Genomic DNA, 72,089 nt, shown 5'->3' on the forward strand with positions numbered 1-72,089 from the left:
GAACAGCCCATCCTCCCCACCTTCTGGCCCTCTGGCCATGTGTCTGCCGGCACACATAATAAAACACACACACCCGCCCCCACCATGCCCCATCCCCCATCCCATCATACACGCACATACGTAATAAAACTTTGAAAGGGAAAGTTGACATATACCCCTTTAAAAAGTAATTTTTATCCTATACACAGCCCATCTACAAATGCAGAGCAGATTTGCTCACTCAGCAATTCTGGAAAAATAGAAACAGTCCAGGGTTTCCGAAGGAATTGCTTTAACTGTGGCACACCACACAGTGGAGCACCGTCAAGCCAAGGAGAGAGGTGAAGCAGATGTATACATGCTGAATGTGAGTTTCACTCTCAACTGGAAACATTTTAGCAAAAGAATGTATCATTTTCTTAGATTTGCATCATCACTAAGTTTTAGATGATAGTAAAGGGTATACAGAAACATGAAAAACAGATCAACCTGAGTAACAGTTAATATGGCTTAGAGGGGCTTTACCTATTAACTTTTGATAATGTTTGAACTGTTTACTACAAGCACCGTTTAACTTGTCTACAGATGCTGGCAGGGTCCTCTGATGGCCAATGTGTGCTCCAGGTCATCGTCTCAAAGTCAAAAGCCCTCCTTCCCGTTCCTCTCCAGCCACCCCCAAACCCAAGCATATCGGACAGGCCTGTCACTTCTGAAAATCAGGGCTTCTACACTGGGAAGTGAAGGAGAGCTGGGGCTAAAAGGTGGGGGAAACCAAGGACCAAGCTAGCTTTCCCAGCTATTCACGAGCATTAACGGATCCCCATGCCCCTACCTGTAGATCTGTCCAGCAGAGACCCTCCACAGCTGCACAGGGCCGTAACTGCAGACAGGTCTGCGGAGACAGCACATATCCACTGTATACAACGCGAGAGCATGTGAATGAGCTATGGATGCTGGAATACCAACGCAATTTCTAGAGCCTTGAATTGAAAAGGGCTCCAGGAAACGCTTGAGACTTCAGGCTAGTGCTGGGATGAGAAACCAAGGCAAAGGTGCTTATAGTCCACTGGCTTTTTAGTCTATGGCCAGTGGCCTGGAGGGCACTTGCTGGTGTCCAGTGGTAGGGTAGGGTGGGATGTGTTAAGCTCTCATACCTGGAGAACTGAATGGATCTGACGTAAGTGCGTCCAAAGGACATTGACACCATGGTGGCCCGGTAGGGGCCTGTTACATCCTTTCCTCATAATCACTTTAATACTGTGAGTGTTCACACGGATTCACATGGCCATTCAAAACAAGAGGCTGAAGGGGGCAGGGCAAGTGGCCCTTGTGAAGAGCAAGCCTGCATGCACCCCAACCCACCGCCTGCTTCAAACCTGCCCATGTCTCTGAGCTCCACAGGCAGTGGCTAGAGGCCGGCCACAGACCTCAGCCGTGTTTACTTCCTCTGCACAGCTGTTCTGGGATCAGAGGGCTGAGGACATTGAAAAGCACTATTAACTGGCTTTGTTTCCTGTTAACAATGGCTGCTTCCACTGAAGCTTCTATGTGTGTGTGCATATGCGCGTGCACTTTCCCTACCTTTCTTGGGGGTCCCAGGACAGGATGAGAAAGAAGCCTCTTTGGGCTTGATCCCTTCCCTCCCATTGGATAGCAGTCTCAACCTGCCTCCAGGACTGAAACTTTTCTTCAGAAGGGAGTGGGTCTGAGTGCCAAAATGCTGAGGCATGAGCAAAGAAACAGCCAAGGGTGGCCTCCAGCATCTTCCTGAAGTCACCCCAGGAGCATTTAAACCCCTCAAATACTGAGCCACTCCTCATTTGGAAGAGGCAAGGGTGAACAAGTGACAGGGACTGCATCAAGATAAGGCCCAGCTCTCCCCGCCTAGGCAGCGAGACACACAGCATCCTGGTCCTGCTTCCCTCTAGTGAGAGCCTGGCCCAAGTGCACCTGCCATTCAGTCCTCTCTGGCCACAGGTCTCCATCAATGGCCCCTTCCATACTGAAAACTCTCCATCCACTTCTTTTAAAACGTTTTATTCAATAATATATACTTTTAAAATAATATGTAACTGCCCATCATGCCATACACTGCCCCGATCCCGTCTGTGGAGTCTGTGGTCAACCAGTCCTTGGGATTTGCTGGAGCAACAAGGCAGCCATGGGACAGGTCATGGGCATGGGGAGCAACAGTAACCAACAACCATTTTTGCATACCCTTCACATTTCCCATGCTTTCTGGGTCGGGAGGAAGTCAACAGGAAGCCAAAGGCATGTGAACCTTTTACATTCGGAAGTGAGGTCTGATATACGGTGGTGGGCTGCCCTTCAGGTGGTCTAGTTCGTGCTCGCCAAGCCTGCCACCATTTTGTGTCTGCTCTCGGGACGTGATCTCGCTACACGCGTTAAGACGTTTGATTTGGTTCTTGTTCTGCTTATGGAAAAGTGTGAGGAACCGCAACAGACCTGGGGAGAGATGGGAGGAGGGGAAAGAGGGCATTAATCAATCTGAGCCAGAGTGAGGCAGGCCACCAGGGACAGGGTGCAAGCTTGTCTTCTCCACGTCACTCCATGGGACATGAGCACAGGCCTTCAAGTTGTCCTCTTCCTGCTCTTTGACCCCAACAGAGGCAGCCATTGGCCTGCCTTCTGGAGAGGAACTCTGGCCACATCATGCCACCATCAATTCTCTTGCCCTGACCTTCAAGTTCAGGTGCTGATGCAAATGCCTTGACCATTCTGGCAAGCCAGACAATAGGTCCAGCTCCAGGGTCTCTCAGACCTGACATTTACCGAAGGTGTCTTGAGTCTGTTTACTCAGGGAAAGGGCTGAATCCACTAATCATTGAAGGGCATCAGGTGGGCTCAAAATTGTTTTCAACCTGCCCCTGAAAAGAGCTAGCTGTCTGGCATGACCTCCTTCCATAACGATCATGGTAAAGCAGGTGATTGACAGGCCAGTGACTAGATTCTAGATGTGGAAAGCACTTGGCATCCAGTAAGCTGTCTCAGTCACTTTGTAGAAACTTCCCTTGGGGACAGGGTTCTTTCTACTGCATATGAGAAAAGATGCCCATGCATGTTAATTACATTGCATCCAAGCTCTTCAGCTATTGTCCAAAGGTCCAATGTAGAGGTGTTAGTGAGGGATAAAAGCACATGCACCCAAGACCCCTACCATCAGCCAAGTGACGGCACAGGCCCACATTCACATGCGTGTGCTGCAAGGAGTGGTGGGGAGAGATGATCACAAATGCCCACGCCTGGGTCCTAAGGTTAGTCATGTAACAAGTCAGTCCTGAGAAACAGGGGTCTTGAGTGCTGCCACTGAGAAACACTACAGTCCCACTCACTCCTAAAGAAGTCGTCACACACAAGTGATGGCCTTAGCCATCACATAGATCTTCGAGGCTCCAGGTTTATGCCTGCGCTCCCCACCTCCCCCAAGATAGGGAATGCAAGCTAAGGTCCCCAGCAACTGATTTGTCTCCTAGTTGGGAAGGTCAGGCATTGTCAACATTTTTATTTAGGAAAACAAGATTTTACATGGCACCCATGTCAATCATCTAGGGCTACACCATGGAACTGGGTCTGTAGCATTCACTTGGAAAGGGATCACAACACAGGCAGTGTTGTTTTCCTGCAGACAGGTTCTTGAAGATTATCCAAGCTTGCCTCTGGATATAAAGATTTCTGTCCAATTTACAGCAAGAAGAGCCAGCAAGTGAAAAACTTAAATTTATTGATTCAAAGTTTGTTTTTTAATCCCCCAATACATGCAGTTCAGGGTTAAGTGTCACATTTGTAGCACATTGAGTACTGACACAAAAGTATGCATCAGCTGCATAATCCAACCTTGCCAGCTTCTACAACAAAGACCCCCCCATCCCCCCACAGCACAAAAGCAAGTGCTCTTGGCCACCTCCCTTCCCCATCATCCCCACACTGGGATTCAGTTTTTAAAGCAGGACACACTTCAGTTTTATTAAACTCCCTGACAAACTCAGGTTATGTGTTCACAAGATCTGCTTGCTTTTGCTTTCAGAAGGGCTGGCATTCTGCAACCATCTCTCCCCAGCTCTTATCCACTCACTCATGTGCAAGAGGGAGATGCCCTTTCCTGTGGGTGTCTGGGAATCCGAATTGGTATTAAAGCAGTTAACTTGCTCCCACATTTCTCTCAATGCACATAGAAACTCTTCCCATTGTCCCTGTCCCCGGCCTCTGCTGACACAGCAGCATGCTCCTGGAGAAACTAGGTTGTTTCCCTGAGTAGGCACAGACCCTAAGGCCCTTGGCAACTACCTCTCAAGGACCACTGAACCCAAGCCAGGGGCAGTGTCCTCTCCAGGCACATCTGTGACAGGAGCTTAGTGTCCCCTAAGTGCTCCTTCATTCTCAGGAGTCTGAGTTCTTCAAGGCTTCCCTTTACAACATTTTTCTTACTGGATCCTTTCCTGTCACCTGTCCCTCCCCAGCCACCCTCTCTAAGTATCCCGGACTCCCAGCTCCTTTCTCTCAGCAGTCAGCCAGAGAATGCTTTCCTTTCCACAAGAGGACCCATGTGCCCTAAGCCAGGTGGGCATGGACATGTTAGGGGAAGGTGCACGAGGAGGCCTGGCTGGAACTCTGCTCCACAGCAAGCCTCAGTAACAAGTGTTCTTACTAGACAGGCAATGGCTTCTACCCAGCCACCCATAACAGCTGCAGGAGCCGGGTCAGCTGATTGGAACCTGAAAAGAACAAACTGCCACCAACACACTTCTAAGTAGCATTCTCAGCATGGCTTTCTTAGCCCAGGCAACCTTGATGTCATGCTCCTTGTGGATACCAAGGAGAGCCACTGATCTGGAGTCAGTCCTGGAGCCTCTGCTCAGCACACCAGGTGCAGGTTCTTGAACACAGGTAGTACCTGAGATGATATTGCAACACTACCCTGTTCCCCACGGCTTGTTTTTGTTTTTGCTTTTCATTAGGAAATAATCAAGTTCTTGTCATAGGCACTTTTAACTTGTTATAAGGTAATGGAGCAAACAAATGGAAATTACTGAGATGAGTTTAAGGATATATTCACTGTAAAGGATACTGAGTGAATAAATTTACCAGTTTAGTTTGAATAGAAAACTAGACTCTCTCTCTCTCTCTCTCTCTCTCTCTCTCTCTCTCTCTCTCTCTCTCTCTCTCTCACACACACACACACACACACACACACACACACACTTTAAAACTCTCCAAACCCAAGTAAAATCTCCAGGGGGCTGGACCCAGGTACACTTGGAGACAGGCAAAAGAGGTCTACTAGATTTACTGCAACTTGGGAAAGACCAGCTTAGGCAGAATCCAGATTCAAAGGGAGCAAGCATTAAGCCCAAGTATGCTCCACAGCTAAGGGGAAGAGAGGTAAAGTACAGGTACTGCTGTATACAAAGGACATCCCGCTGAGCTGTCATTCAAGGGCCTCTCTCCTAGAGCATGCCAAAGGGGAGGGTCAGGGGAACATGGCCAACTCTCCCCCCACACCTTTTTACTGTCTCTGGATGACCCAGGGCAAAGAGGTGGGGGGTCACTGTCAATCGAGACCATCCAAGGGGCTCTCAACAACTTAAAAAGAGAAAGAACAAAGAGAAGCATGGGTGATCAAGGATATGAGGTTAGAAAACAGGAAAGACATATGGTGACACATTCCCCTGACAACCAAGGGCACACGAGAAGGTCCATGGTAATCCCAGACACTCGAGTTTTGCTACTTGACATGTTAACAGGTTCAGTCGCATCCATATCATGTTTCCGAGTCTCGGGAAGAACAAATGTTTACATCGATACATAGAAGGTGCAATGCAAGGAGGCAGGATCTGTACGAAAACCTTAACTGCATGTCAATGTTCTAGCTTTATAAAGGATCTTAAAGAAGATTTTTAAAACTTTATTTATTGTTGTGTGTGTTTACATGCCACAGCACACATGTGGGAAGAGGACAACTCATGAGAGTAGGTTCTCCCCGCCACCATGCAGGTTCCGGGGACCGAACTCTGGTCATCAGTCTGCAGCAAATGCCTTTACCTGCTATATCACTGCGCCAAGACCTTACTTTTTAACCTATCAACTCAACTCCACACTATCAAGACAAGAGTTATATTTGTCTTTTAAGTTCCCACAGACCAAACAACAAAATAGAATCTGCATTTAGAGATGGACCTGCTACCAATACCAATACAAGTTTATTGGAATTTGGAATGTAAACAGATGTTTCAAACAAACAATCTAACCTTATAAAAATGTATGGCATTATTAAATAGTTAATGAAGAAACCCTAAGTGTGATGTGGTAGATACCCCAAGCATGTTAGGTCTCCAGAGCTGAGGCATGGCTCTGCAGACAAGGAGAGGGGACTAGCTGGCAAACCACATCAGTGACCAGTCTCCCAGATGAAATCAGCCCTATAAAAAACAAAAACAAAAACCCCCAACAGAATCTAGCTCTTTGCTCACACAAAGGTCAGCACAGTGGATGGATAAAGCTTTGACACTTGCTCCAGGAGTCCCACTTCCTCCCCCAAGCCCTGGCCATCCCTCTCCAGTCAGCTGCAGGAGTCACAGGGCAGCTTTGCCCACAAGTCAGCACTTCCATGCCAGAGACTTTTCTGCCATCACATTCATGTATGACCTATCAGAGCTGTAAATGCCCATCAGCCCGACTGTAGCCAGACCTGCTTGTCATGGGGTTAGAAAGAGGGACGATGGCGGGTATGCCTTCTGCACATGTGAGGGCTTTCCTGAATAAATCCTAATAGAACAATTCCCTCCCTCTTTGACCTGCCTGAAGACAACTTTCCAGCTGCAGCTATGGTTGTGAACAAAAATAGTCTTTGTTTTTAAGTGGTACATTAAAGCAGGTGCCCACACAAAGATGTGCTGAGAAATGGTGAGGTTTTTCTTTTTAGGCAGGGATTTAAAAAAAAAAAAAAAACAAAAAAAAAAAAAAAAAAAAAAAAAAACAACTAAAAAAAGCAACAAGATTCAATAGTTAGGCAAATCAATAAAGGTGAGCCCCAAGTTATGCACACAGCATGGAACTATTCATGAGCCTGGGACCTGTTCATGGCATCTCAGGATTTACAGTGCCATCTTCTGACACTACAGAGGACGTGGTGAGAGTGACTGCAGTTTGCTTCCAAATGAATATACTTAGAAGAAGAAAACTGCAGGGATGAGGTACATTTCCTGGAGAGCTCATGTCATAAAAAAATACATAACACATGAATTTGTAAAAGAGCTTAAAAAAAATACTGTCACTGTTTTAATCTTTTTTTCCTTTTTCTTTTCTTTTTCTTTTTTTTTTTTTTTTTTTGTAAATGAGGCTGGTGTGTCAGAATAGACTGCTGACTTTTGCTAAAACTTGAGCCTGAATTCTCACAGAAGAAAACCAGACCACAATGGAATAGATAGGAAGTCAGATATTCAGAGCTTGTTGACCGAACGGGTTAATTCAACAGTGGTATCCTGTTAAACGCAGGTACACGTACAACAACTCCGAGCTTCTCATCTCCCATGCATTCCAAAGGGAGAGTCCCTTCAGATCCTGAACTATACGCACTGCCACACTGCACAGCGCAGCTCCCTGCAGACTAGTACTGGGGAGTTTCTTGCTTTTGACAGGCTTTAGGTCTTTACTCTTCTTTGCCTTTAGAAGGAATGATTAGAATTTCTTTTTATCACACTGTAGTTTCCTTCAAGTTTTTGTTTGGTTGGTTGGTTTTATTGGCAAGCATCAGTGCCGCATTACCGTCGATTCCCCAGGCTTCATCGTGCTGCGGTGAGACCACTGGAAAGCACGGCGTTCTCTGCGCAAGGCTGGGACTGCTCCTTCACCACAGGGTCTGCAAGAGAGGAGCCCAGGTCGCCACATCAACACCGGCACTGAGGGGATAGTGGGAATGCCACAGCCAACCTGCCTTTCCTCTTCTCTATGCACCGAGACAGACGTTTATGTGGAACTCAGGTCCCATAAGAACAGGCACCATGACAGGATCCGGAAAAAACTCCTTTCTTTTTGCCCTCAAGGCAGGGAATAGAACCCAGTGCCATACATGCTAGAATCAATCTTCCACTAAGTCATATCCTTAGCTCCTTCTGAAAATTGTATTTTGTTGCTCAGATTAGCACTGAACTCCTGTTCTTCAGCTTTATCCTCTAGCTCAGCCAGGGTGGCCATCATGTCCTCTGGGGAATTACTGGGAGACAGTTTTTCTATTTCCTTCGAATACAGACCCAGCTGCTGAAAGGCACAGAAGCCCTAACTTACCACTGTTCAAAATTCACACTATTCTTTGTGATTTCTTCACTGAGTACTAACATCATATCTAGCCCCTAAATTCTTTAAAGCATGTACAATATTTCTGAGACAGGGTCTAACTATATACTCTAGATGGCATCAAATCTGCAATCCTTATGCATCTGCCTCATGAGTTTACACTAGTATTGCTTTTTACTTTACTGGGTTTTGTTTGTTTGCTTGCTTGCTTGCTTGTTTTTTGAGACAGGGTTTCTCTGTGCAGCCTAGGCTCTCATGGAACGCATTCAGTAGTCCAGGCTGGACTTGAACTCAGTGATCCACCTGCCTCTGCCTTCCCAGTCCTGGGATTTAAGGTATACATCACCACACCTGGCTATTTTTGTTTTTTTTAAGACAGTCTTACTATGTATCCCAGTCTGGCCTCAAACTCACAAAGATCTGACTGCCTCTCCCTCTTCGTGCTTGGTTTAAAGGTATGTGCCACTACTTGGGGTGACACCGGTATCCTTAAAGTGGCCTAACTTGAAGGGTAAAAACAGCTTTCTGGGTTGGAAATTAGAAAGCAGACAATGGAATGTCAGCTGTCTAGGGCCCAGAAGGCTGAAAGAGAAGACCCTTTAAATTTTTTGTCGCCTTAAACTTTTGCCCTAGGTTTAAGAGCATAGTAATCAGTCCTTCATATCCGTTAATATTATTAGGAATCAGTTTAACTCCAAAGGACAAAAGGAAAGGAAAAGAGCACACAGTAGTCAAACAACACACAGAAACTTTAAGGACAGAGTCCACCCTGATTTAGAGTGCAGTCAGTTAAGTCGCTACTCAGCTTCTTCCTTTCACAGCCTCTTCCATGCCTAGACTAAGGTACCTCCTCTTTCAACACGGGTAAAGTGTATGTGAAACTTTCAATAGGAAGAACTACCCAAACCACACACAAGTGCAGCAGGAACACATACATGCTCTGGGAGATATCAGAGGCGAGAATCCAGCTGTCATACCTGCCTGCTTACCTCAGATTCCTCTTACTCACATACTCACATATTGATTCCTTTGGAAAACACATTAAAATGATCTTACTACACTTTTTTTTTTTTTTTGGAGAGTTTTTTTCTGTATAGCCTTGGCTGTCCTGAAACCTGTTCTGTAGACCAGGCTAGCCTCAAACTCAGAACTGCCTACCTCTCTCTGCCTGAAGTGCTAGAATTAAAGATATGCACTACCACCGTCTGGCTGATATTACTACTTTTAACTATTTTTTTTAAAGGGGAAAAAAAATCTTTGATTAGGTTTTCACACTTTAAAAAAAAAAACAACTTAGATACCTTCAGTATACAAGCCCATGGTGATGGGAATGGGTCGACAGCCTAGCCTCAGAGGTACCACTAACAGTGAATAAGCAAGCACCTTCGGGACCTAATACCATTACCTGTAAAGTGGTCTCAGAGACCCAGAATAATGAATAAAATTTGAAGTCAAATTCCTAGGCTGATCTAATCCAAACACCTATTTTTCTGACTGACCTCAAAGACAAAGGGTGCCATTGTTTTGGCCTTTTAATAACTCACAGAAGTACGGGTGTTCCATGGCCTCTTTGGCAGTCAGTCTCTGTTGATGGTCGTACCGCAGGAGCTTGTCAAGAAGATCTAGGGCCTCGGGGCTGACAAGGTGTCTATTCTCACTATGGATAAAGTTTTCCCAGCGCTTTCGTGAATGTCTAAAGGAAAAAAAAAAAGTGAATCATTAGTATTGAGACTAAACAACAAGAAAACTCTTCTAATAGACCTAACATAAACAAACCTTTAGAATATTGCCCTTCTTGAAGCAGCTGATCTCATTCTTATTGGTACCCACTTCAAATAGGCTGTATCCCCACACCCTGTTGCCCCCAGTTATAACCATGGCGTACTGACATAAACTGCTCAATCATTAGATGAGCAGAATCTATTTAAAACATCTATACCTGAGTGAGAATTTATTCAATATTTCTGGATTATTCTTATGCCTATTTTTTCATCAATTGCAAGTGAGGCCTGGTGGTGACTAATGATGCATTGGTCAGTAGATATATTTAGAAGCTGGCTTTAGAAATAAGTGCTTTCATAAAATAATGTCTGAAGACTACCAGGCAAATATGTACTTGTAACATACAGCACTGAAGCTACAATCCTAGCACCCAGATTGAGGCCAGCCAGAGCTACACAGCAAGACTTTGTCAAACAAACAAACAAACAAAACAACCCACAAAAAAACAAAACAAGAAAAACCAACCAACCAAACAAACAAATAAAAAACCTAAACCATGAAAACCAGCAGAGTACCTGAAAATTCAGCATGCCTCAATATTTATTATATATAAAACTTACTTCAAAAATAATTCACTTCTTATTTGAAGAAGCATAGTTTTCTAGAGATTTTCCATCAAAATAAGCATATGCAAGGAGGGGAGGTGGCTCAGTGGTTAAGGGCACTGGCTGCTCTTCCAGTGAACTCAGGTTCAGTTCCCAGCATCCACATGGTGGCGCTTAACGATCTGTAACTCCAGGTCCAGAGGACCCCTTTTTTGACTCTGCAGACACCAAACATACACACACGGTGCATATACATGCACATAGGCAAATCATGCTTACATATAAAATAAAAAGAAATAATTTTTTAAAAAAGGACATGCTTTGACCAAATAAACATTTTTTCTATAACATTATGATTTTGTTTTCCATTTGCTTCCACAGGATCTCATGATTCCCAGGCTGCTTCAAACTCAATGATCCTTCTGCCGCAGCCTCCCAAGTGTTGTGATTAGAAACATGTACACCCACACATGGCTTATTTTCCATTTTTCTGTTGATAAATAGGCCAAGGCAGGTAGACCTCTGTGAATTCAAGACTCGCCCTGGTCTACATAGCAAGTGAGATCCCACCTCAATAAATAAATAAATATCAATACTCATGTTAGAAAAGGGAAAGAAATTGGATTTTGTCTAATCTTCCCACTTCTGAAATAGAGCAAAGTGCTTGCCCCTCCCTCCCTCCCTCCCTCCCTCCCTCCCTCTCCTTTCTTACTTACTGTCCCAAGATATCATTGAAGTGCGGATCTAGGTCTATGTGGTACTTCTTCAGATACCCATACAGTTCATCTGTCCCCAGAACCTTGGCAATTCGAACAAGCTGAAACACAAAACAAACTGACCAAACCACCAAGCACAGAGCTTCCCATGAGCTTGTGAGGACACTGTGCCTAGGAATCAGGAAATTCCACACTAAGCACTCAAATCTCTAGGGACCGAACAGAGACCTGAGTCTAGGATAATCAAAGAGACTCAAGGACACAATGCTCACATGAGTGCAAGTTTCTGAACTGCTTTTAAAGGGTTAACCTAATTTAGATGCTAACACCTTTGGGGACACTGACCAAATAACTGGAGTCTGATTTTGTTAGACAAAGAGGAGCTTTACCTTTTAGACCCATCTTGAAAGTTCACCATAGACAGCATTGTCTGTCTCTGCATGCTTGGTGCCCTCCTGCCCATACACACACTCAATGCCTCCTTCCTGTCCCTGAAGCTATTTCCCTAGTGATGAAGAACCAGGGCTGAGTCTGCTCACCTGGTCATAGTTGTCCTGCCCATGGAAGAACGGCTCCTTTCGGAATATCATGCTTGCTAACATACAGCCCAAGCTCCACATGTCCAAGCTGTAATCATACATCTGAAGGCAGTGAGGACGGTCAATCAGTCAAGGATGGTTAGAAACCCTGGTTCTCATATTCACCTGACTTCTGAAGATTAGCTTTTTTTTTTTTTTAAAGATTTATTCATTTATTATGTATACAGTGTTCTGTCTGCATGTATGCCTGCAGGCCAGAAGAAGGCACCAGATCTCATTACAGATGGTTGTGAGCCACCATGTGGTTGCTGGGAATTGAACTCAGGACCTCTGGAAGAACAGCCAGTGCTCTTAACCTCTGAGCCATCTCTCCAGCCCTAGCCCTGACTTTTAAGGCACTAGAGCCTTATACATATTAGGCAAGCATCTACTATCAAGCTCCATCCTCAGCCTTTCTATAGTTATTTTAGAAATAAAAGTCATTCCTTTCCTTTAAAAAGAAAAAAAAAAAAAAAAAAAAGCCATCAAAAGACTCAGCTGGTAAAGGCTGTCAAGCCTACTAACCTAAGTTTGCCTCCAAGAACCAATATGGCAGAGAGAACAAGCTCCTGAAAGTTGTCTTCTGATCCCACATGGCTGTGGCACAAGTATGTTCATACATATACACATAAAGAATTTTTTTAATGTAGTTGAGAAAAACCTTTAGAATAGAAGAATAACTGGGTTTTGAATACATCCAAATTGACTACAGAGCAACCAGGAAAACCCCTAAGAGAATATAAAAATAGCTCAGAGCAGCTTCACCGACAAGTTCACCTGATAGTCCACAAGGAGCTCTGGTCCCTTGAAGTACCTCGAGGCCACTCGAACATTGTACTCCTGAGCAGGATGATAGAACTCCGCCAGACCCCAATCAATCAGCCGGAGCTATGAGAAAGACAAGACCAAACAGAATGCAAAAGGGCACTTCAAGATGCCCACGCCTATGTGGAGGCCACACCACATTTCTACAATCGGTAGCTGGCCACAGATAGTGTACCCATGAAAAACTACACTTTAGAAACTGCAGATGAAGTCATTTCTGGAGCAGAGTACTTGGAACTGTTTTTACTCTCCAGATCAAAAGTGTTCAACTGTTTTCTGTCTCCATGCTACTTACATGTGGTACACAATCCCCCATCATTCATAGCTCTTAACATCAGCTCCAGGCACTACTGAAGGACTTATGTGCATACCCCACTCCAGAAGAGAAGCACTACTCTAGTTGGTCATTAAGCTAACACTGGCTATGACAACCAGAGCTGGAGAAACCCAAGTGTACTTTTCTTAGGGCTAGTCAAATTGCGCTAATGGTTGTGAAGAAGCAAAGCAGAAACCACTGCTGTCGTTTCTTCCTGAGACCCTTTGAACACTAAAACCAAAATAAAACCAGTGACCAGAGTCAAGGTCACTGTGCACTTCCTGGAGACTAGAGGAGTCACAGTAACGCAGTTTACTGAAGAGATCAGTGGTGGTCTGCAGACACCACAATGCTATTGGACAATGTTTAGGTTTTCCCTAAGCCTTCAGCAAAGATTTGGTGCTGCCTGGCTGGATTGGTACCTTTTTCTGTTGGTGATCTATCATGACATTGTGAGGTTTCACATCCCTGTGCATGATTCCCTTGCTGTGGCAGTAATCCAGAGCCTAGTAGGTAAGAAAGCACAGAGAAAAGTAAGCAAACCCTCTACCACCCCCAATGCAAACACATTTTTATTATCTGTGACACTTTAATTTGAATAGTCTCAAAAAGGGCAGCTTACTGCCTTTAAGGAGAGAGAAAAAAGATGCTCTCCATGGACACCAACAGCTGGCAGCCAGTAGGAAGGGGGCTGTCGATGATCATGCTGAATGAAGGTTGCTTTAAAAAGGGAATGAGAGACCAGAGTGTGGGACCTCAGAATCCATGTGGGCATGAAGAATGACATCTTAACGTATCTTTTAACAAGGCAGACTTAAGCTATGTGGGCCATGTGAATTTTCTAGATTAAGAAGCATTTACATTTTCATTAAATATAAAACCTGAGCCAGCATTCAAGAATTATCATTACTACTCTATGAGAGAAAATGACTTCCTGAAATATAATCAACATAAAAGGATTTAAGTGTTGAAAGCCAAAGATCTTTAGTAAACTGAGAGCTGTATAACCACTGCCACCATGTTTTGGAACTTTCCAGGATCTCCACAGTTCCCTGGGGCTCATTCTTAGTTAATGCCCATGCCAAGCTACTCCCAGCCACTGGTTAATCTGCTGTCTGTTCTGGAGACTTCTTTCTGCTGGACAATCCTAACGGCACAGTACTTTGTCCACTTTTCTCACTGAGCTTATTTATTTTTGAGACCAAATCAATTACGAACTTACTAGTTTACTGACTTGGGTTGTTTCTATTTTGGCTGTTGACTACAACGCTGCACAGTCATATGTAGGTTTTTGGGAGGTATGCATCTATTTATCTTGGGTACATTTTTTAGGGGCAGAAATGCCTTGTTGTAGGGTAACTTTACAATTTCTAAGGAACTGCCTGCTTTCTCAAATTCAACACACGATAGTTCCAGTCTCTTTACATTCTTGCCAACACTTGTCACTATTTTGTTTGTTTTTTTCGAGACAGAGTTTCTCTGTGTTGTCCTGGCTGTCCTATAACTCACTGTGCAGACCAGGCTGGCCTCAACTTAAGAGATTCGCCTGCTTCTGTCTCCTGAGTACTGGAATTAAAGGCGTGTACTACCACTGCCTGGCTGTCATTGTTACTTTTTTCTTTTAGTTTCTTAAGACAGGGTTTCTCTGTGTGACAGCTATGGCTGTCCTGGATCTCACTCTGTAGATCAGGCTGGCCTCGAACTCACAGAGATCCGCCTGCCTCTGCCTCCCAAATGCAGGGATCAAAGGCGTGTGCCACCACCGCCGCCCAGTCCCTGTTCCTGTTTTAATTCCAGCTCTTCAGGTAGGTTAAAGTAGTAGCTCAATGTGTTTCTGATTTGTATTTTCTTATTAGTGATGAAAAAATTATGTGTCATGTGTTTATCGATCACTCTATATTTATATTGCCTTTGAAGAAATGTTGATTTAAATCTTTATCTTTAAGTTTGGATTAATATGCCTTTTTCCTTTTTATTGTTTACACAGTTCAGTCAGGCTGCCCTTTACTCTCTCTGCACCCAGAACCCAGACTGGCCTCAAAGTCAATATCCTACCTCAGACTCCTGAGTGTTGGGATTATAGGCATGCTCACCACATCCAGCTTTTCTCTCTCTCTTTTTTTTCTACTACACCCCGACCCATACACTCACAGCTCTTAAGTCTTCTTTACCATACACACCATGCACCTTTGTGAACCCCACAGTTAAACCCTTTGGCTTAAAAAGCACTGGAAAGCTTCACTAAGTCAGAAAATCCTTCACACGGGAGCTATCCTGTACTCAAGAATGTTCAGCACAATACCTGGCGTCTACTTAGTCTAAGTGTCAGTTGTGCCACTCAGGCTGTGACTAGATACCCAGTACCTCCTGCTGGGGAACAGTGGCAGACTAAGGACACGTGCCAGGCATCTTTATGCTGGAGGTGTATTTAAAGAGGGGAGGGCGGACAGTGGTGGTGGTAGTGGTGGAGGTGGAGGTGGTGGTGGTGGTGGCGGTGGCGCATGCCTTTAAATCCCAGGACTTGGGACGCAGAGCCAGGCAGATCTCTGAGTTCAAGGCCAGCCTGGTCTACAGGGGGAGATCCAGGACAGCCAGGGCTACACAGAGAAACCCTACCTTGAAAAACCACAAGTGGGGGGAGAGAGAGGGAGAGAGGGAGAGGCAGAGGCAGAGAGGGAGGGAGAAGGAGAGGGGGAGGGAGGGAGGAAGGGAGGGAGGGAGGGAGGGAGGGAGGGAGACTATCAGCATATCAGCATGCACAAAATGCTCCCTGTCTGTAGCAACAATAACATACAAGGTGTGATGCTTTGAATTTGAATTTGGAGAGTGGGCAATACAAAACCTGGGGATAGAGGTGAGAGATAATCTCAAAAGAAGGAATACTAGAGGGAAGGAGCCCAAGAGCACTTTCTGGACATCCAGCATTTCCTCTACCAGCCTTGTCCATCATTTTCTGCAGCAAAGGTAGCAATCTGTAGCTGTGGTGTGTCGCAGAGTAGCCGCTAGCTACAAAAGGCCACTAAGCACTTGACATGTGACTAGTATCACATGGGTAAAGAACAGAATTCTTAAGTTTTGCTTAAACGTCTACCATAGACCTAAGGACACTTGGCTGAAGGCTTACACATAGAAAGTCTAGTATCATGGAAACTCAAAATTTACTTTACAACAGCTGTAGCGAGATTCCATTGTGTGGGCTGTGCCTTCTTTCAACTGGCATTTTGTTTAAGCAGTATTTCACAGTTCCCACCCAAACCCCATCTCAGCAGTTTTCTTATGAAACTAGGGTCCATGAGGGCACATCCCCCTGAATCTGAATCAGATCACATAAAGCCCTGGGGGTGGGGGAGGTCACTAAGCAGTCACACATAGCCTTCAGCCTCAATTTCTTTTACATTTGCTGTGAAGTTAAATATCTCCTACTTCCTACTTGTATCTCTTCTCTAAAAGAGAAAAATGTTGATTTCTGCCATTTTACCTAGTCTTTGTCAAAGATCTAATCCAGACAATACCTGGGAAGTGAGAAATACACGAAGGGCCAAGGCTGAGGGAAAAAAGCAGTAGTGATTCATTCTTGGCAGTGTTCACTGGCCAGACACCCTGTGGGGCTCCTAACACACTCTAAGTTCCCTGAAGAGATACTTCAGTTATAAAATCTGCTACAGCTTCTGATCATTCATTAGCAGGAAGAATACTGCTACACTAGACAGTAGCATGGCCCTCAGCACTGAGGACAGATGTGCTAGGTTCTGTCTTTATCCAGCTGGTACTTGCTAAAATCTACAAACCTCAACACTGACTTCAATGAGCACTGAGAAATGGGCAGTTGCTCTCAAGGGTACATGTATATGGCTTTCTGGGATGAGCCTCTAGGAAATACAGCTTGCTGTTCAGAGCACTGCAGACCTCTTCCTACTGGACTTATAGTCTGGAGAAGACACAGTAAAGGCGGACCACATCAAGCTCTAGTCTACCCTTACCAACCAAAAGGAAGCTCAACAGACATGGTGTGAATCCCAAGGCCACCACTCTGACTCCAGCAACAGGCAGATCATTCAAGTACAAGTCTAAGGAGAAGCATTCATTTCATGGAGCCAGCTCTTCAAACTTCACTCCCTAAGTCCAGCCTCGCGTCAACCTGGTCTTTTGTTCAAGCAGTGTTTCACAGTTCCCACACAAACCCCATCTCAGCAATTTTCTTAACTGAGATCTACAACCACTAACCCCCCCCCCCCCATTTTTACAATCCTCTGTATTTAGTTATTTTTCTTGGAGGTCTCACTTTGTAGCTCTGGCTGGCCTGGAACCAGGCTTGTCTTGAACTCAAGAGATCCTCCTGCCTCGATGTCCCCAGTGCTGGGATTTAAAGTCATATGCAGCCATGCCTAGTCAATTCTTTATTTATAAAGCACTTCTGGGGGTAGTTCATGTTTCTTACTAGGTTCTTAGTGATTCATTATGCTAAAAGGTACATGTAGCATTTTCAGAATGCTTTATTTATGTGTTTTCTTACACAAATGAAAACATTCCTCCATCAACTGATAATGCTTCAAAATTTTTTTTTATTACTTGGTATTTATAAGCCATTTAGAAGGTCCACCCATCACTTCTCTCTGGATTAAGTGCTAGTCAGTGCTTGGGAATAAGGGGTATATATTCTCATATAAGAAAGAAATAGTAAGACAGTTCAGAAAAAAAAATGGCTGCCAATTCTGTAGACATCCCTCTACAAGATTTTCCCATTGGGAAATAATAACTATTTTATACCCTTTGAGGTCAAGGGCTGGCCACAGGATTGACTTTTGTCAACAGGGTACTGGCAAACCAGCAGAGGCCAAGTTGAATTGTTTACACGTTGAGGTCTCCATTCTTACTGCTATTTGAAAGACAGGACCTCAACTAGTCTAGCAACTCCAGCCTATATCACAGATACATGAATGAGGCTAACACAGACCATTCTGTCTCAGTCAGGTAGACTTGAATCTAAAAAAAAGTTCCCAGACTAACTCATGAGATTATGAGCAATAAAAAGCCATTTTAAAGTCTTTAAATCTGAGGTGACTATCTACACAGAAAACACTAGGATTAATTAACTGGCAAAGAAAAAACTCAACTGCCAAAAAGAGCCCAGGGGGTCGTGAGCTTTGTATAACGGCCCTGTACCCCTTCTGGCCAGTCTTCTAAGTTTTACTGAAAATGTGTGAGGTCTCACAACAGAATTCTTATCAGAAGTTAAGTCTCACTAGATTCTCTGGGTATCAGGAAATATTCTGCTTGAATTCTGTCTTTTCAAAAACTTCTTAAAGTAATGAGCCTGAAAAAAAAAATGCTACTTACTTTAAGTAGTTCATACATATAAAACCGGATATCAAAGTCAGTCAGGATCTGGTAGAGTTGCTGAAACAGATTCAGAAAATAGAAAGTTAATTTAGTCTGATTGTATTTGCTATTCTAAACATCGGCATTCCTCTGTGAACTTAGCTACAATGGACACCCACGCCTTCACTGCCTGACCTGGAGTGGCAAAGACGAGGAGTCCGCCATTCTACCTTGAGTAGAGAGGGAAACACTTCAGCCAACTTGATCCTTACTACTTACTATGCAACAATTCTAACAGCCACTGCCACACTGCTGTGAAGTCTACGCTGTCTAGCTGTCCACATCTAGCTGAGCCCACCCAGTACATAGCACACCTGAAGGCCTTCCCACTGATGTGGACTAGGGTCAGGGGAATGAAGTGGCTTGTAAAGGGACAGAAGGAAAATGAGGGACATTTGGAGACACCAAGACTTTTCAAAAACCTATGTACTGTTCCCCACCAAACAATTCCAGGCTGAAAAAGATTTCGCAGGAAACAACTGACTTTTTTCTTTTTTCTTTTTTTTAAAGGAATAGTAGAGTAAGGCATTAAAAATAAAAGGCAGGAGTGTCAAACACAATCACAAGACAAGCTAACACACTCATGGAAACTTTCATTACTGATAATCCAGAGATCCACCTCACGGGAGTTTGAAATAAATTTCAATTTCTCGGAGCAGAGTAGCAGGATCATTAAAGTACCACAAGTGTAGTCAGACACTACGCATTGCCTTTGATAGTCGGTCAAGTCCAAGTAAATCTTTCCCTGTCAATCACGGCAGCATTTTCTATAATTAAAGTTAATTGAAATGACTTTAAACTTTTCCTCTATTAGAAAAAAGAATCACAAGTCACAGGGATGCTCCAAGGAGCACAGAATGGTTACACTGAGATTCTATAGAGAGTAAACTAAAACCACTTATCTGCAAATATGACAAAGAAACTAACAAAAAGCACAGGTTTAGAGGAAGAGGCCACACCTCCCCTCCCCCTTTAGAGAAGAGTGACTTGCCTTTCCAGCTTAGGAGGAGGAATACACAGCTCTATCTAGCAGCCCCAGACAGCTGCTGGCTCAGGTCCACAAGCTGCTGGGTTGCTAGGGGCTGAGCTGGACTCAAGCACCCTTACCCACTATTTCTGCCAAGTAGTTTCAGCTTCCTCAGGACCAAACCCCAGGTTTCTGTCTCTCCAGCCCTGTGCTTCAAGGCAGGTTTCTTAGCTAGCACTTGGTCACAACTGGCAACCAGAATGTATAGGTCTAAGCTTTAGATACCAACTTGGGTGTGGAAAGATCAATCACAGAGACTGTGCTAAACACTGAACCATGAGGTCAATAAATAGCCCAGAAAAAAAGAAAGATCGAATTCGTAAAACCTTAGAATGCTAGGATTTTTTATTTCTAGAAAATCAATATGAGCTATTTTATTTGAACCTTCATCTATAAAAGGCTTTTCCTCTTGTATCATGTACTAGCTATATCAATCATCATATAAAGGGCCTAAGGTATAAAAATAAATGTCCTTGGACTGTCAACAAAGTATTTCTGACTATTCCCACCAGTACCAATTTTACTGAATATGAAAGACATTACCTACACAACAGTGCTTGGACCTCTTCCATCACAAAGCCCTGAATGGCTGGCCATCACCCAGACTGACCTCCTTTTTTCACAAGTTCTTTGTGGGATAAGATTAAACTACATCTGGACCAAGTAACCTCCTGGGCTTATGATTAAGGCCTCTCCAGGGGCCAACCTGGTTTCTTCTAATTGTTGTTGCTCCCCTCTCCACTGCGGGCTTCAGGAATCACTTTCTCTGAAGACATCAACATGTATCTGCTTCTCCATTGTCCCTTTCCAGTGCCCCTCTCCAAACCATCCCATCAGCTTTCTACACAGAAACAGGGCTCTCTCCCTTCTCTGAACCCTAGAGGCCATGCTCTCCCTCTATGGCAGTGGTTCTCAACCATCCGAATGCTGAAGCCCTTTTACACACAGTCATTCATGTTGTGGTGACCCCCAAATATAAAATTATTCCGTTGCTACTTCATAGCTGTAATTTTGCTACTGTTATGAATCGTAATGTAAATATCTGATATGGGACCCCAAAGGGGTCCCAACCCATAGGTGAGAACCACTGCTCTAAGGTGTTCATAGCACAGTGAGACTCTCAGCTGCCCTAAAATTAGCACCAGGTACTAACAGTGACCTGGAGTTCTGAAGGTAAATCCTCACTATTGTAAACAGGAACTTGCTACCTGCCTAGAGTCCCACACCAGTGTTGCCTGAGTACCTGGCTATGTACATATGAGGGAAACAGCTGCCCTCGACTGATGGTCACTACTGTGGCGATTCAGGATCTCTGAACTCTCCCCACCTTCCCGAGTGTCATAAATCCACTGCACAGCCGTGCCCTACACCCATTTCCTCCACCAAGCTTTCAAGGCAAACCCTCATAGAGCAGGACAGCAGGTCTAGCTCCTCCACTTGCTTTTATAATGCTCACCAGTTAGTGGAACAAACAGAACCTATCTCCCAAGAATTAGAGTCCATGTTAAACTTCCTAAGAACCACACTTTCCCTCTAGCTATGTAGAGAATATTATTAACCAAGCAACTGCAGAATATTGGCAGGAAGTAAGCTTTGCTCACATTTGCATAAGAGACTTATCAAAAACAAACCAAGCTATGTTTCCTGGAAGATTATGGGCTCACAAGTAAAGGTACTTGCTACCACGCCCAACAACCTGAGTTAGATTCCCCTAGGACCCACATGGTACAAAAAAGAACTGCCTCCCACAAGTCTGATTTATACACACACACACAAATAAAGATTATGAAGGTAGTAAGGAAGAAACCACTTACCTATTTCAGTTCACCTGCAAGGCTTCCTACACACTGGTGTTTCCCTAGAAATCAGTTCTACTACAAGAGTAATCTAAGGAGCCTGGTTGAACATGTCTTTGGCTTTTTTTTTCCCCACGAGACAGGGTTTCTCTGTGTAGCTTTGCGCCTTTCCTGGAACTCGCTTTGGAGACCAGGCTGGCCTCGAACTCACAGAGATCCAACTGCCTCTGCCTCCCAAGTGCTGGGATTAAAGGCGTGCGCCACCACTGCCCCAGCCGTCTTTGGCTTTTAAAATAAACCCTGAAACATGTGAAGAGGAGAATGGCAGACAATGCAACTTAATAACCAGGCTTGAGTCTCCTGTACAAAGTACAGACACCTAAGGAATGGCCGCACTCTTAATGCATGCATGCAGAACTTCAAAGATGCTAGGGGCAGGGCAGTGCATCACAGCCAGTCAGATCCCACACCAAGTCCTTGCCCAATGGCTACAATTCAAGAGGACTTCATTCTCTATGGACTCTGACCCAGCACACAAGAGCACAGGTATTAGAGGTGTGAGAAAACAGAGCAAGCACACACAGCTCAGTCTACACCAAGAAACCTCAGGGCTCAAATGGAGGAAGACCAAAAAGGAGGAAATATAAAGTGAAAAACAAGTGTTATTTCATGCTGTAGCCACCCATTTAGATACTGCTAACATGTAACCTTAACACAGAAACAAAACAAACCCCCCCCCAAAACCCAGTGTTTTTGGAAATTTAAGGAACTAGAACACATTTTCAATCTAGCAAATAAATGTTACAACCTGAAAATGTCACAATTCTTACAAGGAAATGATAAAATGTTAATGGCTTCTAGCTGCAGTCCACTGGTTCCTCTAATGAGGAACCATCCAGTCTATAAGCCCCACAGGACCAGCTAGCACAGGGTGCTGCTACTCCTCAAAAATATCAAGGTGGGTGAACCACCACCTTCTCAGGAATGAAGCTCAATTTAGTCTTACCAATCTTCAATGTTCAAATGATGTCTTACTTAAAACTTACGTTCATTTTCTTTTCTTTTTTTTTTAAAATTGTAACATTCTAAATGTATAGATAACTAACATGTCTCAACAGATACCTTTTCCTTTGGACTTGTTCTGAGACATGGTCTTCTACACAGCTCAGGCTGACCTAGAACTCACTATGTAGATCAAATTGGCCTTGAACTTAGATTCTCCTATCTGGTCTCCTAAGCACTGGGAGTACAGGTGTGTGCCACCACATCCAACTCTCACTTGAGACACTTTCAAGTTAAGGGGTATGCTGTTAAGTGGTCACACTAACTCTCAGAGATGACTTTCCCATTTCTTTTTAACGTTCTGTCTTCTTAAGGGCCACTGTGTTTCTTTCACTGTCTAACACTGGCAAACAGAAAACAACCGGTGGCTTTCAAGGGGGCTGACCAAGCTAGTGCCTCTCCCATGAAGTGAAACAGGGAAAAGGAGAAAGGAGACATCACGGGTTAACACATGACCCACTTGAAATCACAAAGCAGACGTCAACAGGCTCCAAACAGCCAGCGCTATCAGGGCTGGGGATCTGCGGTGCTTGGGACCAAAAGTGGTTTTTCAAGACAGGGTTTCTCTGTGTAGCCCTGGCTGTCCTGGAACTCGCCCTGTACACCAGGCTGGCCTCAGAGATCCCCCTGCCTCTGTTGGGATAAAGGTGGTCGCCACCACCACACTTTGTTTCCAATGTTGGATATGGTATTTTTCAGCTTTTAGAACATTTGAATATAAATAATGAAGTATCTTGGTGACAAGACCCAACATAAAATTCATTTATGGTTTTATTTTGGGGGTATTTTTATTTTTTGAAATAGGGTCTCATGTAGTCCAGGTTGACTTCAAACTCCTAATCCTTCAACTTCTGCCTTACAAGTGCTAGGAGTAGACATTCCAGCCACATCTGGACAAAATCCAAAATCCATTTGTGTTTCACATATACAGAACAAAGGCAAATCCAAACCTTTTTTTTTTTTTTTTTAAGAGACAGGGTCTTACTATGTAGTCCTGGATGGTCTCAAACTCAGAGATCTACCTGTCTCCCAAGTGGTGAGATTAAAGGCATCGCATCCAGTTCATTCAATATTTTAAATAGTTCTGGTCATGAAACAAAACTTTCATGGTGTGCTTCCCATTTTCTACTTTGTGGGGTGATAATGATACTGTGCAGCACTTCACATTTGAGATTTGTAGACTAGGGATGCACAACCTGGATATATCCTATTTTCTGGACACAAGTACAATCAAATTAGGAGTCAACGATAAAAGAATTTTTGAAAACCCCAGTTGATCTTAAACCATATACTCATAAACATATAGCTCTAAAAGTCATGGGGGCAATAGTTACTGAGAAAGTTCTGAAAAAGGTCATGGAAGTAGATGGATTACAGTGTAAATAACTAAATTTCTTGGACACTGTGGCTAACACAGGAAAATGCTAAGGTTCCATTAACAGCCCATTCAAGAACCAAGTATGATAACGTCTAGCTAACTCCAAGATGACTCAGCAAAAAGACAAGCTAGCAATGGGAGGGAAGGACAGATGCAACAGCCAGGACCTCAAAACACCGAATGGCCACTCAAAGTGCTGAGAGGTGGCTGATGTGCAAAGTCTGGGAGAAAAACTCCTAATCCAGTTTAAAGTGTGCGTTTCCTTTTTCTTTCTTTCTTTTTCTTCTTCTTCTTCTTTTTTTTTTTTTTTTTGGTTTTTCAAGAGAGGGTTTCTCTGTGTAGTTTTGGGGCCTGTCGTGGATCTCACTCTGTAGACCAGGCTGACCTCGAAGTCACAGAGATCTGCTTGGTTTTGCCACCTGAGTATTGGGATTAAAGATGTGCGCCACCGCCGCCACCCCCCCCCCCCCCCCCCCCGGCTTAAAATTGCATTTCTAATTAAAAAACTATCATCTAACATGGACAAATAAGTTAGGAGGAGAGCTGCCTAGATTTACACACTGCATATACACTTTCAGAGACTATGATGAGGAAAAGCTGCCCAAACTTATTTTACAAACGGAATATCACCTAGATACCAAAATGAGATGTCTGCATAATGAAAGGAAATTTACCAATCAAAACTGATTATCAACTGGTCCAAAACAACAATCACGAAGCCACGTGAGCACACAGCACTGCTGCTTTTATTTTGTCGTGTAGTACGGGTGATGGAACCTAAGGCCCTGTGCCAGAGGGACGTCAGTGCTAGGTGAACACACAGACCAAGCCACAGCATAAGCCGAGCTCGTCACGGTCACCACAGCACCCTGACATTCAACCAGGACAGACGCTCTCTGGATATCCCTGAAAGCCAGTTATTAATGCACTTCACACTAACAGGGAAAGATGAAGAGGAAAACCAAACTTTCCCATTCAGGCAGACACAGTACAAAGTAAAAAATCCTTACAGACATAAAGACCAAGACAGCTCATGTGTGACCTGTCATCCTATCCAGAAAAGAAACTAATTATCTAAGCACCATCATTTATCCTTCCAAAACACACTCTACCTGATATTTAGTGTTCTTTTAGGATGACCAAAATAGCATGGTTCAGTATTGAAAGGGGATTCCCACCCTCTGCTTCGCCTGAAGGTCCTCTAAAGTAAAGCAGTTACGGCCTGGGAAGGAGAACTCCAGAACTGAGGGAGACAACAGTAGGAAGCCAGAAAACATATTCATGGACTTAACAGCCTCAAAAAGCTGAAAATTCAGCCAACAGTGAGGAGCCCATAAGCACAGAGCTTCAAACTAAGAAGCACCGAAAGGCCCAGACATGGACCGAGTCAGCTAAGTCTGAAAGAGAGCAAACAGCAAGTTGGAGCCAGCCAGCCACTGAGATTGCATAGCCCTCTACTGGAGACCCCCAACAGCCCCGAGTGTCCTCAACAGCCCTTGAGAGCATTACTCTAAAACAAGAGCAGCAACTAAGAGAGCCAAACAACAAAACTGTGAAGAAAAACAAGTGAAAGGCATGGGGAGAAAACAGATATTACATAAAGCGTAAGAGAAGAGGACACTATTTTTAAAAATTCAGAGACTGAAACGGACTTCTAAAGCACACCGAAGTCTAACATCTGAATCATATTCTAGACAGTGAGAACAAGAGAGGGGCGGATGTCAAAGAACACTGACACCATGGAAAGCCATGAGCTGTCCGATGGAAAAGGCCCAGCAAGAATACAGAATCAAGGATGAAAGGAGCCACAGGAAGGCACATGTCTGAACATTCAGAAGACTGAGAACGAAGAGAAATTCCTAAACATTCCCAGAAAAAGAAAGGAAAAATCTATAAGATCCAAGAGGAGGGTTTCCAGTGCTGACATTGGAACAAACACTTCAAAACTGAGGAAATCGTGAATTTCAACGTACAATTACACCCCAATGAAGACGTTAAGTGAGGATAAAAGATATTCTCATATACCCAAGTCTCAAAACCACCGATCTCCACAATTCCTTTAAAAAAGCATCCCATTAGAGCATCTATGTCTTCAGAATACTTCCTTTAAGGGTTTCCCAGGATGTTAGAATTCCTGTCAACTCCCCACAGAACCCTGATACAGCACCCGGCAGACATCACTTTTGAGAAACACAAAATGCTGAAGCCACACTGATTTCACCTATAAAGGAGTTGTAACAACAAAGTATTTGTTACATACAGGAAAAGGTGCATTGGGTATAAAACTCACTACTCGCCAGGCGGTGGTGGCGCATGCCTTTAATCCCAGCACTTGGGAGGCAGAGGCAGGCGGATCTCTGTGAGTTCAAGGCCAGCCTGGTCTACAAAATGAGTTCTAGGAAAGGCACAAAGCTACACAGAGAAACCCTGTCTCAAAAAAAACCCCAAAAAAAAACAACTCACTACTCATTTTAAGTAAATGCATTTTCTTTCCTTGGTTTTCATTAGATACCCTTAGAGAGATTACCCAAGAAAATGATATGTGCAAGTAAGGTTGTTTCATTTCACCTGCAGCATGGATGCTGGATACCTGCATCTTCAACTGACAAGATGGTTTTATCTCTAGCTTCTAACTCAGCAAACTCCCAAGTGTCTGATTCCTTGCCAGAGAGTTGTATTCACCCTCAAGTCCTCTCATACCCCTAGAAAATCAACATCACTGTTTTGTTTTTTATATATATTGTTTCAAACTGTGTTCTAAAAAAGGTTTTCTTTTTGTACATCTTAACACCAGAAACCTCATTAGTAGGTTCATGTTTTAGTTTCAATAAAACAAATTCATGAACCAAGTTAATGCTGCACGTGGCTGCTTACTTCTATAATTCCAGTACTCAGGAGACCGAAGCAGAAAGACTATAATGAATTCCAGGCAAACCTGGGATAGAGTGTCTCAAAAATCAGACAATATTTAAAACATTCTTTTAAAGGAATGCTTCAGCTGGGAACACTGGCAGGCATTTGTAATCTTGGTCCTCAGGAGCCTGAGATAGGAGGATAAAGTCTGAGGCCAACATGAGTTAAACGAGACACTATCTTAAAAACTTCAGGCCGGGCGGTGGTGGCACTCGCCTTTAAGCCCAGCACTTGGGAGGCAGAGGCAGGTGGATTTCTGTGAGTTCGAGGCCAGTCTGATCTACAGAGTGAGATCCAGGAAAGGTGCAAAGCTACACAGAGAAACCCCGTCTCAAAAAAACAAAAACAAAAAAACCAGAAACAAACAAACAAAAAAACCTTCAGTATATAGCTGGGTGGTGGTGGCACACACATTTAATCCCAGCACTTGGGAGGCAGAGGCAGGCGGCAGATCTCTGAGTTCGAGCCCAGCCTGGTCTACAGAATGAGCTCCACGACAGCCAGGGATACACAGAGAAACCCAGTCTCAAAAAACCAAACCAAACAAACAAGAAAAAACTTCAGTATAAAATAGTATGTTCTGATCAAAATAAGACAATATAAGTGCCCTAGGACAGGGTTCTTTGACAACAGCGACTCGAAGTAGGTGTCTGGTATCAACTGCTCTGGGCAGAGTGTATGAACACATGTTTAGCAGCTTCAATCCAATGACTCCTTCACAGAAGCTCTGTATCCACTTATCTTTTCCTATCAACAATGCAGATCTCAGGAAAATCAAAGTTAATGTCCACTAAACTGTGCTGTATAAAACAGGGATGTTACAGATGAAGCATGACATCTCATATTACAGATGAGAGGACCCCACAGTGCAGCTAATGCCTTAAGAAAGCAAGTCAAAGGGCAATAAGTAACTCCTCAAAATTCAAGAACCCCAACCAAGGTCTACACTATTTGGGGTCCACGCTGCCATCTGACTCACCAACAGCATCCCTGAGTTCAAGCAGTACCCACTCCACCCCCACCCACCCCTCATTAACCCCATGCCAAAAAGAAGCATACACACCTTAAAATCTGTATTATTGATATATTCAAATACCAATGCTGGTGTCTTTGACTGAAAGAGAGAACAGTGATTCTTTTTAGATACTCAGACAGTAATAAATACAATTTGTAATGGCCCACCCTCAAACCTCACAGACAAAAAAGTGGGTTCTCTCACTAGAGACAGCCTGGGTTTTTTAGATTTGTTATTCATTTATGTGTTTGTGTGTCCATCTCTAAAGAGACCACAAGAGGGACTAGATAGAGCTGGAGAACTAGGACCTGAGCTCAGGCTAAGCAGCAAGGCCTCTCATCCGCTGAGCAATCTCTCTAGCCCTAAAACCCTGTTTTGTTGATGTTGTTTTATTTTGAAGTACTTATGATATCTGGATTGCTTCAAATAACTGGGAAAGGGGGAGGCAGGAGAGGGGCAGGGTTACAGGTTGGCATAAAGGTGAATACTGCTCAGTGATAACACAAGATGCTCTGTATATACTGTTTATGTCTGTGTATATGTAAAGTTTTAAAAAGGGAGATATTCCCAGAATGACCCAGCAGCAGTCCTGATTAATCTATTAGTAATTTTATTAGAATTTACACTCAGCAACATCCCAAGTTGCCATCTGTATCAGGCGCTGCACACTTTCAACTTGGTTTAGCAAACAAGATGCACCTGACACAGTTTTCATACTCTGTTAAGTCTTTTCAGGCTCTTAAAAGTTCACCTGGGCTCAGAGGTGAATATCTATAATCCAACTTTTGAAAGTACTGTAGCTGAAGAGACTCCTCAGTGAGTAAAAGTTTGCTGCACCCATGCAAAAGCTGGGTGCTGTAATCCCCAAGAGATGGAGACAAGAAGACACAGAAGCTTCATAAGCAGTCAGCGTAACTGAGAAGACTGGCCTCCAAACACACGGACCCCCACTCATCTGCACAAGGTGCACAGCATATACCATATATGCTCCCATAAAACTCAAGTCACCAGAGTCTTTGGTGCAATTAGTAAAGTGTTTAGTTCAGTACTTCCTGTAGAAGTCTAGAGCTGCAAATGTCAGGTTTACTTAGGAGAAATAAAATTATGCTAACTGGCAGAAATAGTGTTTCAAAACTGGGAGAAAAGCATGGGTTTTAAGGGTTACAGAAATAAAAAGTCATCTCAAAAATCTTTTTGCTGGGAACTTTAGCTCAAGGACAAAGCATAGGTTCTTAGGGAGTGGGTCACAGCGAGTGTGTGTGTGTGAGAACGTGCTCGCGTGCCTCCCCCCTCTCAAGCGCACACATTTTTACCTGGGCAATGGAGCTCAAGAGCACTGAGAACAAATGGATCTAACATTGTCCCTCAAGAATCTGACCTTTCTACAGACTCAAGTAAGCCTGATCCTCTCAAATCCAGGGGCTAAGGTTCCCTTTCTACTTCCACCTACATTATTCAAGAATAGACTTATGAGGCGAATTTGTATGTGTCTGCTATGTGCATGTGAGTACAGTTATTCAGAGGCCAAGTGTCTGTTTCCTCTGGAGCTGGCGCTTGGTCATTTGACACAGGTGCTGGGAATAAAACTCAGGTTCTCTGGAAAATAACAACCGCTCTTAACCACTGAGGCATCTCTCAAACCCTGCTTCAATTTTTTGCTTAACTCGTGTATTACACAAACATGTTAACAAATTACAAACATTAAGTCAGGTATCAGTAAGTTCAGCTAAGAGAGAGGGAGAGAAGGAGAGGCAGGGGAGGAGGAGAGAGGGAGGGAAGGAAGGGGGACACACACCATTTGTCTACCATGTGCAAAGCCCTTAGGTTTAGTCCCTAGTACCATCTTCTGAAGTCTTGTGTCCCAACAGTGGTCTCTAGCTCAGGTTAGCCTTAAATCCCCTATGTAGTTGAGAACAATCTTAGACTTCAGATCATCCTGCTTCCATTTTCTGTGTGCTGGGATTATAGGCAAGCATCACCTTGCCTAGTTTACGCATTTCTAGGGATCAAAACTCAGGACTCATTCATGCTAGCAGGCACATACCAACTCAGCTATAACCTAATTCACATTTGTGCTCGTTCACTCTCTTTCTGTTCTTTAAATGAACAATATCAATTTTTACCTCCAACATTAAGACTATTGTGTGTGTGTGTGTGTGTGTGTGTATATTCTTAAGTGGACAATACCCATTTTAACCTCAAACATTAAGCAGTTCAGGGCTAGTCACCAATCTGAACTAAGTAGGATGGGATATATTATTTAATGAAATCAGTTATAAACTGGTGCATAATTATCCCTTCTTAGTTTTGATCAGGGTCCAAAAGAAAAATCTTTCCTCATGCTGTATTACTGTGCAGCTGGGTAAATTACTTAGCCTTTGTAGACTTCTGTTTCATAACAGTACAAGGTCAACAATAGCAATACTGATTTCTTGGATCGCCGTGGGGATTAAATGGTGTGATACAGCTAAATACTCAGCACAGTGCCTGGCCTACAGAAGGCTAGCTGTTAGAGTATGAGGACATCCTCAGCATACAGAAGCAAAGACCTGCTTTTTTGCTTCTATAAAACTGCCATAGAGAACAGGGAAATAATCTCAGGTAAAGCAGGTGGACAAAAGAAACAGGATACAAGTGGCACCCAAGTGGATTTAGCAAGGATAGAAGCTTAGCCAATCAAAAATACTGTCACTTTTCCCTAGGGAAAGGAAACAAAAGTAAACAGCACCCCTAGAATAGGTCTAAATTAAGCATGTTACTTGATATATTTTAAACAATTTTATTACTGTGAATGTGTATGTGCATCTGTGTGTGTCGGCACATGTGCCATGGCACCAACGGAGGTCAAAGGCCAACTTTGTGGAGTAGGTTCTCTCTATCTACCCTAATGTGGTTTCTAAGGATCAAACTCTAGTCCCCAGGCCTGTATGGCAAGTGCTGGCAAGTGCCTGTACCTACTGTGCCATCCTGCCCCAAATCAAGCATTTGAGTTGTAAAATATGCATACATTTTAAGTTGTACATCTGCAACATGAGGCTCCTTGTGGTGGATGCAGAACTAGAGACAAGCATATGAAACAGCAAGGTTTCTTTCTCAAAGGACTGGTGGTCTGGGACCTGCTTAGTTCTCTATACACTAGAATCCACAAACATTCTAGATGAGGTAAGATAATGCAAACTGGCAGTGAGAAGCTTCAGGGGCTAAATCAAAGAAACAGGCAATAAGAGCTAACAAATCAGGGCAGGGTTCTTCTCTGTACACAGATTGCACTTAGTGGTAGGAGTTAGCTAATCACTGGCCATGGCAGTTGTATGGTTTTCAGACCCACTTAGTAGTCAACACTAGTGCCATCAGTCCATTATGCAGCACCACACACGGCCCTGGGTGGTAAACAACACCCCACCCCAATCCACTAGCACACTCCCCAGCCACCAGGCACCTACCACAGGGTCCTTTACAGTGTCAATCAGCTTAATGATATTTGTTCCACCACGAAGGTTCTCCAGAATCTTAACCTCTCGTTTTATCTTCTTTTTCTTCACTGGCTTAAATACACAAGAGTAATCAGAAGTGAGACTTCTTTTGAAGTTGACATAATAAATACAACTTTAAACAATGCTAAGGCAACAGCACGGATCGTTTGCTGTGTCCTATGTTGTGTTAAAGAATACACTTAAATTAGATGAGGAAAAGTGAGTTTACCTATTGTAAACTTTTAGGTTAAATAATTTGTAGTTTATAGCTTATGTGGCAAGATCTTTAAGTAGTTATAGCTAGGGCATTCAGCAAATTTGAACATCCATGTCGTATTTTAAAAATAAATGCATGCTTATTGGATTACTGCCAAATGTGTTATAGCTCTGAACAGCTGTAGATCATGGACAAACGGAAAAACTGAAACAAAATGGCCAGACACTTGCTCTTCCAATGAGTTACATGTAATTGTGTCTTTAGGGGCAAGAGCCAGTTCACTGACATCAAGTTACAAACTTGTTTCCAAGCTGTTGGCTCCCATTTCCTGTTGCCACTCCCACTTCCTTAATATTTAGGATCTAATCAGCTCAGAGCCAGGAACTCTCCCAACAGATCTCATTCCTAGAGAGAGAAAGCTGTTGGCTCAGCAAAGGAGAAAACTGATCTCATCCAGCAATGACTACTAACTGCTAAGCCACCAACCTACAAGATGGGGAATTAAAGGTCTTCTTAGAAAGACTCCATTATATATATATATATATCATTTCCTGTCTGAAATAGGATCTGAAGTCAACAAATTTAAAAGCAGTTCTGAAAAGGCAAGTGTGTCATAATCAATGATCTGCAAGTCACTCAGGACAGCGAGAGATACACGTTAACTCTCTGATCTAAGTCCATTCACCCTCACGAAGCCTCTACGCAGAAGGTCAGCAGCAGAGGAGCTATTCACACAAGGTCACAGCTAACAGGAGCAGAAGCAAGAGTCAGGCCTGGCACTCTGACTGCCTGGCAGCACCCTCTTTACCTCTGGATTTTGCAAGGGAGAGACTGCTAAGGAAAAGGACTACTTTGTTAAAACACTGTTATTAAAATAGCAGTGGCAGAGAGGCCCATAGACTTTCCATGAAATGGTAATACAATATCTAAAATGCCTTGGGCTGGGAGGACTGCAAGATGGTTCAGTAAGAGTGCTTGCTGTCAAACCTGATGACCTGAATTCAATCCCTACAACCCACAAGGTCTGCGTGACTCACTCTCACAATCTGTCCTCTGACCGTCACACGGAGTGTGCTCTCCCTCAATCCAACACACAGCATATGTAAATGTAATGTTTTAAAGCTCAGAGACAATAAATAAATAACCTCTTGGTTACTGAAACATCCCTGAACAAGAGCAGGGAAGGTGGGCTGGTGGAGACATGGCTCAGCAGACGAGCGCTGTGCCAGCATGAGGACCTAGGTTCAGATCCCCAGTGCCTATGGAAAAGCCAGGTGTGACTGCAGCTTGTTGGTGGCTAGCCTAGCAGAATGAACAGTGAGCTCTAGAGTCAATGAGTTTGTCTTAAGGGAGTAAGGTGGCCGAGTGGCAGTGGCGCCCACCTTTAATCCCAGCACTGGGGAGGCAGAGCCAGGCAGACCTCTGTGAGTTCAAGGCCAGCCTGGTCTACAGAGCGAGATCCAAGACAGATACCAAAACTACACAGAGAAACCCTGTCTCAAAAAACAACTACCACCAACACACACACACACACACACACACACACACACACAAAAAACAAACAAACAAACAAACAAACAAACAAACAAACAAAAAAACAAGAGTAAGGTGGAGGGCCATAGACCAGGACACCAACACTGTCCTCTGGCCTCCACTAGGATACACACACACCACACACACAGCAGGAGAAGACGAGAAAGAGCACAGCACCACCTGAAAGAGTGCCCACCCGGGGAGCATACGGACTGTGTGCTGGAAGCCAGCTGCCACAACACTTCTCCACTCTGCCAGGGTTCCCAGCACACGGATGGCTAGGGCACCTCTTCCTTATCTCTCCCAGGAACCTTACTTCCTTGGTCTCTGTAATCACTGACCTCAACGTCTGGGGGAAATCAAGTACCATACAACCAATTAAAAACAACCAGGGAGGGCTGGAGAGATGGCTCAGAGGTTAAGAGCACTGGCTGCTCTTCCAGAGGACCTGGGTTCAATTCCCAGCACCCATATGGTGGCTCACAACCATCTGTAATGAGATCTGGTGCCCTCTTCTGTATACATAATAAATAAATACATTTAAAAAAAAAAAAAAAAAAAAAAACCAGCCAGGGAAGGACACATACATGGCAAGTAGCCTCCAGGCCTAAAAAATGACAACGTCGTGAAAGTATGGAGCGACTAATTCAGATTTAAAACAGAAGATAACTGAATGTAACACACAAGCTGAGATGTTCCTTCTGGTGACAGTGCTACAAAGAAAACTAGCAAAAATGAGTAAAAATTACCATAGACTAGGTAACAGCACTGGCTTAATGTTGATTCTCATTTTTGAACATGATCCTACAGAACTGTGTGAGAAGCCACTGTTTTAAAGAAAATACTAAAGTATTTAAGTATGACTGTGATTTACTCTCAAAACATGTCAGAAAAAAAACATGAAAATTATACTATATCTATATACACACATCTGAACACATATATTTGTCTACATAAATGTGGTTTATATATGTATATATGTGGCATGTGTGGTATATTTATGGTAGGAAAACAAAGAGGAAGGATAAAGCCAATGTCAGCATTTGAAGAATCTGGTGAAAGATGTCTGGAGTTTGTTGTTGTTTTAACATACATATTTTGAGACAGGGTCTCTCTATACAGTCCTGGCTGTCCTGGAACTCATTATGTACACCAGGCTGGCTTCCAACCACAGAGCCCCTCCTGCTTCTGCTCCTTGTAATTAAGGCTATCTGGTGACTCATAACTTTGTTAATTCTGAAATTATGTTAAAAGACAAAAGTTGGCTGGCTATCTTCTATCCATCCAAACTCAGGTAATAGCACTCCTGTTCAAATGCCTGCAGCCAGAACCCTGTAGTCAAGACAGCTCTTCTGCTCCTAACAACACCTCCTCAACAGGGATGGACAGCACACAGTGCTTTCATGTCAATGCCACTTCCTCATCAACGCCGGAAGGAGGGCAGCTCCTGGAACCCAGAAAGACTCATCTGTTTTTCATGTTTAAAGGGAACTTACAGTGCAGCTGAAGCACATTCTGATGCCCCCAAACTCCCCAGAGCAGAGTGGGGAACAGCTGAGCAACTCTGAAATGGTCCAGTGGAGCCCATAGCAGCTGGAGTCCTCAGATGCTGCCAGATACCAAGAAGACTCAAAAAAGAAAGTGACCCACAACCCAGGACGCACCCCTCCAAAGCACTAAGCACCAGGCAGCAAGCAGCTCCATCAGCTTCCATGTACTGCTCTGAGCCTGAAGAAGATTCCAGAAGCTAACTACTGAAGAGCCTGGAGAGTAAAGGAGACCTTTTTAATTCTACAAATGGAACCAGTGAGCAAAAGAACATTTATCAGGGAGGATCACCGACACCTTTAAAAGCTTTGTAGTTTTATAGAAATACAGATGCTCTGACTCTTGTATAGAGCACATTCCCACTGGCCACGGTTAAACAGCATGCAGCAATCACCTTGAGCATGCTAACAAGACTCGCACTCATCTGTATTATTCAGATGGAATTTAGTTCAAAGATTTAAATGGCATTGGTTTAGCTGTTTTCCATATTGAATTTTTTTTATTCAAAGTAGATAAAGCAGCAAAAAAGTGAACTTGCCATCCTCCTGTCGCAGCCCCTAGAGCACTGATCACAGGTGTATACTACCACATATGTTGAGAAAATATTTAAAGGAAAGAAAAACATTAAAAGTTTTAACTACAAAAACTTATGACATTGAAAATGTTTTAGATGTACACTCCAAAGATGTAAAGAGGACCAAGTGTCTGTTCTGAAGGTTTTCCACTCGTGAAGGGCAGTGCTGGCCATCTGCAAGACCCTTGTTCAAAGTGGCCCAAGGGTAAAGAATGTCTTGTCTACTTACCCAGATCTAAAAAAATTTATAACAAAAAAAAATGTTTGTGACACATTGCAGAAAAGGAGACGTTCACAAGACCCATCAACTTCTTACTCATCCTAGAGCTTCGCTCCGTTAGAACCAGTGCTGAGGACAACGACAGTATTAATTGCAATACAGTATTTATTAAGGGCAATTCGTCAACTTTTGCTTAGAAAGGGGGTGAGAATCAGGACCTTAATCTTTTCCAGTAGGTATCAAGGGCAAAACCTCTTTTAAATTTCTTCCCAAGTTCAACTAGATTGATAAATTCAAGACAGTAATACAGCCACAAGTTTCATCCCACTATCAAACCAATGGCAGCCAAACGAAGGGATTAATCTATCACTTGCAATGAGGAATTTAATCAACAATGGGTGCCAGAAATGAAGAATGAGAAGGGAGGGGAAAAAAGCTAGTCGGGCTGACATCTATTTCCTTATTTTCAGACATCTCTGAAAACCACTACATTGGACCTAAATAAATATATTAGCTCAACAATGTTATTCACAACAACTTTTCCTCTAACCTTTCAAGTCTCATTCTAATCACACTACCAATTCCTCGAGAATTATTCTCAGAACCAAAGAAGAAAAGCAAAGTATCAAATCCAAGTGACAAGACATTAAGAAAACTAAGCCTAATCCCAGCACTCAGGAGGTAGAGCCAGGCAGATCTCTGTGAGTTCAAAGTCAGCCTGGTCTACAGAGCAAGATCCAAGACAGGCATCAAAACTAAGAGAAACCCTGTCTCGAAAAACCAAGAGAGAGAGAAAGAAAATTAGCTAGTGTGATGGCACATACCTTTAATCCTGACACTTGGGAGGCTGAAGCATGGGAAATTACAAGTTCAAGGCCAGCCTGGCCTAGCTGGTGAGACCTCATCTCAAAACAGAAAACAACATGTTGATGAGGACGCACACAAAGAACCCTCACATACTGCTGTTGGCATTTGTCTACTGTGGAAAGTTCCTCAAAAGAGAAAAACTAGTCAGGCATGGTGGCAACAGGCATATAATTCTAGCACTCAGGAGGCTGAGGCAGAAGAATCATCAGTTCGAGGCCAGCCTGGGCAACTTATAGAGATGCCATCTATATATAAATAGGGAGGTAAATTACCATATAAACCACAAATTTACACTTCTGAATATACACCCAAAAGCAGCAAGGCATAGGCTCAAAGAGGCATTTGCACACCCATGTTCAAAGCAGCTCTGGTCACAAGAGTGAACACATGAAAGTAGCTTAGTGTTTGGTCACGGAGGAATGGATAAAGTCTTACTATCCTCTAAAAGAAGGAAATCATTTTTTCTATTTTCAGTTTTCTTTGAAACAGGGTCTTATACTGAAGTCTAGGTTTGCCTTGAATTTAAAGTAATCCCCTACCTCAGTTTCTCAAGTGCTGGGATTATAGGCATGAACCATCATGCCTAGCAAAAAGTAAACCGTATTATATGTATAAATACATTGTAGGCAACATGTTAAGTCAAATAAGTCAGTTATAAGACAGAGCTTTATGATTCCACTTATGAGATACCCAAGTAGACCAAACCACTAATAGTGGTTGCTAGGTGTTGAGAAGACAGAGGATTGGGGAACCATCATTTAATGGGTACAGTTTTAGTTTTACAAGATGAAAAGAGCTCCATAGATAGATGGCTGTAATGGTGCTAACAGCACTATGAATGCATTTAATGCCATGAACCGCATGCTTAAAAAAACGATTACGATGGTGAGTTCTATGTTTATGAGTAAAAGGGGGGAGAGGCAAAGCATAGAGCAGAAACTTTTACTCTCACCAAGTTAATGTTACAACCCCTTTATTGACTCTGCTTCTAAAATTGTTCAATTAGTTCAACTGTAACACTGTTATTATTGTTTCATATTGTTCTCTCAGCACCAAGCTTATTAAGTATATTTAATCTTAACAGATGAATTAATTTTCTTCCTGCAGTATACCCAAATCATCCAATGTCATAGAGCTAACTAAGTATTGGACCTGACATCTAAATTCAGGCAGTCTACTTCCTAGGCACACTCGGGAAAGAAAAACACTGGATTTTGACAATACTATCACCTACATACCCTTCTATCTTTACTTCATATAGTTCTACTTTAACAGATGAGGAAAAAAAGGTTATAAATGAACAATCTAGAACTCCAAGTCTTCTGCCCTCTTTTTCACATGGCTAACAATCTACCACTTAATTATGAAGTGATAGATCCAGAAATGAGGTTGTCAATGCCACATGGAGCCTTGAGCCATACATAAGGATAGGAACTCTCTATCACTGTGTACTTTTCACATACAGTTCACACTCGGGTTATCTCTAATATATGAAGGGAATTAAACTACACACCCCAAAATCTGGGAAGTAATTGTTATGAAACCTAAAGAACTGTGTGGATCAAAGATGTCTAAAGCAGCAGTTCTCAACCTGTGGGCCATGACCTTTTAGGGGTCATATATCAAATATTTACATTACAATTCATAATGGTAGAAAGCTTAAGTATGAAGTAACAATGAAATAATTTTATGGTTGGGAGGTCACTACAACATGAACTGTATTAGAGGGGGTCACTACAACCTGAAGAATTGTATTAGAGGGGTTACATTAAGGGGTCGCAGCACTAGGAAGGTTGAGAAGCACTGGTCAGGGGTACTTGGTAAGGAGCAGCAGGATGTCTCAGCAGGTAAAAGCACCTGCTGTCAACCCCAGGACCTGAGTTCAGTCCTGGGGATCACACTGTGGAGGGAGAGGACCAACATCCACAAGTCATCCTGACTCCACACATGCCCGACGGGTGCCTCCCCACACATAAATAAATGTGATTTTAAAATAAAAAACAAACACAACAAAAGCACTAACAAAAACACCACCAAGGCTTCAAAGCAAGAGAGCAAAGTGAACAGAACACTAAGGCTGTGCATATGTGAATGTGCTCTGGGGGCACTAACACAGAACCTAATCAAACTCTGTGTCTGCATTTAGTGCAACTTCGCACCCATCCCTTCAGAAGAGTGACTCCACACATCAGAAATGACTCCTTTTTACTTCAGTGAGTGCCCTTCCTCTCTTCCTCGACAATTCACTATTACCAAGAAGTCAACTATCCAACGTCTCAATTTCCTCTGTGACACATAGATTCCTATTCGGTGTCTGCACTAACTCTGTGACCTTAAGAAAATCACATTCTTTCTCTGGGAGCTGCTTCTCATAGATTCTAAGCAAGTCCATTCTGTGATTCTGCTTAACACACATTAATCACACTCTACCTATGTCCCTATAATGTCAGTATTACAAACAGTTCTGGCCAGTTTACACATAATTTCTAATACTTTATTTTTAATGTTACTAATATTCCAATACTGTTTTAATAATTACTCTTTATATCATGAGACATTTGATAAAACTAGAATTCACAAAAAATGAAACCACCACTAACGTGCTACTTTAGGAAGATTGGTATATATGCCTAACTACAGGGTGAGACCTACGTCAGACAAAGGAGGAAGAATTTCACCACATTACACCACCATTTGTATATAACAAAGGTCGCCAGCTGACCACTAAATCACTAATAAAGAGCTGTAATCAATGCCAATCTTCCTTTTAAAGCCATCTTTTTTGTGTTTGTTTTTTTCCAAGACAGGGTTTCTCTGTATAACAGCCCTGACTGTCCTGGAACTCACTCTGTAGACTAGGCTGGCCTCGAACTCACAGAGATCCACCTGCCTCTGCCTCCCAAGTGCTAGCATTAAAGGCATGTGCCACCACCACCCGACTAAAACTACCTTTTTGAAAATTTGCTCTTATTTACATACATTGGTGTTTTGCTTGCAAGTATGTCTGTATGAGGGCATCAGATCCCCTGGAACAGGAGTTACAGACAGCTGTGAGATGCCATGTGGGTGCTGGAAATTGAACTCAGGTCCTCTGGAAGAGCAGCCAGTGCTCCTAACCATTGAGCCATCTCTCCAGTCCCTTTAAAACTATCTTTTAAGAACCCAAAATTTTGCCAGGCAGTGGTGGCACATGCCTTTAATCCCAGCTCTCAGCAAACAGAAGCAGGTGGATCTGAGTTCAAGGCTAGCCTGATCTACAGAGAGAGTTCCTGAACAGCCAGGGCTACACAGAGAAACCCTATCTCAAAAAAAGAGCGAGAACCGAAATGTCACTCTTCTATTTTGTTTTGTCTGATATGGGGAGAGTTGGTGAGCACGACTCTAGCTTGCTAGGCTAGTGCTCTACAACTGAGCAACCACCCCAGTCCCAACAATACAACATCTTCAAAACAACCCACAAATATGTTAAACATATCTAAGACAAATTTTAATTCCATCATTGCCTTAATCAAGAATTAATTTTGGGGCTGGAGAGATGGCTCAGCGGTTAAGAGCACTGACTGCTCTTCCAGAGGTCCTGAGTTCAATTCCCAGCAACCACATGGTGGCTCACAGCCATCTGTAATGAAATCTGGCACCCTCTTCTGTGTTCTAAATAAATAAATCTTAAAAAAAAAAAAAAAAAAAAAGAATTAATTTTGAGGGAGGAGGGCAATGGGTAGCCAAGCTGTTTATAATACAAAATAATGCTGTTATCAGGAAGTCTTATATGAAGATTTCTAAGCCACTGCAGCACTGGTTCAAAATGCTTTAGATGTTTAAAAAAAAGTATTGCTCTTGACATCTACTTAGGAAACTAGTTTAATTGAAAGCTCTCAAGGACCCCAGGAAGTGCTGTGATCCATACACAAAGGCAGAGCTCACTAATGCTTTTAGTCCACTTCTGTGTTCACCTTTCTAAGTACTATGAAAGAACAGAAGAATTGACTGCTTATGATCAAGATGAAACTTTTGACACTGAAGTAGCTTTCTGCCTTGTTGCACAAGCCTTTTTTTAAAAATCATTTTCCCCTTTCTCCTTAATACAATTTCTGACACCACACTACCCCCCTGGAAAAAAGAAAAGAAAAATAAAAGATATGACTTCTCGAGGGGTGGTGGTGGTACAATCCTTTAATCCCAGATTTGGGATGCAGAGGCAGATGGAGGCTTAGCCTGGTCTACAGAGCTAGCTTCAGACTACACACCGCCACCCTGTCTGAGGCAGGGAGGCAGGGGAGACAGGACTTCTCTATTATGAAGTTTTAACCTCAGACTTTCATACATGTTCACTTTCCCACACATTAATTTAAAAAAAAAAAAAAACACTTTAATAAGAGTATTACCTTATTTTAAAAAAAACCCACAAAACTTTCACTAGCAGCTTTTTAAATTTGTAAAGTCCCTGAACAGCCTCAATATACCTTGATCAATAAAATATTCGAGAGCTTACATACAATTAACTGAAATAAAAGCCCTCCACGATCACTCTACATCCAACTGTGGTGACTGAATAACAAAGACTGATAGGAAGTGTCACTGAGTGCAGGCACCTTGTGTGTGCATTAAGTTCCTTCCTGCAGATTAAATACAGGAGGCTTACGTGAAAAGGAAGCCTTTCCTAGACTGCCCCAAACTGAACAGCCGGCACTATGACCAGATATCACAATAGTAGGTTTTAGTTATAACTTCAACTTATTTGAGTAAATAAGTATAATTTGGAATAAAGACCCTTTTCTTTTTGAAAAATAATACTTTGAATCCCTAACAACAAAAACAACAATAATATTAGTGGTCTCTTACTCTATCCTTCAAATAGGAATAACACCTACATGAAATGCCATAGGGCTTTGACCAATGAGTGTAAGGTGCTTCAGGTTGCCCTCTGAAAAAAAAAACAAACAGCTCATGAACTAGGGCATCAAAAGCTCATGCTAGAACCCCGGAACTTCCCCTGTTCAAAGCTAAGAGCCTATAATCCAATGCTGAAATCAACAGTCAGAGGCATGAAGAAATAGAAAAGAACTCTGGTGAAGGAAGGGTCATTGCAACAGTGATGTCAGGTACATCTCTGTGTCTAGGTCTACCATCTGTAAAAACAATTTAAAGCAGCTTCCATACAAGACTCATAGATATATGTGAAGCCTCTTCAGAGCAGAAGAAAAACTATCAAGCAACTAACCTCTGAAATTCTTCACAAGAATGATCGAAGAACAGTAATACTATGCTTCCCTAAACAAACACACTGGGATTCATACACATACCTGAGTGCTGTTCCCTTTAAAACAGACCACAGGAAACTGCACTTATTCTAAAAATGCTATTGTTCAGACATTTAGACATTTCCCTGGATTGCTTTAGATTTGGCAATTTAATCCTCCAAATATACAGCAATGGAATTCAGATATTCTAACTACAATTTGTTCTGCTTAGACCTTAAAATTAAAATGTCTGAAGGAACTTCTGTTAAAAACACTTATGTGTATGTTGTAATGAAAGTATATGGTTCCTAGCAAGTTCCTTGAAAGAAACATTTCTCTTGCTTACCACCCTGCCCCCATTACTACAGACCTTCTGTGTACAATTCACATTTAGTAGGGCCAAGCTCCCGACACCATCTCTTACTTCTCACCCCGTGTCTTAGCAGCAGAGGCAGCATCACCTGTCCCTGTAGCAACTCTGCTCCTTTATCACTAGGACAGGATGATAATGAGCAAAAGCAGCAGTCGCTTTTCTGAACGATGTTTCACAGAATGCTAAAATCCACACTACAGTTAAACATGGACCAAAGCAGGGCACAAGCTTTCCAATCCCACATTTTTGTTCCACGGAACCTCCACTGGGCCACTGCGAAAATCAGGTGAAGTACTACCGCTTTCCAGTGTTCTGTCTTTCACTAGTGACACACATACATGATCTAACATGAAGAACTGCTCAGATAGTAACGTGACATGCGAGTGCATTAAATGATCTTGACAACACAAAGAACCGCTCAGGTCCTAAGGATCACCTTCCCGTACAGCTTATAAAACATCATTTAATCTTCAATCACCTGTACAGAAACTTGGCCGACTCCTCATGCTCATTAAGATCATGTCTTCATTTGAGTGATAACAGCCTTATCATCATCAAACTCAGAGGGCTGGCTCTGCCATGCAGTTTTGTCCCAGTTATTATTTCAGTGGCTAGAATGGACTCTTCTGCTGTCCCACATCTCTTTCACTGGCTGGCTTGCTGTAGCCAGCCCACCTGGAATTGTATTGCTAAATGAAATGGGAGTATCCACTGGGGGAGTTACTCTGTATTCTAGCCTTTTAACTTATCTCTGAAAGGACTCCAGTTTTTTGACAACTTTCTTTCTGGAGTAATTCAGAGCAGAGAAGTTCAATGATGAAGGATCCCTTCACTGACAAATTCTCCCCACAAAATCTATTTTTTCTTGTGAATACGTATTTATTCTGTATCAAATAGAGCCCCTCTCACAAGTTGAGAAGCCCACATCTTACAACTTCAAATGTTCCTGACCTATCAAACTCAAGAGTTTCGACCAGTCGGCACATTTCCTCAAAAGTTTAGAGGAACGTGTGGAAGCAGTGCTTTGGGGCTACCTTCCAGGAGATACGAGAGAGCTTGGCTTGCTCCTTCTGGAACAGCTGGTCCTTTGGCCCTGTGGGGGAAAATGTTACATGCCACTCATAGGACACTCACCTTGAGAATTTTTACAACCACCCTCTCATTGTTGGTGATGTTAATGGCCTCAAATACTTCACTATACTTGCCCCGACCAAGTTTTCGAACCAGTTGGTAATCATCTTGATTACTGTGAAAGGCAAGAGAGACACATAAATGCCAGGATTTGGGATTAAGCAAGCCTATGTTCCCCATACATCCGTCTGGCCGATTCCATTAATCAAGCATTTGGAAGTGCCTATGTTCCCCATACATCCGTCTGGCCGATTCCATTAATCAAGCATTTGGAAGTGTCCCTATGTTACGCATCAACTCGTCCCCTAAATGGAAGATACACAGTAGCTTGGCTCCCTTCACTCTGCTCCTAACCTAACTGACTCCTTCTAATCTGGGGAGCAAGGGTAAATACTGCACCTTACGGTCCACGTTAAGGGGACCGAGCAAAGCATCCGCCCGGATGGTACTGGGGTGTCCCCCTGCCCTCGGCTCCACAGCACCTGCCCCTCATTTCACACCCTCCAGGGAGCCACTGCCTGCTTTAGAGAACCTGCACATCTTCAAAAATGTTCCTCCCACCCAGCCTCATTTCAGAAAAGTGGAAAAGGTAGAGATTTTAACAGCTCAAGAGGGCAGCCATGGACTTCCCATCCCGTAAGAACCCCAAAGTGTGAGGAAGAAGGGCGGTCCCCACCCCTGACCCCACGTTTCTCCCCACCGGCTGCTGAGCCGGGGGCCAGGCAGGGCCGGGCGGACAGGGGAAGCCGGGGACACGTGCGGCCGGGGCCGGGCCTCCCTGCCAGCCCCGAGGCCGAGCGGCCGGCCGGGTGCGGTTCGCGCGAGGGGGCGGCCGGCGGCGGCTTTACCCCCAGCTCGGGACGTGGGCTTCGTAGTCCCAGTACTCGCGGCTCCTCAGGCTGTTCACCTCGGCGTAGACCCGGGCCCGACTGCCCGCGGCCGGGCCGGGCATGGCGGGCGGGACCGGGGGGCGCCGCGGGGCGCCAAGGGCGGCGGCGCGGCGCGGGGCGCGGGCGGCAGGCGCGGGAGGCGGCGGGGCGCGGGCCGCCCGAGCAGGAGGAGGAGCGCGGCGGCGGCGGCGGCGGGCGTCCGCGCCAGGCCGGGCCCGCGGGGGCGGGCGGACGGACGGACGCTCGGGCCGGGGGCGCGGGGGGCGCCCGCCGAGCCGGCCCGGGGCCTGCGGCGGCCGGCGGGACGGCGGGGCTCGTGCTCCGCGGCGGCCTCCGCTCGGCTCGCGGCCCCTAGAGGCAGCGGCAGCGGCAGCGGCAGCCACCGGCCGGGAGAGGGACAGCGGCGGCGACGGCGGCGAAGAGGGAGGAGGAGGAGGAGGAGGAAACCCGGAAAAGGGGCCGTGCTCGCCAGGAGCGGCCGCCGCCCAGCCCCGGCCCGCCCCGGCCCACAGCGCCCCCTGCAGCGCTGGGGGACCGTGGCCGGCTGCCGTCCCCGCAGCGACCGCGCCACCCGCCAGGCAGTGTGGTCCTCCGGTCCACCTGCAGGCCACCGCCCAGGAGCCTTCGTCCTCCTCGGGCGCCCTTTTCAGCGCAGCCACATAGTCCAGCCACCTCGTGTCCACCCACCACGACCTCCCATACTGGCCCTGGTCTGACCTTCCTGTCACCTAGCTGTTCCCACTCCTCAGTGACTTGCTGATACACCCAAGAACCCTGGCCTCAAACTGGCCCCCTCCCTCACTCCTCTTCGCCCTCTGGACCCCACCCTTGCCATCCACAGATCCTCGTTAACTCCAAGACTTCCCATTCTCTCTATGCAGAACCTGTCTAGTCCTAGACCCACCCTTTTCCTCCCAATTCCCTCCAGATCCTCCCTGATAGACCACGGAGTCATCTCTTGGGTCACTTGGTTAGACTAGAGTGGGCCAGGTGGTTTCCCTGTAAAGTTACTGTTTTCTCCCTTTCATTGAACTGGTAATTTGTGGGAGATACTTTGAGACTGTAAATATCCATTTGTTTGTTTGTTTGTTTGGGAAGAGGGAGAGCTGGGAAGTGAAGAGTCCTGCCTGGAAGGGGAGGCTAGGGGTTGAGCATGGTTAGGTGGGCATCCAAGCCTCGGATACTCTTACTCTTCTCTTTCATCTTCTGGGGTTCCTGGCTGTCTTGCTTTCCTGTCCATATTCTGTATCGACAAGAATGTTCTCATCCAGCTCAGGTTGCTCTGAGTCTAATTTTTTTTCATTGTTTTCTAGATGAGACTGTGTTTTTTCTTTGCATACCTAACTACCCAGGTTCAAGTCCCAGTTCTGTAGCTCACAAGTGATGCCGATTTGAGGCAATGATTCAACAACTCTGTGCTTCAGATTTTGTAGCATACACCCAGCACCTACTTCACAGAACTGTGCAGAGAATTTAACTATGTAAAACAATTGAGACTGTTCAATATTCAGACACTACATGCCCATACTATTTGTGAGTTTGGATTTTGGTGTTTGTGTTTTTGTTTTTTTTTTTTTCCAGACAGGGTTTCTCTGTGCAGCTCTGCTGTCCTGGAACTCACTCTGTAGACCAGGCTGGTCTTAAACTCAGAGATCCTCCTGCCTCTGCCTCCTGAGTGTTAGGATTAAAGGTGTGCGCCACCACTGTCAGGCCTCATGCTGTTATTAAACTCTGTCACCTTTCCTGAGACCAGCACATGTCTGTCTTTCAATTCTTTCTTCCCTTCAGGCTTGCCCAAGGATACCTCGCCTTCCCACAGCTTGGCTTTCTCTGAAGTTGATACTTTTTTCCATGTCCTTCATAAAACTTCAGCTTGACATGAGTTCTCTCCTGGTCACCATCTGTCCCTTCCTGTGAAAACAATGTGAAAGCTCACTACCAGGTCACTTAATGTCTGCCATAGCTGGAGGCCTGCTGGTTACAAAGGGGACCACATTACCCATGGACCAACTGACCCTCTGTGTGATCCACTGAGAAAGGACTCCTGTCCAAAGAGTTCAACCTGTGTCAAACTAGACACAGCCAAATTGGGGGGTTACTTGGCAAAGTATCTAGTCTGAACTGCCTAAAATGTCAGTGTCACAGCAAAAAGAAAATGTGGGATGTTACTCTATATTAAAGGAGACTGAGGGCCACCCATGAGGCTGCCTACTGTAATCCTACCGAGGGGTAGACTGTGTGTTCAAAGCCAGCCTGAGCTATATAGTAAGATTCTAGTCTTTTGTTGGTTGTTTGTTTGCTTGCAGGGGATGTAGCTAGGTGTGGTAGTATATGTCTGTAACCCCAATACTTGAGAAGTTAAGGCAGGAATATCAGGATGCATTTGAGGCCAGTCTATCTGGACTATGGCATTGAGACCTGTCCAAAAACAAAAATAAACCATACACATTTTGTTGCTCAGAAGCCTGGAAAGACAAAGCATTTCTACTGCCCTTATCACTCAGAATCAGCAAAGAGCATGCAAAATAAATAAATGGATCGAGTCAGGTTTGGTAGTGCATGCCTGTTATCCTAGCACTTGGAAGGCTAAGTAAGTAAGGCAGGAGGGTTGCTTCTGTAATGTGTTCAGGCCAGTGTGGGTTATGTAGACCCTATTTCAAAAACAAACAACAAAAAAGCAGGAGTGTGTGTGGGGGGGCGGGGGGGGGGCTAAGAGAAAGACTCTCATTGGCGTAATTTAAATATGGGATGTATATTATATAATACTAATGTTTCAATGTTAAATTGGAGAGTGTGAGCTTTATATTGGGGTTAAACAAGAAAAGCCCTTCGATTTTAACAATTTTAAGTGATGAGGGATGAACTGTTTTAATGTCCACAATGTGTTCTCAAGTGGTTTTGTAGAAGACCAAACAGATAACAATGACATCTGTCCATCCCAAGAACATGGTCATCCATGGAAATAAGGAACCACTGGTTGACAATAAATGAAATAAGCAAAATACCTGAAAGTGTACATGCTGATTCCAGCTCTGTGATTCTGGCACCCTAGAGGTGGGCAGGTAGGAGAATCAAGAGTTCCAGGCCCACCTTGGTTTCATAGCAAGACCTTGTCACAAAATAAAAAATTCAAAAAGCCCACAAGTTTGGAACTCTGCACAAATTCAAACACTTTCAGAAACAAAAGCTGAGAGAAAATCAAGCATTTAGAGAATAATGGTCTCTGACCTTTGACTTCAAACCACTGACCTCTGATTTCAGGCCCACCCAGTCTCTGATTTAGCACATTCTCAAGATCTTAAAGCTGCTCTAAGGTTTTTTTTTTTTTTTTCATTTGTTCATTTTTTCCCCCTCAGAATTCCCTAAGAACTTGTCCAGATCAGCTAGTCATAATCCTAGCCCTTGGATGGGCTTTCTTAGTTCTAGAAAGCCCACATTGTTGTGCAGAAATTGTAGCTGCTTCAAGCAGTGTGCGTTCTTTCCTCAGCTTGTATCAGATTCTTAAAGGAGGCTATGGCTTGAAGAGGATTCTAAACTGCTGCCGTTGATCTGAGGACTGTGTTCAAACCCAGCCAGGGCCCCATTCTTTGCCTCCTCCACCCTTGCCCACCTCTGGCCACACCCACACTCCCTGTCCCTGCCTCTCATCCTTCACCACCTAGCCCACACCCATGTCTCATAACCTGATCCCACACCTGTGGCTGCCTGAGGAGTCTCCCACACATGGCTCTGGCGCAACACGCTCCAGATTTGGCTGATACTTCATTGGCTCAGCCCTGAAACCTGCAGTCAGCCCTCCCACAGCCAAATGGAAGGTGTTTTTATGTCTTGTTGCAAGATAGGATGGGTGCCCCACAGAATTGGCAAAGACCCACTTTTTTTTCTTTATATGGCTAACTTGGCAAGAGTTGGCATGAGGTGGTACCCTGGCAGCCTAAGCTGAAGGCATCTGGCTTGCGTTTGTGGAGGACCCAGCAGGTACTTCTGCACAAGTCGGCGGAAGGACAGGGAGAGCCCAGTATTGACTTTTCGTGTCTACTGTGTGCCACTTTACAAGGAAGTGTTATCAGAGTCGTATAAAAGGCAATGCAAGAAGATACCTTGAATCAAATCATCCAGCGTTTTCCCGCCAACTCCTTCCCAATTCTATCCAAACAATAAAATGCTTCCCCAAACAAAACCAAAAACATTTTGAAGATCTTAGAGCATTTTCTGTCTATTTTCTCCTGGTACTGGGGATCAAACCTAGAGCCCCCATTCACCTGTCGTGATAAGGTCTATTTTCAAGACATTCGAGAGGTCTACAGTCTTTTACCTTGCATCATTTTTTTTTTTCTTAAAAAGGTACCTTACAAGTTGGATAGGAGTTGTGTATCTGTGATTCTCCATAGTCTTGAGGCTTAGACAAGACCCTTGAGCCAAGGAGCTAAGACAAGCTCACATAATATAGAAGACCTCGTCTCAAAAACAAGACCAGACAAAACAGAAACCTAGCTTAAAAAACATGAAGATTATAATAGTGATGATAGTTCCTGCATTTTATATAGTTGAATTAAAAAAACCCACAAAACTAAAACCACTGAGTTTCCACTTTAAATGAGTAGGCTATATGATATGTGAATTATATCTCAATGAAGCTGTTAAAAAAAATCTATAGTTTATCCAGGTGTGGTGGTGGCACACACCTTTAATCCCAACACTCAGGAAGCAGAAGCAGGTGAGTCTTTATGAGTTCCAGGCCAGCCAAGGCTAAGTAAGTAGTAAGACCCTATATTTAAAAACAAAACAAAACAACAATTAAAAAAAAAAAAAAAGAGAAAGAAAGAAAGGGAAAAATTATGGTTTAGAGATGCAGGACAGCCAAGCGGTGGCGGCGGCGGTAGCACACACCTTTAATCCCAGCACTCGGGAGGCAGAGCCAGGCAGATCTCTGTGAGTTCAAGGCCAGCCTGGTCTCCAAAGTGAGTTCCAGGGAAGGCGCAAAGCTACACAGAGAAACCCTGTCTCGGAAAAAAAAAAAAAAAAAAAAAAAAAAAAAAAAGAGATGCAGGGCAATACCATACTTTTTCTTTCATGTTCAGAAACTAAAATATGCTTGTGTGTTTAAATATGTGTGTTGTGTGTTTGAAAGATCACAGAACCAGAAAGGGAATAGTGAGAGGGGAAGAAGAGATTTTTCTTTTCATTTTTATTTTGGAGAGGGGTGGATGGGCGGGTGGGGTATGTGCCGCAGAATTTGTGCTGGAGGCCAGAAGACAACTTTCAGGAGCCAGGTCTTTCCCACTGTGTGTTCAGGGATCAGACTCCGGGTCAGGAGGCTTGGTAAGTGCTCTTCCCCACAGAGCACCTCCACAGCCTGAGAGAAGAAGACCTCAAGGGCAGCGGGAAGTGGAGAGAGTGATGGAATACGCGTGCTGGCAAAGCGCAAAGGAAGACAGAAGGAAGAAGAGGCCCAGCTGGAGGAGAACGTGGGGGCGGGCAGTGAGTCAAAGTGCCTGCTGTCTGCTGTGCAAGCTTGTAGACCAGGGTTCAAATCCCCAGTACCCACATACCTGTGGGCACCTGGAGCCCCAATAGGAATGTGGGGGGAGGATTATTACTGGGGCTTTCTGGCTGCCAGGTTAGCTCCAGGTTTAGTGAGAGACCAGCCCTGTCTCAAGACAAGGTAGAGAGAGATAGAGTAGAACACTTCATACACGTGCACACACACCACATACATATTACACACACACACACAAAAAAAATTAATAAAAAGTAAAACCCACAGGTTGTAGTTTTGCCGCGAGGACTTCCTTTTCTCCAGACGAGGAAACCAAGACCCCAGTGTCAAGGATAATTTGAGGTAGTCAGTATTTGAACTCACAAAGTTATGTTCCTAACCCCTTTCCAATTCAGTCATCCCTCCCTCAAAGAAATTCATTGTGAAAATCATCTTTTTTTAATTTTTCAAGACAGGGTTTCTCTGTGTAGTTTTGGAGCCTGTCCTGGATCTCGCTCTGTAGCCCAGGCTGGCCTTGAACTCACAGAGATCTGCCTGGCTCTGCCTCCCGAGTGCTGGGATTAAAGGCGTGCGCCACTGCTGTCCGGCTAAAAAATCATTGTTTTTAATCCTGGGAGTATAAAACAACTTATACGTCAAGCTAAGGGATCAGTTAAAAGAATTACGTACCTTCCTCTAGTGAAATATTAGACAGTGTTGAAATGGTGCTTGTGGTGGTGGCTCATGCCTTTAATCCTAGCAGAGGCAGGCGGATCTCTGTGAGTTCGAGGCCAGCCTGGTCTACAGAGTGAGTTCCAGGACAGCCAGAGCTACACAGAGAAACCCTGTCTCGAAAAACCAAAGGGGGGAAAAATGGTGCTTGCAAGAAATTTCCTGTGATAAGAAGAGTTTTATGATAAAAGGGCTTTTTTATTGTTACAAAAAAAGTTACGCCGTTAGTCACGGTAAAAAGAATGACATGGGACAGTGAGGTGGCTCAGTAAAGTGATTGCCACACAAGCCTTATGGTGACCCGAGTTCAAGCCCCAGAACCCAAGTAAAGGTGGCAGGAGAGAACCTGCTTCACAAAGCTGTCCTCTGACACGTTGATAATAAATAATATGCAATGAGTCATAACACAACAATAATGTTTAATAATGAAATAAGCCAGGTGTGGTGGCACGGGCCTCGTAATTTTAAAATAAAATTAAAATGAAAAGTGGTCGGGGGCTGGAGAGATGGCTCAGAGGTTAAGAGCACCAACTGCTCTTCCAGAGGTCCTGAGTTCAATTCCCAGCAACCACATGGTGGCTCACAACCATCTGTAATGAGATCTGGTGCCCTCTTCTGTACACATAATAAATAAATTAAAAAAATCTTAAAAAAAAGAAAAGAAAAGCGGTCACAGCCACTTCCTGCTTTCCAGCTTCTGTAAATGTCACCTTACATGGGAAGGAGTGTTAAGTGGCTGAATTAAAGACTTTGGAGACTGAGAGATTGTCCTGGGTCATCCAGTTGGGCTCAGGTCATCACACGTGAAGGAAGGAGGGGACAGTCAGAGCAGAAACAATGATCAGAAGGCTAGAGTTCGGGCTTAGAAGACGAAGGGCTACCTGCCCGGCTGCTGTATGGCCTCCTGAAGCTGGAAAAGCCAAGCCAACATTCTCCCCTAAAGCCTCCAAAGTAAAAATGCAGCCCTGTGAGTACCTTGGTTACCAAGGAGACCAATTCAAATCAAGCTGTGTTATGATGTTTGTGGTCATTTGTCAAAGCTGTAGAAGGAAACTCAATGACCAAAGCTTGAATCCGTTTCGAGAGTCCCGTCTGAGTAGCTGGGTCAGGGGCTCCCCTCTCTGTTCTTGTCATTGAGCTGATGGCGGCTGGGCAGGAGGAGTCGTTTTCTCCAATGGTGTAACTTGGGTAAGCTGCCAGTACCTGGTAAATAATCCCACACCCATGCAGCTAAGCTCAGTAAGTCATAAAATTCAACACAAAGAAAGACATGAAAACAAGAGGAGGGACTGTTGGAAAGACAAAAGGAGGAGAGGAGATGAAAGCGGGTAAGAGGACGGTAGCTAGGATCTGCAGCGTGGTGTCTTTCTGTTCCTGATGTCTCAGCGCCTCCATCTGTCTTCGGCAATAACGCCCGAGAGTCTGTTTGGCTGGAAACTGCTTATTCTCCACACTTCCTTCCATACACACTCGCCCCTACACATCAGCTGCAAATCTCCACTTGTCCTTGCTTGAGGTGAGCCGAAGCCCTCATTCGCTGCCACACTCTGGTAGACGGTCTCTATGCCTGTCACACCGAATACAGTTCCACTAAGTAAAGTCTGCTTCTCCATCCTCCACAAGTGGCACAAATAAGTCGTTCTTTAAAACGAAACCCGCTACTTTGCCAAAAGAAATTAAAGTTTCCTTTAACAGTAACAGACATTTTTCCAAAGAATCCAGGAGTCAGTAAGGTAAAAAGCAAAAGCTGTTCTTTGAAGCCTTCTATAATCTCACAGTTTGGTGTATATCCTTCCAAAATGTTCGCCCACAGTAAAAATAAATGATACAACCTATGCCCTTTGATTTTGTTTGGCTTCGCTTCAAAGCAAGATACCCAAATACACGCTATATTTAGCAGGATGATTGCAGACAGGTAACAAATGCATAGGGAATGAACTAGAAGGAAATATAGCCAACGCCTCTTGGTCTTAGGATAATGTTCATGTTTATAATCAGAAAAAAAAGTCATCAAGGTATATGGACTTGTCCCCATCCTCGCTCAGAAAACTTGACAAGTTGTGGGGACTTTTTAATCAGTTGAGAGGAAGGACAGGGTAAGAAAATGGGGTTTTGAGTTCTCAATTTGATATAAGGAGCCCACAAGTAATGTTGGACTCTCAACTAAGGATCCCCCTGGGGCTCCAGACAGGTGGATAAGCATGTGAAATAGGGTCCAACTGCTGCCCTGGATCCTTTGCACACACGTTCCTTATGGACATTCTTCTTTTATGCTTTTTTCCCTAATCGCCCTTAGAGAGTGACTTGGTGTCCTCCATCCAGACAGTGCCCTACGGGAAGGGCAGAATATGGAACAGCACAGTTAAAAAAAGGGGGGGGGGCACAGAAACAGAAATTTTCTGTTAGTCTATCAATGAGGGCCCCTTTCATTCAGCCCATCTGGCTGGGTGGGGATAGGAGTCCTCAAAGTTAATTGAACTCTCCTAATACTCACAAGGAATTATGGATAAAATCATTCAGAACAAAATGTAAATAAAATGTTGAACATCTATTAATCTAAAATATGGAACAATAAATTCTTCAAATTTCAAAATCTGTGTGTATGTTTGTGTGTGTATATGTATGTGTGCATATGTGTGTGTATGTATGTGTATGTCTGTGTGTGCGTATGTGTGTGTGTGTGAACACTAGAGGTTAACATCAGGCGTTGTTCCTCCGTTATTCTTCACCTTACATTTTGAGAGTCTCTGTGAATCTGGAGCACACCAATTTGGCTAGAGTTGCTGGCCAGCCAACCCCAGGGATCATCCTAGCCTCTTCAGGACTAGGATTATAAGTGGGCCACTACCTCCTGGATTCTATCTATCTATCTATCTATCTGTCTGTCTATCTATCTATCTATCTATCTATCTATCTATCTATCTATCTATCTATCTATCTATCTCTATCCCAACAAAACATTCATCATCAGCGTCTTCCTCATTACATCCACCACGGCAACCAGCCACATTTCTCTGCAGATGCCAGCTCACTTCTACCTTCTTGCTAAAGTTGCCTGTCCCTTTACATCGGGACTACTCAGAGCCTTTGCCCCAATTTAAGCCTGTGCCACCTCTGCTCCACAGGCTCAATGCAGAGGTCCTCTCAGCAGCAATCTCTGGGCTTTCAGACTCACCGCATGCCAGGCAAAGTCGTGGGTAGGACTCAGCGGGTTCGTGAATTTGGCCAAAGATTTATATCATCATTCACTAACCTCTATGTAAAATTTAGTATTTCCTTTCGTTTTGGATGTAGGGGAAGAAAAAAAAAAGAGGAAGGAGGGAGGAATGAATGAATGAATGAATGAATGACTCACACAGATACTTGCTTGTCACATTGCAGCTGGTGTAAATGGGGAGTAAGGTTGTTCTCCAGAAAAGCCAGCTGCCCCGGTTGGTATAAGAAAGAATGTGTGTGTGTGTGTGGGTCCTCCTAAGGCCAGGTGTACGCTGCATTCCAACCGTCACTCTTTTTCAGTGTAGGACATCTTATCTTTCCATTAGACTGCTTCTTATATCTCCTGATGGACACTGGCCACTGCACTCCTAAGAAGAGTAAACTACAGCATGATACAAATCACACTTTCCTGCTTTGCTTTAGGAAGTGCACTGTGTGCATGCTTTTGGGTCTTTACAACTGACTGGAGCATCAGCCCATGAAGGCCCAGATAGTAGGGATATGCCCTATGGCCCTGGGGACCTACCTTCTGGGCTGCCCACCAGAGTAGTGTAATACCAAGTGCCAGGGATCCACCCTCAACTCCAGAAAGCACAATCTAAGCCCCCGAAAAAACTCTGAATGACGCACACCCGAGGTGACCAGTCTCTTCATTGAGTCAATGGAGGACACACAGATGGCAGTGGAGAAGGGTGGTGGGCGGAAGACGACACTATTGAAACCACAGTCGACACTGGTGTCATCACTGGAACTAACACTGAGTCAAACAGGACCCAGCCTAATTCTCCAGCAAGTGGAAGCATAGTGTCATCAGCAGCCACCTCTACCTCAGAACTGTCTAATTCTAACTCTAACGTCATCTGCTCCGGTCAGCTCCCTTGGAATACAGGGACAACCTCATGACAGTCTAATCCTAACTCTAATGTTCTCTGCTCCAGTCGGTCCCTCAGAGCACAGGGACACCCTCCAGGCTCACCTACAGCTTTCCTTGTCAGGTGTCTTTCAGCCTCTGCAGTTGACAAGTTTCCCCACATCTGTTTGAAGACTGAAGACCAACTGCAGAACATGCAATGGGAGGTATCTGGCATCTCTTTAGAATTTGGTTCAGGCATCCTGGACACAAACAACACAGAAATAAAAGTCGGGCTGGCCTCTTTCCATCCTACCGTGGTCATTCAATGTCCATTGATCCACTGTCAGGGTACCAATAAGATTTCTCCACTGGAATGTCACCGTTTTACCTTTGAAATGAATAAATCTTTGGTTTTGTTTGTTTGTTTGTTTGTTTTTTGTTTTTGAGACAGGGTTTCTCCATGTTGTTTTGGTCCCTGTCCTGGATCTCACTCTGTAGACCAGGATGGCCTCGAACTCACAGAGATCCACCTGTCTCTGCCTCCTGAGTGCTGGGATTAAAGGCGTGTGCCACCACTGCCCAGCAGTGAGGGTGTGGGGGTGTTTTTTGTTTTTTGAAAACTATGTAATTCCTCCTGACCCTCATCAAACACTGTATTTTTTTTTTTTAAAACATAAAAACAGGTTATAATTCAAAACTCGAGGGTTATTTGAAACTGGAAAAAATATTTCTCTATAGAAAATAGTAAAAGTGATAACATTTCCCAATAAGCCCTTTTAAGCCAAATAATAGTTGAATTATACATATAAATGTTGACTAGATTCTGGGATACAGAAGAAACCTATCTTCATCTGTTCAGAGAGCTATGTTTTACTTAAGTTGTGTAAGTGAGATTCTTATTCATCTTCCCCTTCATTGTTTGATTTACGGCAGACATTTTTCTATAAGCTAATCCATAATCTAAAAAGACTTTAGCCTCCCCTCCTGAAAGTACAGCCAGCATATTCTTTCATCAGCTTGATACGGTACAAATTCTTTTTCTTTCTTTCTTTCTTTCTTTCTTTCTTTCTTTCTTTCTTTCTTTCTTTCTTTCTTTCTTTCTTTCTTTCTTTCTTTCTTTTTTTTTTTTTATTTTTTTTTTTTTTTTTTTTTATTTTTTTTATTTTTCAAGACAGGATTTCTCTGTGTAGCTTTGCGCCTTTCCTGAAACTCACTCCTTACACCAGGCTGGCCTCGAACTCACAGAGATCCACCTGCCTCTGCCTCTGGAGTGCTGGGATTAAAGGCGTGCGCCACCACTGCCCGGCCATGGTACAAATTCTTAATAGTGAAATGTTTCACTAAAGCTTGCCCATTGATTGGGTAAAACCAAAACTTATTATAAGCCACAGTCATCCTAGGGTCCTCCCTGCTAGGTAGCCTCTCTGGTTCTGTGAGTTGCAGCATGGTTGTCCTTTGCTTTATATCTAGTATCCAATTATGAGTGAGTACATACCATGTTTGTCTTTCTGAATCTGGGTTACCTCATTCAGGATGATATTTTCTAGTTCCATCCAGTTGCCTGCAAATTTCATGCTGTCATTGTTTTTCTCTGCTGAATAGTATTCCATTGTGTATATGTACCACATTTTCTTAATCCATTCTTCAGTTGACAGGCATCTAGGTTGTTTCCAGGTTCTGGCTATTACAAATAATGCTGCTATGAACATAGTTGAGCATGTATCTTTGTGGTATGATTGAGCATTCCTTGGGTATATGCCCAAGAGTTGTATGGCTGGGTCTTGAGGTAGATTGATTCCCAATTTTCTGAGAAACTGCCATACTGATTTCCACAGTGGTTGTACAAGTTTGCAATCCCACCAACAGTGGAGGAGTGTTCCTCTTGCTCCACATCCTCTCCAACATGGACTGTTATTAGTGTTTTTGATCATGGCCATTCTGACAGGTGTAAGGTGGTATCTCAGAGTCGTTTTGATTTGCTTTTCTCTGATGACTAAGGATGTTGAGCAATTCCTTAAATGTCTTTCAGCCATTCGAGATTCTTCTTTTGAGAATTCTCTGTTTAGCTCTGTAGCCCATTTTTTAATTGGATTGTTCAGTATTTTGATGTCTAGTTTCTTGAGTTCTTTATATATTTTGGAGATCAATCTTCTGTCAGAGGTGGGGTTGGTGAAGATCTTTTCCCATCCTGTAGGCTGTCATTTTGTCTTAATGACCGCCGTGTCTTTTGTCCTACAAAAGCTTCTCAGTTTCAAGAGGTCCTATATATTAATTGTTGTGCTCAGTGTCTGTGCTACTGGTGTTATATTTAGGAAGTGGTCTCCTGTACTAGTGCATTCAAGAGTATTTACTACTTTCTCTTCTATCAAGTTCAGTGTAACTGGATTTATGTTGAGGTCTTTGATCCACTTGGACTTGAGTTTTCTACATGGTGACAGATATGGATCTATTTGCAATTTTTTACATGTTGGCATCCAGTTATGCCAGCACCATTTGTTGAAAATATTTTCTTTTTTTCCATTGTGTAGTTTTGGCTTCTTTGTCAAAAATCAGGTGTTCATATGTGTGTGGATTAATGTCACAGTCTTCAATTTGATTCTATTGGTCCGTATGTCGGTTTTTATGCCAGTACCAAGCTGTTTTTATTACTGTAGCTCTATAGTAAAGCTTGAGGTCAGGGATGGTGATGCCTCCAAAGGATGCTTTATTATACAGGATTCTTTTAGCTATCCTGAGTTTTTTGTTTTTCCATACGAAGTTGAGTATTGTTCTTTCCAAGTCTGTGAAGAATTGAAACACTGTACTTATGAACTCATGGTTTCCGATTTTATTCAGTGAGTTACAGTTGAATATTATGAGGTTGAGGATAGTGGTGTACACATATTATCATGCGTTTTTTTAAGGTTAAATTGTTGTGTGTTTGTTTATATGATGTGCGTGTGTGTCTGTCTGTGTGTGTGTCACATGTTCTCGAAAGCTGTACATGCCATAGTGCACATGTGGAGGTCAGAGGGCAACTTTTGGAGTCAGTTCTTTCACTCTGCTCTGGGCTGCAGGATTGAACGCAGGTCCCTAAGCTCATACAGCACGCACACTTACCCACTGAGCTGTGTTGTCAACACGTGGTTTTTTTTTTTTTTTTTTTTTTTTTTTTGAGACATGGTTTCTCTGGGTAGTCCTGGCTGTCCTGGAACTTGCTCTGTAGACCAGGCTAGCCTCAAACTCACAGAGATCCACCTGCCTTTGCCTCCTGAGTACTGGGATTAAAGGTGTGTGCCCCCACTGCCCAGCGATGAATTACTTGGATGTTCAAACTGTCCATTATTTTACTAACGAGATTCCCTTCCAACTGGTTCCGGAGTATCTTGTTTGTTTGTTTGTTTGTTTGTAGATAACATTCACTAGGCAACCCAGGCTGGCTTGAACCTCCAGCTTTCTGAAAGCTGGAATTACAGGTGTGCATTACTGTTTCCAGCTATGTTTTAGTTATAAAAGATACTCCAGGATCATGATGTCATTTTTCCTGCCCCAGCTCTGCAGTCAACTACTGCTTCAAGGTGTCCTTATTCCTTTTGTAGAGAGTAGTTTTTAGAAGTCATTATTGGGCATGAAGTGTGTTCACCGTTACTGCACCCACAGTCCCTCATAATTACGTCAAATCAGCCCCTCTCCCTCTCTCCTTTTTCCTTCTCCCTCCTCATGCATACACACACACACACACACACACACACACACACACACACACACCATTTACTACATTGTCAATATTGAAAACTACAAGTTTAAAGTGTCCATTTCCAGCTAAAACCACATTCTCGCTTTGCCTCTTCTGTGTTCACACCGCCACTGGCAGGGAGTGGTCTGGCAGTGCCCAGCTCCTTCAGCTGGCGGAGGGATGTCACAAAAAGCCCCTGCGCAGATGTGAAGGAAGAGCATTTACCACGCAGACTCTGGCGCGAAGTGTTGAAGCAGGACCCAGCGTCATCTGCGGTGGCTTGGGCAGAAGTGCTCTGTGGGAGAAACAGCAGGAATCCTACAGCTCGGCCAGCAGGCGACAGCAGCTAGGTAACAGGGAGAGATTTGTGGACCTTTGTAAAGAGTTGATTTTTCAAATGACCATGATAGGAAGCCATCAGAGCAATCCGAATAGGGGAGGGGCACAGTTCTTAAAGGTCTTGTTCCAACTGTGAACCGGAAAGCTGTGAATTTAAGAGACCCGCTGTGAACTAGGTAAATGAATGGGATGGTCCACAGGTGTGAGGATACTTGGCTCCGAGTGTCTGGTTGGGAGACTAGTCAACTGGGTGGGGCCTGGGCTCGGAGGAGGGTGGTGTCGAGGAGGTGAATACCACTGAAAACCTAGGTACAAGCACTTGCTTGTGTGGTACTTGCTGTCACTGCCTGTCCACTGGTAAATGATGGAAACAGCGCTTTGCTGTGGCCACCGGCCTCATCTGGTCCTTTGCTGTGTCCTGGAATGTGACAGAGCGATAAGCTTTCAAACTGAGCCCTCTCTATCCTTCCCTACCCTTCTCACTGAGTCAAAACTCCCACTCTTCTGAGCCCTGATCCTGCAGGATGTGGGTCAGCATCTGATAAGCTAATAAATAATGTTGTATTGGCATCTCTTAGGATACCTACCCCTCCCTGAAGGAGCCACTGATTCACTTCTTTTTTTTTTAAGGTGGCAACTTATTTACCTACTTCTGGGAATGTGCTAATAATGAAGGAGCTCCTTTCATTCTGGGCAGCTCCCAAATGGCACTGTCCTAGTTAGGGTTACTATTGTCATGATGAAACACCGTGACCAAAAGCGAGTTGCGGAGGAAAGGGTTTAGACGGCTTACACTTCCACAGTGTAGTCCATTAATGAAGAAAGTCAGGGCGGGAACTCAAGCAGGGCTGGAGGCAGGAGCTGATGCAGAGGCCATGCGGGCCGGGGTGCTGCTTACTGGCTTGCTCCCCTCGGCTCGCTCAGCCTGCCTTGTGATAGAATCCAGGACCACCAACCCAGGAGTGGCACCACCCACAATGGGCTGGGCTCTTCCACATCAATCACTAATTAAGAAAATGCCCAGCAGGCTTGTCTGCAGCCCACTCTTACGGCGGCATTTTCTCAACTGAGACTTCCCTCCTCTCCGGTGACTCTAGCTTGTTTCAAGTTGACATAATAATACCTGTAGCACATACCTGTAATTCCAGCACGTGGGAGGTGGAGGCAAGAGGTTGAGAAGTTCACAGCCAGCCTTGGCTAGACAGTGAGTTTGAGGCCAGCCTGGGCTACATGAGACCTTATCTCAAAACAAACAAACAAACAAAAACCAGCCAACCAACCAAACAAACAAAAACCAACCAACCAAACAAACAAACAAAACACTGAAGAAAACTGATTCTCCCTCTCCCGGCAGCCCTCAGCTGCCAGTAACTCCTCAGCTAGCCCTCTCCTCACTCTATGTGGGGTTTTGTCTGATTGAATTGGCCAGGTCTTGAGGATGCGGTCACAGCTGCTGTCGGTTCACATGCACATCCGCCCTGGTGTACCCAGAAAACACTGTTTCGCTGTCGTCATCTAGGCCTCTGGCTCTTACACTCTTCCTGCCTTCACTTCCGGCCCCCAAAAGGCTGTCCTAGGATATTCCCCCACACCCCTGCACGTTACCAGTACTAAGTGGATTCTACGATTGTGTTTTAACTAGAGAACACATGAAACTGAAAGGAAATAATGGTGGTGGGGTAGGGGAAGAATTGGAAGAGAGGGGATGGGGGCTGGATTTGATCAAAATACATTCTCTGCTTGTAGGAAATTCTCAGGCAAAATTAGAAAAAAATTGTGTGAATTTCTAATTAGTCCCTACATTTTTCTTGACCAGAAAAACATGCAAGACTAATAGGTGCAATTTAGCAGTTTAAAAAAATATGAAGAGGTAAATAATTTTCATTAACATTACTCACCCCCATCTCCAGCGACTAAAAGTTAAGTGGTCTACGAGTATTTACAGCAGCATTTTTCTTAATAGCCCCATAGGGGGAGGCAACTCACATATGTACTCACTGACTAATGGCTGAGTACAATTCTGTACATCTGCCATTGAACTGTTATTTGGTAATAAAAATAATGAATTACTGATATATGCTTCAGCATGAATGAACTATGAAATCATTATGCCAAGTGAAGGAAACCAGTCACAAAAGACCCACATATTGTATGATTTTATTTATAGACATCTCTAGAATAGGCAAATCCATAGAGACAGAATGTGGATTACTGGTTGCTAAGGTGTGGGAGGCAATGAGGAGTTACTGCTAATGAGGTTTCTTTTCAGGGTGATGAGAATGCACAACTGTGTGAATATGTGAAAAGCCATTGAACTGTGGGCTTTATATGACTATACGGTATAGGAATCATTTCTCAATAAAAAGTTAGGTTTTTTTTTTATATATATATAAGGAAAACATTTAACTGGGGGCTTGCTTACTATTTCAGAGATTTAATCCATTATCACCATGGCAGGGAGCATGGAGCAGTAGCCCAGAGGTACATCCTGATTCCGAGGCCTTAGGTTTTTTTTTAATGCAAAGAAGGGAGGGAGTTCCAGGGAGGAGGGAGGAGGGAGGGTGAATGGGAGTGAGGGAGTGAGGAAGAGAGAGAGGAAGATAGGAAAGGAGGGAAGGAGGGAGAAGGGTGAGAGCAGGCAGGAAGCCAGGGCAGAGCAGTGAGTAAATGAAACCCCCATGTCTCAGGGGACTGGTCTCATCTTGCTGAGTGTAGAGAGACAGGAAGATGAGGGTGAGAAAGGACCACAGAAAAGTTTTTATTTTCCCTTAGGGACACACTGAGCCTGTGACAATGTGGATTCTCCATTAGAGAACAGAGGCTGTGGGACTGGAGAGATGGCCCAGTTGTTCAGGTCACCTGCTGCTCTTTCAGAGGATTGGAGTTCGGATCCCAGCACCCACATTGGGCAGCTCACAATGGCCTGTAACTCTAGCTCCAGGGGATCTAACACCCTCTTCTGGCCTCCAGGATCACCTGCACTCATATGGCATACATACATACATACTAAAATAGATAAACCTTTTAAAAGCCAATGAAGAGCATTTGAAAACTCCCCAAATTGTAAAAACAAAAGAAGCACCACATATTTTTTTTTGTGCATGTCTAACACAGTCCTTAGTGTGGCTTCAGTTTTTTAATTAATTAATTAATTAATTAATTAATTTTTCTATTATCAGCTTGATACAGTATAAATTCTTATCCTAATAGTGAAATGTTTCATTGAGGCTTGCCCAGTAGTTGAGTAAAACCAAAACTTATTATAAGCCACAGTCATCCTAGGGTCCCCCTGCTATATAGCCTCCCTGGTTCTGTGGGTTGCAGTCTGATTGTTCTTTGCTTTATATCTAGAATCCCCTTATGAGTGAGTACATACCATGTTTGTCCTTCTGAATTTGGGTTACCTCACTCAGAATGATATTTTCTAGTTCCATCCAGTTGCCTGCAAATTTCATGCTGTCATTGTTTTTCTCTGCTGAGTAGTATATGTATCACGTTTTCTTAATCCATTCTTCAGTTGACAGGCATCTAGGATGTTTCCAGGTTCTGGCTATTACAAATAGTGCTGCTATGAACACAGTTGAGCATGTATCTTTGTGGTATGATTCCTTGGGTATATGCCCAAGAGTTGTATGGCTGGGTCTTTAGTTAGATTGATTCCCAATTTTCTGAGAAACCACCATACTGATTTCTACAGTGGTTGTACAAGTTTGCATTTCCACCAACAGTGGAAGAGTGTTCTCTTTGTTCCTCATCCTCTCCAACATTGACTGTCATTAGTGTTTTTGATTTTAGCCATTCTGTTAGGTGTAAGGTGGTATCTCAGAGTCATTTTGATTTGCATTTCTCTGATGATTAAGGATGTTGGTGGCTTCAGTTTTTAGAGGTGTACCTTTGTTTGATTTGAAGCTGACACTTCATTGGGGCCCAGTGTCTACAGAGTTATATGCTAGTTGACAGAATTTCAGTAGTGACACACATAATTTCTGTCTGCTAACAAGAAAAACCCCAGCAGGCACACAGTTAACACACATCTGTAATGGGGAAACAGAGGCAGTAGGGTTGAAAGTTTGAGGCCAACCCTGGTTACATTGTGAGGACTTGTCACATCCACATAGAAAAGATAACCCCAAAGGCAATAGTCTCATTGTCCTGCAGGCCATTCATCAATTTTGGTCCTAACCTGGCAGACTGATTTTGGCATGCCTTCTCCTGATGTAAGGCATTAGATGGTTCTTTGTACCGTCTAACATTTCCCCATTTATGAATACACCTTGGGTGCACGCTCATTTTAGTAAGAAACTGAAGTTTTGAATATTCTTAAGGTAATAATTTGACGAGGAACAGGAGTTGATTTCTGTATTACCAAAAAAAAAAAAAAAATGGGGGCTGGAGAGACGGCTCAGCAGCATTTGCTGCTCTTCCAGAGGACCTGGATTCGATTCCCAGCACCCACATTGGCAGCTTACAACCATCTGTAACTCCGGTTCCAGGGGATCTGACACTTTCTTCTGACCTCTGCAGGTACCAGGCACATGCAGGCAAAACATTCATACACATAAAGGAAAAGAAGTAAATCTTTTAAAATATTTTAAAATTATACTGAAAAGTGATGCCCTTGAATAAAAGACTATATAAAAGAATAAAAGATGTAAATCCTTTCTGTCACTGCCATCCTTCCCCTCAGAAAGAGGCCTACTTCCTGTGTGTCTGTCTTTTTATTGACTTTCTGTTCTGCCTTCTCATTGGTTGTAAACCTAACCACATGACCCCTTGTCACTGCCTGTCTGTACAGACCTCTAGGTGTCTATGGTTGGTATTGAGATTAAAGGCGTGTGTCTCCATGCTGGCTGTACCTTTGAACATACAGAGATCTGCCTGTCATGTGACCGGGATTAAAGGTGTGTGCTATCACCGCCTGGCTTCTACTATGGCTTGCTATTAGCTCTGACCCCCAGGAAACTTTATTTATAAACATACAAATAAAATCACATTTCAATACAAATAAAATATCACCATAAAAGACATCTGAACTTGTACCAGGAAGACCCCCCTTTGCTCTGCATGAATAAAGAGGTATTGCAAAGGATTCTGGGTATTTAGAGCCAGGGGAGATATTACAGCATTGCCATATGAAAAAGGGAGGTGTGAGGAGAGCGACAGAGAAAGATGTCTTGTTCTGGCCTGACGTACATGCATGTGAGCACCCATTCCACACATTTTCATGCACCACACACACACACACACAAAAAAAAAAAAAAAAAAAAAAAAAAAAAAAAAAAAAAAAAAACAGACACACACACACACACACACACACACACACACACACACACACCCCATCATTAAGTAACCCTCCAAGGTTTGCTAAAAGCCACTAGCTGGGCATCTTCTAATTTAGGTGGCGCACACCTTTAATCCCGGTCACATGCAAACCAGAGCTCGGCCTGGAGACAGAGTCAGATCCTGTAGGCTGAGGGTCCAGCCACCACTAGGAGTTCCAGTCTCAAGTGCACACTGTGATCTGTGCTTCCAACCAACTGGGTGCCTTAACTGAGGTCCCTTCAACCCTGCTTGGGTTCAGTCACTTTGTTAGAACTCAGGGACTGTTCTAGAGAAGATGTAACAGAGATCATAGACGATAGCAAGCGGTGCCAGAGCTGAGGGAAGAGGAGAGAAATGAGTCCCACGCCCCACTGGGTGATCCTTTCCTGCAGCTTCCCAGAGTTCACCTGTCTCAAAGCTCTCAGAACTCAGTTCTTTGGGGTTTTGTGGAGATTTCCAAGGTAGACATGATTGGCCTTCAGTGTATCACGTTAGCGTTCAGCCTCTCCCCAATTCCTTCTCATCACTCTAGAGATTGCAAGGACTTCAGAAGCAGGGGTAGAAACCAAATACATGTCCTGTGAGCTGAATGTCCCTACTACAAAAATAAGTCTTTTCAACTTAATCTTCCAAATGCCAACCATGCTAGAGCCAAGAAATCCTGCTTTATAAAAACAAAACTACAAGCTGAGCCGTGATGGTGCATGTCTTTAATCCCAGCACTTGGGAGGCAGAGGCAGGTGGATCTCTGTGAGTTCAAGGCCAGCCTGGTCTACAGAGTGAAGTCCAGGACAAAGAGGGCAACACAGAGAAACCCTGTCTCAAAATAAAACAAAACAAAACCAGCCAAGCACCAAACAAACAAAACAACAACAACAACAACAACAACAACACACACACACACACACACACACACACACACACACACACACACACACACACAACCCAAAGCTACAAAGAAAAAGGCAGAACCTAAAGTGTCCGCACTATGTTAGAATTATGGCTCCAGAAGCAGTGGACTCCATCCCTCCCCACCTCCATTGCCCAGTGCCCTCCGCCTGGGGATGGGATAAGGAATGATAATGGTGAATTTTGCTGTTGTTGTTCTTCTCTTCTTTCTCCTGGAATACAGTTCCTGCCCCTGACTTTGGAACATTGCACAGCTATAATAATGAACGAGGAGGATCTCTATATGTGGACATTGGCAATGTCTAGAATATATTAAGTGAAAAAAGCAAATTGCCAAACCATATGCATAGTATGATCCATTTTTATAAATGTTAAAATTATACAAAGGGATATGACTTGCTTGCTTATGTGCATAACGAGGCAATGCCACAGTGATTATATTGCAGAAAAATGGAAAACGTGGCACTTTCAGCTAAAATCATAGACTGAGAAAATCCTCTGTCTCATCTCCAAGACCAAAAAAAAACCCCTCACAGTATACAGCCCTGGGAGATTAAACGCATAAAAAGCCATCAAAAGATCAGAGAGGGGACACTAGCAGTGAGAGATGCTACTGGAGGTTTCGGAAGATGGGAAGCAGCTGAACTGACAGAGCTGAAACTGTCTCAGAGGTGCCAGCAGGCAGCCTGCTCTGCTGGTCTGTGCCAGTTGTGTCCAAGCCACCCCTCACAGGCCACATGCCTCCCACGTCAGCCTCAAATGTAGCCAAATATGTTGGTGGTAGATGACATCATATTGCCATGTCCAAGGCTTAAACATGCCAGTGCATAGTCATTATGTGGAGAGGAAATGGCTAATGCTCCTGCAGGGGCATAACTTCCATGGGAGGAGAACTGGCATCATTTGGTGTCCCGGACATTGCACTGATGTCTGCTGAGAAATGATCACCATCAATGGACCATGTTGTCAATATCTACCTGGTAAATTGCCCCTATAAATGTGGGTTTGCTGTGTATTCTTGGCTTGCATGCACTCACATGGGAAGCCTTCCCAAGAAGCAGGAGGGTCCATGAGTGGCAGCCCCAAAATGCTAGGAATTGGGTCAGAATGATACATCAGAGTTGGAGCGGAACTGCACACAGATGTGTGACTAGGCTTCCCATACAAAAAGCAATGAGATCACAGCTTGGATTCCATTTTCCAAAATAGCCTGTGTCTCCTATTTCATGTGCTGCCCCATAACATTACTGAGACCTCCATCCTATTGAGAGATGGAGTCTGTGTTCCTTTTCCTTCAATGGGGGTGGCATTTGATTCATGACTCATTCATGACAACAGAATTCAGTGGAAGTGCCACTTCCCAGGCTGGAGCTCTTATACTGGAAGCTTAAACCTCCACGGCAGCAGTTTGACTTCCCTGAGATCACCAAACCTAAGTAGCCTATGTGGGGAAACACAGGGAGAAGCCCCGAGACTGCAGAGAGACAGACAGAAGTCTAGTCAGCTCCCTGTCGTCTAGCTGACTGGAACTGCATGGGAGATCCCAAGCCGGAACCCCTTGCTGAGTCCTCCCCCGATTCTCCACCCACAGAAACAGATTGTAAAATGAATGCTGTTGTTTTCATTACTTTGGGGTGATACTTCTCACGTCAGTTATCCTTGGAGTTAACCTCCCGGAGGTCCTTTTAAATGTGACATGGCCAGCATCTATTCCTCTGGACCCTAGCACAGGTGTGCTCTACAAACCAGGGAAACTCCCAACCTAAAGACACAGGGCAGGGCCAAAGACTGGAAGAAATGTGATTCTAAAACCAGAGGTAATGTGCGAAAGTCCATGTGAACCCCACCCTTCTGGCCACTTGGCTCTGAGGATTTCTGCCACTCAGGCACATGTTTCCCACAGGATGACACTGGACAGTCACCACTGGAGAAACTCAGGAAACTAGGGTGTCGCCATGGTGAGCCAGATTAAGTATTTACACAGCGGCAAGAGTGGAGTCCTCCAGCAAAACATTGGGGGGCCCGAGAGAGAGATGGTCTAGCTGGCCAAGGTACCTGCTGCGAAGACTGATGACCTGAATTCAACTCCCATGATCCGCATGGCAGTTCCCAACGTGTCCTCTGACCTCCTGCGCATGCCGTAGCCTGTGTGTGAGCACTCTCCCCATACTCAATAAATAAAAATGTGATTTAAAATTTCTGTTAACGCTAAGGTTGTGGTGCAACCCAGTGGTAGAGCATTTGCCTAGCCCTGGGCCTGATCCTCAACACCACACAAAATAAGGGCAGATAATGCCGGAAAATACCGACTGAGGATTGAGGAAGTAAGACTGGGAAGGAAGGAAGCCAATAAACAGGTGTGTGATTAAGCCAGTGCAGTGTGGTCAAGTGGAGCTTGACCGTACTGAGGACCTCGGGGGAGAGTGTGCAGAAAGAACATGGCTCAGAAGTGTTCCATCCAGTGGGCAAGGATCCATCATCTGCTTCCAAGTGAGTGGAGCATTGTTTCTTGTAGCTTTTCCTGCACTCAGAATGGGCATATGACCTGGAAGAAAAATCGCCCTTGGGAAGAGTCATAGACATTTACAGTCAACAGCTCTTTTAACGTAATACTCCAGAAAGCTAATTTGGAAATAATTTAGAAAATTAATTTTGAAATTAAGGATGCTAAACCAAGCAAAGATTCAATCCATCAGATTTGAAGACAGAATAAATATATTCGCATATTCCCATGGACCCTATCTTGGAAACTACTAGAGTGTTGGAACCACCAGAAGAAAGCAAGCCCTTCCGAGAATGACTCGGGATCCAGGATGCAGGGAATGTGGCGTAGACATGCAGAGAGGGTGTGATGGACCACACAGACGCACTGAGTGGAGTGGGAGCAGGGTGGTGAGACCTCTAGAAGGTTCTAGTTGGGAATGGGACCTACAGGTTATCTGTTGTGGTTGGCAGGGTGGACAATGGCTTCCAGAGGGGTCTTTATAGTTCTGTTGGAGAGGAAGGAAGGAAGGAAACAGAAAAGAAAACCGGGGGATGAAATTTTTCCCAGTGGGAAATCCTGAACAGGGGAAATAATGCATTCACTGTACTTGGCTTGGGAATAGTAGTTCTTACTCTTGGCTAAAAATCAGTAGCACTTGGGAGGCATCAAAAAGTCCCAATGGCTGCTCCCTGCTCTCAGCCCGGTGTAAGAGATTTGAACACAACCTGGGCTTTGTGGTCCCTGAATCATTTAGTGTGCAATTAAGGCTGAGAGCCTTATCTTGGCAGGAGAAAGACTTCACTGATCACAATAATGTAAGAACGGAATAGGACTTAATCAGAAACGTGTCTATGGGAAGAATGGAGAGAGGAGGCATGTGGGTGGGCAGAGCGGGCAGTCTAGAGTCAAGAGATCCAGGCATCACAAGGGAGCAGCTTATTCAGAAACAAGGAGGTAGATGCCAGGAGAGACAGATGCAGGAGTGGCCTTTTCTTAGAGAATCAGAACTCACAGATGGAAACTGTGTGTGTAGGCAGGAAATGAGGACATTACTTATTTTGTCTAGAAATAGTATTTGACTTACTAATACCACCAGTGTGCATGAATTTGACCAAAGAAAGGAAGGAAGGAAGGAAGGGAGAAAAAAAGAGAGGGAGAGAGGAAGAATGAGAGAAAGAAAGGAAAATTATCTTGATAAAGAACAAAATAAACAGTTGAGAGGCTAGAGAGACGGCTCAGCAGTTGAGCTGACAGGCTACTTTTCCAGAGGACCTGGGTTTGATTCCCGTCACCCACGTAGAGGCTCACAACCATCAGTTACTCCAGTCCTAGGGGATCTGAGGCCCTCTTCTGGCCTCCCTGAGCACCTGTCTCAAAAGTGGTACACAGACACACATGCAGACAAAATACTCAAACACAGAGAATAAATAAAATGTAAAAAAAGGAGAAAACTTGGAAAAACCCAGATGTCCATGAGAAGGAAGTAAGTAAGTTGTGCTGTGTTCATCTAGGAGAACACAGCACCTCAGAAGGAGGGCCCTGCCTTGTTCAGTGTGTGTGCGCGTTAGGATGACAGTGACTAGTGAACAGTAGTTATGATGCATCAGTATTTATAGAAACCACAGGCATACGAAAGAAGCTGCCTATCTCTCAGGCGAACACACAGGGAAGTGGGGAAGAGCCACCTGGTTGTGAGAGGGAAGAATGGTCTCAGATTGCAATGAAGGTCACAGGGGGGTTCATTCTGTTTCTTTTTACTTTCCAAAGAAGATACATTTCTGAATTATTATTATTGTTGTTGTTGGTGGTGGTGTGGTGTGTATGTGTGTGTGTATGAGTTTGCACACTGAGAATCAAGCCCAGGGCCTTGTGCATGCTAGGCAAGTGCTCCACCACTGAGCTACATTCCCAGCTCCTTTCTATTTCTTGTAAAATTAAAAACTAATTTAAAAATGGACATGCAGAGATGAAATCTAGACTATTCCACACCAAGCCGTTAGTAACAGCTTTCTTTGAGTTGTGGGCCCGGCTAAAGAGGAAGGGAAAGGTTTCTGTGTTTACTCTAGCCATCCAATAATCGTTGTCTACAGCGACCTCTGGGAGACTTTTGACCAGGAAGGGGTCTGGGAATTCAGGGAGTTCTGGCCTGGCATGTGTCCTGCATCTGACTTGGGAGGAGGGCAAAGGACGAAGGTTCTGGCTTGGCAGGGGCAGGGGCAGGTCCCATCGCCAGCGGATCTGGTAAAACCAGCTGCAGCCGAGCTGTGGAAAGGGCATGTTGACAGGGTGACTCACCAATGAGGAGGGTGGAGGTGGCTCGCCCCTTCCCTTCTCGCCCCTCCCCTTCCCGCTTAGCCACCCCGCAGCTGGAGCTCACCCAGCACTGTCTCCACAACCCTAAAGAAGCGATCCTTTCCAAACCCGGAGAAACAAGGGACCGTTTGCCTTAGATCATGCACGAGGGTTTCTTGGAGCCAGCCTGGGCAGGTGGAGCCAGGTTCATTGATTTACTATACACGAGGGGAAACTGGGCCAGAACCATGAAATCCAGGACCCTTGGGCCTGTGTGCATGGAAGCTGGGATTATAGCATGGTTTTAATCACCAATTGATTACCCTCCATATTCCAAGAGCTCTTACCTCTATTCGTTTTTCTCTGTGACCCTCAGGGACCACTTGTGAAACTTACAAAAATGTGTATAAATATCTCCAAAATTTTAGACTGTTTATTATTTATTCTTTGTTTTTGTTTTCAGATAGGGACACACTCTAGCCCAAGAATGTTTGGAACTCACTCTGTAGTCCATACTCATTTCGAGTCTTGGGCAATCATCCTTCCTCATCCTCCCAAGTGATGGGATTGCAGGCATGACTACATACCTGATTTTATCTGACAGACAAGCTAGTGGCTGTATAAAGTGGGGGTTTCAGCACCAGATGTATAAAGTGAGGACCTAACCCATCCAAGGTACGTTAAGGGGAAAGTTTTATTGTAAACACGAGGGAGAGAACAGCCAGAGGTACCTGAAGAGTCCAGAGCAGGGAGAGAAAGTAGCAGTAGACTAAACATGGCTAACGGAATGGACCAGGCCATAAGTGGGGGATGAGCAAGAGAGAGGGGGCCAAATGCTGAGAGAGAGAGAAGAGAGAGAGAGAGAGGAGAGAGAAGAGAGAGAGAGAGAGACCAAAATGTCAGGGTTCTATAGGAATGAGAAGCTGGGGGGAGAAGCTGGGGGGAGGGAAGCCCATGAGCGGGAGAAGTTTAGGGTGGGGGGCAGGGTGAGAAGAGCTAAGAAGGATGCCAGCATTGACTGTTCCAGGTACTTGCCTTGCTGAGAGCCCGAGGCCAGCATTCCTTGGTATGCTAATAAGCACCACAGTTAGTCATTTGTCCCTTTTCTTTGGGACCTGACCCTGGCGAAGTCCAGTGCCTCCCCAGCCCAGTCTCCTCTCCTCTCTCTCTGTTTTTTGAGACAGAGCCTCACCAGGTAGTCCAGGCTGCCTTCCAACTCAAGATCCTCCTGCCTCAGCTTCTTCAGTGCTATGATTACCGGCATGAACCACCTTCCCCAGCAAACCCCGCCTTTTTACCAGTCTTGAGGAAGCGTGAGAGACTCCATCACCTCAAGCACCACTCGCCTTCTTTGTCATCTAATGTTAACTTCACACCCGTGCCAGGCTGGCGAAGAAGCTGAGGGACAGCTCACGCTGCGTCCTCCAACACTGGTGGGTCATTTGTCCCCAGGCTACCAGTACTGACGCAGGACTGTATCTATGGGCCCTGCACGGAATGCCTACAAACCAGACCTCAGTTCAGTTTTTAAGTCAGCCTCCACTGAAGATGATCTGGTCTCACCTACAGTGAGGCTGGCCATCCGAGCGGCTCTGGAACCCTGGCTTTACACTTCTCCAGACTTGTTTATCTGCTTCTCTGTGGTTCTGGGCCTCAGCTTAGAGCGCTGTGCGCCCCAGCCAAGCTCTCTGCCAGAGAGCTTCATGCCTAGCTTAGTTCTTTGAAACAGGGTCTTACTAGGTAACCCAGGCTAGCCTCGAATAAATGATACTCTTGTTTCTGCCTTCCCGGTGCTGGCTGTGGTACATGCAATAGGTTTTCTGTACCCCATAAGGGGTTTCTCGGCTGACGACACGGTAAGCTAGATCAAGCCATTAAAAAGTAAAAAAGTGAGCAAAGCCACTCCCGGGTGAGTCCCCCAGTCTCCAGAGATCTAGGCAGGAGAAAAATCACATGGACGAACTCAAGCGGTGCACTTTACGTAGCCTGTAGTCGAGGGGTGATGACGTGTCTTCCACAAGCTGGGTCTGTGCCCAAGTATGGTACGCTTTTAGGCTGGGTCTTAGGCTGCCGGCAACCTCAGGGGAGGAGCCGCCAAGGATACGGAAGTGGGCTTTTTGGTGGCTCTTCTCCATTGGAGATCCGCTGAGAGGGCGAGGTTTGGAGAGAGAGATGGGGCTTTCGCAGGAGCAGCTGGAGCCTCCAGCCGAACACCATGCTTGACTATTTATTTATGGCCCAGGGCTAGAGAGATAACTCAGCACCTAAGACCACTTGCTACTCTTGAAGATGATCTCTGTTTGGTTCCCAACAGCCTCATTGGGCAGCTGACAACCACCTGAAACTGCAGTTCCAAGGAATCCAATGCCTTCTGCCTTCCACAGGTACACGCACACTTCTGCAAACACACACATGCACACTTAAAATAAACAAATACATCTTAAAATAGGATCTCAGGGCCTGTTGAAACTCCCTTTATAGGCAGGGATGACCTTGAACCCCAATCCTCCTGCCTCCAGCGCTGGTGGGCCAGATCAGTCTGTCCACCCATTTGTCACTGTTTTCAGCGGTGAGCCAGGCACTTCTTGGTTCCCTCGGCCTCTTCCATTCAGTATCGGCTCTTTCAGCATCTGCTCTGTGCTGCTCCCCAGAACGGGAAAATGGTGGAGGACCAGGAATGGATCCCTCTGTCCTGTGGCTCAGGATGGAGCAGGGGTCACTGATGATGATCTTCATCACGGGTTGTCAGTTTTAATTATCACTGAGCTCCATACAAAGTTAACTGGTGGAGGATGGGGGGTTCCTTTGTAGTCACCTGGAAACAAACTAGAACCACAGCAAGAAGGAAGGGGTGACTGGGGGTGCCCCAACATCTTGAGGCCTCAATACAAGTGACAGGAGAAACTCCTTGTGTTTTTTCACTTTTCCCCTCAAGTCAGGGTCTCACTGTGCAGAGCCTTGTTTGGCCTTGAACTTGCTGTCCTCCAACCTCCACCTCTGGAGAGCAGGGATCATAATATGCACCAGCAGGCCCGACAGCTATCAATTTGTCTTCATTGG

At 44.3% G+C, this 72,089-nt stretch overlaps 1 protein-coding gene across 3 annotated transcripts; it reads right to left on the reverse strand.

The window, feature by feature from the left end:
- Nucleotides 1–2,000: 2,000 nt before the first annotated feature.
- On the reverse strand, nt 2,001–43,781 carry Csnk2a2 (casein kinase 2 alpha 2). Of its 3 annotated transcripts, XM_028871420.2 has the most exons (12): nt 43,646–43,781; nt 42,801–42,912; nt 31,065–31,166; nt 27,670–27,720; nt 18,389–18,448; nt 13,474–13,557; nt 12,688–12,798; nt 11,872–11,973; nt 11,333–11,433; nt 9,834–9,982; nt 7,762–7,855; nt 2,001–2,445 (listed from the first exon to the last, which is right to left on the reverse strand). In XM_028871420.2, the coding sequence occupies exons 1-11, from the start codon at nt 43,747–43,749 to the stop codon at nt 7,779–7,781; spliced, it is 1,053 nt and encodes a 350-aa protein (XP_028727253.1). In that variant the 5' UTR covers nt 43,750–43,781; the 3' UTR covers nt 2,001–2,445; nt 7,762–7,778. The 3 variants fall into 3 exon arrangements, with proteins under 3 accessions (XP_028727253.1, XP_037062011.1, XP_028727254.1); XM_037206116.1 differs by lacking the exon at nt 13,474–13,557; XM_028871421.2 differs by lacking the exons at nt 27,670–27,720; nt 31,065–31,166 and having other exon boundaries at nt 43,646–43,780.
- Nucleotides 43,782–72,089: the final 28,308 nt, after the last annotated feature.

This window comes from Peromyscus leucopus, chromosome 5, assembly GCF_004664715.2.
Source record: "Peromyscus leucopus breed LL Stock chromosome 5, UCI_PerLeu_2.1, whole genome shotgun sequence".
Classification (NCBI taxonomy): domain Eukaryota; kingdom Metazoa; phylum Chordata; class Mammalia; order Rodentia; family Cricetidae; genus Peromyscus; species Peromyscus leucopus.

Excerpts from the sequence above, each read along its gene's own strand:
- Csnk2a2 (XM_028871420.2), bottom strand. The coding sequence starts at position 43,749 with ATGCCCGGCCCGGCCGCGGGCAGTCGGGCCCGGGTCTACGCCGAGGTG. Across the intron at positions 42,913-43,645 it reads GCCCACGTCCCGAGCTGGGG|TAATCAAGATGATTACCAAC; the intron begins GTAAAGCCGCCG and ends TGCCTTTCACAG. Across the intron at positions 13,558-18,388 it reads ATATGTATGAACTACTTAAA|GCTCTGGATTACTGCCACAG; the intron begins GTAAGTAGCATT and ends CTTACCTACTAG.